Source organism: Phragmites australis, chromosome 19, assembly GCF_958298935.1.
Source record: "Phragmites australis chromosome 19, lpPhrAust1.1, whole genome shotgun sequence".
In the NCBI taxonomy this organism is placed as follows: domain Eukaryota; kingdom Viridiplantae; phylum Streptophyta; class Magnoliopsida; order Poales; family Poaceae; genus Phragmites; species Phragmites australis.
In genome coordinates this window covers 10,011,187-10,083,275 of record NC_084939.1, presented here as the reverse complement: position 1 = coordinate 10,083,275, position 72,089 = coordinate 10,011,187, and the positions used below count along the sequence as shown (strand labels likewise).

The 72,089-nt window shown below is 43.2% G+C and overlaps 1 protein-coding gene and 1 pseudogene across 1 annotated transcript; both read left to right on the top strand.

Moving 5' to 3' along the window:
- The first annotated feature begins 21,922 nt into the window (after positions 1 to 21,922).
- LOC133900183 (uncharacterized) lies at positions 21,923 to 59,263 on the top strand (annotated as a pseudogene).
- Positions 59,264 to 60,572: 1,309 nt separating this feature from the next.
- On the top strand, positions 60,573 to 65,879 carry LOC133900182 (uncharacterized). Its single transcript, XM_062341311.1, is given in 5 exon segments — positions 60,573 to 62,961; positions 63,022 to 64,591; positions 64,952 to 65,310; positions 65,365 to 65,452; positions 65,702 to 65,879. Coding segments are annotated over 5 exon segments (4,584 nt in total).
- The last annotated feature ends 6,210 nt before the right edge of the window (positions 65,880 to 72,089 follow it).

The following is a 72,089-nucleotide window of genomic DNA, read 5'->3' as shown; positions in this document are numbered from 1 at the left end:
TCTCGGATCGTGATACAAAGTTTTTGAGTCACTTTGGAGATCACTTTGGAATAAATTGGGGACAAAGCTACTGTTTTCTACTACATGTCATCCCGAGACCGACGGTCAAATAGAGGTTGTCAACCGTACATTATCGACCATGTTACAGGTTGTTCTAAAGAAAAATTTGAGGATATGGAAAGAGTGTTTACCGCATATTTAATTTGCTTACAATAGGTCGGTACACTCCACCACAAAGGTAAGTCTGTTCCAGGTAGTGTATGGATTTAATACCCATGCTCCTATCGATTTACTACCTTTGTCTACTTTTGAAAGACTTAATTTAGATGCTAAGAAACATGCTGAATTTATTCTTAAGTTACATGAAACAACTAAAAAAAATATAGAGAGCATGACTGAAAAGTATAGGATTGCTAGAAGTAAAGGTAGGAAAAATTTGAACCGGGTGATTTAGTTTGGTTGCATTTGAGGAAGTATAGGTTTCTAGAACTAAGAAAATCAAAGTTGATATCTAGAGCTAATAAACCATTTAAGATAATTGAGATAATCAATGACAATACATACAAACTGGACCTATATGTAGATTTTAGGGTTAGTCCCACGTTTAACATTTCAGATTTGAAGCCCTAGTTGGGAGAAGAAGACGAGCTTGAGTCGAGGATGACTCCAATTCAAGAGGTGGAGGATGATGGGCCCATGGCTCCTTCAGATACGTTCAATACCACTAATAATCCTCAAATCATACAAGGTCCAATTACAAGAGCACGTGTATGACAATTAGACCACCAGATGAACTTGTTTCTCGCTGTTCATGTTTCCTTGGATGGATTACTACTAAATTCTTGTGATATTTTATTGCTTAGGAATGTGGGAGAAGTACTATAACCCTACCAGGATGTCACCCCTTAAGGCCAAGTCTAGTCAAACTCGAGGCTAAGCTCTAGTCGAAGTCATGGTCGTGGTCGAGTCTCAAGATAGCACGTCAGTAAAACGGGCATAACTCTCTCATATGAAGTCCGTTTTAGGCGTTCTTGGACTTGCTAGAAAGCTTATGTCAAGCCTTTTCCAATGGATCTATGCTCAACCAAATATTCCTTATAGTTTATTCAGAGTCGAAGGAATAAGGTGTTACATCACCGTTCTAGACCCTGTTGGGTTTTGTAACCGTGTCAAGGTCGGAGTCCAAGTTGTGCGCACCTCTTTCTACTGCTGAACAACCCTAAGTTGACCCCCTCATGTCCCCTTATAAATATATGGTAGCAGTCATAGTTTAGGCTTAGATTTAACTTAGATTATTCTGTTTTAGGCAGTTTTGCCGTTTATTGGTTTGTTGAACCCCAAACTCGAGTACTTCATTAGTAATTAGTAATATTTAGATTGCATCTACCTGTTCTTACTTGTGTTCTCGATTCGCTTATAGGAAAAGCCTTCTTAGTGAGGTCAATCGCGTCTTGGCACGATTAATAACCACGGAGTAGTGGTGTAGTGGTTGCAAGGGTTCTCGATCTATTATGTTCGGGGCCTTTGGATCATCAACGACGATGCTCCACCGATCGACTTATCATATTACTTTCTGGAAAATCGGGAAAACGCGCATCAAGGTGAGCCCAGGATCACCACGGTGATCTCCGCCACGTGCTCCAGCGGAAAATAGCTCTCTGACAGAAAAAGGTAGCTCACATCTGCAAATCAAAAACCAGACAACAAAGAGGACTCGCTAGAGCTGACGGGGAGACTGGAGTACACCCTCGGTCACTCTTCCGCACCTTGGTCGAAGGCGCAGTCCCAGCCCATCTGAAGGGGTGGAATGTGCAATATGGTGAACTCCTCCACGAGATCATGCATGCACATCCTTTCAGCCACCCTTCGGAGAAGGGCTAACCGCGAAGCAAACTGGTCGTCCGTGATCCCCGTCTCTGGCTCTGGGACATATGCGATATCTCAGTTTGTGGAGCGAAGGGAGGATGCGAGACCAACGTTGTAGTAAAATCACCCATAAATAAGCTATGTCCATAGCGGTAAATTCTACGCTAAGCTAGGTCCAACACTATAAATAAGGGGCTATGGTCATCTGAGCAAGAGAGCACGCTCATCACAGTACGGAGGAGCACAATCATAAGTCTTCCGGTGATACTTCTCCTAATCTGGTCTATATTTTTACTATCAAAACATTTATAGTGTTCCTTCCTCTTGAACTTCGTCTCCAAGCTTGAGTGTTCTCCTTAGAAGAAATAATCACCGTGCTTGCTGAGCAAAACAATCTCTTACTCCAACAGGATACATGAGCAATTGCTTGTTAACTTATCCAGTCATCCTGCAACAACGCATGGGTGGACTCCTTTTCAGAGCATTGCACGCCCGACAAGGATGGAGGTTAATTCAATTCCCTTACTCTTTGGCATTTAGAGTGATAAAATCAGTATATTAACCAGAAGAGGACATCCTGAATGCACAGTTGGGTAATCGACCGTCTCAGAAGTAACTAGCAATTTTGGAAGGATGGGAAGCACTCAAACAAATACTACTATAGAAACTTTATAGAAACTATTTTTAGAGACGGTTCATAATCTATTTTTTTAGATGTTTAGTGTATCCATATGTGATTGAAGGCTTGTAAAAATAAATGATTTTCACATTCGTAAAATAGACCGTGTATGAAAATCTATTTCATAGGTGGTTCTCTTAAGTAATCACCTATGAAAAACCATTTACACATGTGGTTTCTTAACCGTTTTCATAGGCAGTTCCACAGGCAACACACTTTAGCATCCGCCTATAAATAGATAGATTTTCACCTGTACGATGTATTTTATTTAAAAATTAATAATGAGCATATAACTTAACATATTTTAAGATAGATTTCAACATCGCAGATTCTAACAGCATTTGAATCAATATAAGTTCAATATTTAACACAAATACAATATTATTCACAAATACAATATTTTTACATCATAAACCAACATTGCTAAAAGTTTGTCTCCCACTCACAAAGCCACAAATAGCTAGCTAATTCACCTCTAAGGTCAAAGAATCTGTCACTCTTATGAATGACTTCAGTATGATGAACCAGCACATATCATATTGGACGTTTTGTAGATTTTCGTCTTTGCACGAGGTGTGGGTACATTCAATCATCCGTGTATGAAATAAAAACATAACTAAAAAGTTAAAATACTACTAGAACTACTATAGAAGTGGAGTTATTTTCACAAGCGATTTACATAAAGAACTGTTGGTGAAAATCGGTCCAAAACTGCACGGGACCGTAGCCGACTACTTAGATAGTTTATCATATGAACCACTTATAGAGATAAAACCTAAATATCTCAAATAAAGCTTTTATATAAAACCTAAATATCTCGAATAATAGTTTTTTACAGTGAGAGGCTTATCAAACACATTGGTAATGGCGAATAAACACTGACTGGCGAGCGCAATTGGCTTCCGAGAGATTGGATGTTGCATCCAGTTAGCGGAAAGAAGTCGTCGCCCCTGACAAAGTGATCATACCAATTGCAGGTGGCGACCGGATTTAATTGATGAGTACTTCTACGATTTGGACAAAGAAGTCATTCTGAACATACCCCTCAACACGATGAATCAAGAGGATTTCTGGGCATGGCATTATGAACGCCGGGGCATCTTCAGTGTTCGATCGGCGTATCGCATGTTAGTCAAGGTCAAAGATAGACGGAGAATTGGCTATATGCAGAAGTAAAAAGTGTAATATTCCTGCTTGTGAGAAAGGTTGGAAAAATCTTTGGGGCGTGCAAGTGCCTTCCAAGGTGAAAATATTTGCGAGGCTATCTCATAACTCCATCCCGACAGAGATGGTCAAGAAGATCAGGCACCTGAGCACCACGGCTACTTGTAGAATTTGTGGTGTAGCTGATGATTCATAGGACCATTCATTGCTAAACTGTATGATGTTGAATTGTGTTTGGATACTGATGTTAGAATTGTTAGGACCGATCCATATAATAATTCTTAATAAATCTCAAAGGCCCATATTATGAAGAGGTGACCTATGTTGAGGCCCACCTCTATTAATACCATATTATTAATGGAGATGTAGGTGGGGAGTTTTCCCCTATATATGCAAGGACCCCACCTCTTTAAGTACATAAAAAATATAGACTAAGAGTAGCCCATATTATGCAGTTGCCATTTTCTGAATTATTAGGACCGATCTATATAATAATTCTTAATAAATCTCAAAGGCCCATATTATGAAGAGTTGACCTATGTTGAGGCCCACCTCTATTAATACCATATTGTTAATGGAGGTGTAGGTGGGGAGTTTTCCCCTATATATGCAAGGACCCCACCTCTTTAAGTACATAAAAAATATAGACTGAGAGTAGCTCTAAAATTAAGAACCCTCTCAATATATGAGTCTATATAAGAGTTAGGGTTTTTATCTCTTTCTCTTTCTGTTGTGCTGCTGCTATAGTCTACTATATCCCGGCGTCGGTATACACCGGCAACCGAGAGAGCATGTCTCTGAAACCCTCGCTCTTGAGATCTTGCACTAGAATAGGGCAAATAAGGTTTTTGAGAAGCGCTCTGCGCGACTGCTCAAGTACTTCACCACGGCTCGTCTTCCTGGTCGCTTGGGTGCTGCCTGCTGTTATCGTCAACAATTTTGGCGCATCATCAGCAGGATCGATTGTGCCATCGACATGATACAACCAGCATCTTCAGCAACCTCCACAACACAGGACGAGTACGTAAAAATCATGTTACTCGTATTTTATTTCCTGCGATTTCTAATTTTGAGTGTAGTAGATCTAGTCATTTTTTGTGCTTTCGTACACATATCTAGATTATGCTCTGGTAATATGATCATATCAGTTTATTAGTTTCTGCTCATGAATTATTTATGGATTAAATTAAACATAAAAGTATCTTATATTTCAACAATCCAAAAACCTTATTGTAGGCACTTAGGATTATTAGTGGCTGGTTTTGTTAATGCACTGAGGCTACATAAGTTTTCTGGTGTGTACTTTAAGAGATGGCAAGTCAATGTCACTTTTTGTCTGACGGCTATGAATGTCTACTGGGTGGCTAAGGGCAAGCCAAAAGGAACCCTTACTGCTGAGCAGGAAAAGGCGTTCACGGATGCCAATACACTCTTTGTAGGATGCATTCTTAGCGTTCTTGGTGACCATCTTTGTAATGTGTATATGCACATACAAAGTGCGAAGGAGCTGTGGGATACACTGAATGCTAAATTCGGTGCATAAGATGCAGGAAGTGAACTATATATTATGGAGCAGTATCATAACTACAAGATGGTTGAAAATTGCTCTATAGCCGAGCAGGCTCATGAGGTTTAGTGCATCGTGAAGGAACTCGAACTCCTCAAGATCAATGTACCCGAGAAGTTTATGGCTAGAGGCATAGTTGCCAAGTTACCTCCTTTGTGGAGAAACTTTACCACTGTTCTAAAGCACAAGAGATAAGAGATTACTGTTGAGAGTTTGATCACGTCTCTTGATGTTGAGGAGAAAGCTCGGGCTAAGGATGTGAGTCTAAAAGGAGGCGAGGGACAACCTAGCGTCAATATGGTGCAAAAGCCCTTCCACAACAAGAACAAAGGGAAAGACAATAAGCCAAACAAAACGACCACCTTCAAGAAGAAGAAGATGAACACAGCAAAAGTATCTTGCTTTGTGTGCGGTGAGATTGGACATTTCGCCAAGTATTATCCAGACCGCAAGGGAAGAAAAGCTCCACAAAAGCAGAACTCAAAGACTACTGATGTGGTGACCATTGGCAAAGCTAGAAACGGAGCTACTGAGTATGAAAATTTACCCTCAGTATTTCAGTCTACTAATTGGTGGATTGATACAGGGGCCAATATTCATGTGTGTGCTGATATCTCAATATTCTCATCTTATCAGGTCGTCTATTATTCTTCCGTCCTAATAGGGAATGGGTCACATGCTTCTGTTCGTAATATTGGCACGATAGATCTGAAGTTTACTTCGGGAAAGATTGTGCAACTAAGGAACGTGCAACATGTCCCTACAATGAATAAGAATCTAGTTAGTGGCTCTCTTTTTTGTAGAGACAGGTTTAAGGTGGTGTTAGAGTACAATAAAGTAGTAGTGTCAAAGTATGGATAATTTAATGGTAAAGGCTATGAGTACGGAGGCTTGATCTGCTTTTTCCTTTTTGATTTCAGCAATAAGTCTGTGAACTATATTTGTGGCAATGCTAATGATGATGCTAGTGTCTGACATTCGCGGTTATGTCATTTGAATTTTGGTTCTATGACTCGACTTTCCAGCATGAGTTTAATTCCAAATTTTTTCATGCTCAAAGGTTCTGAGTGTCATAGTTGTGTGCAATCAAAACAACCTCGTAAGCCCCATAGGGCAGTTGAGAAGAGAAATTTGGCACCTTTAGAACTCATACATTCAGATCTGTGTGAAATGAACGGTGTGTTGACGAAGCGTGGAAAAAGATATTTTATGACTTTGATTGATGATGCGACTAGATATTGTTATGTTTATTTGTTGAAAATGAAAGATAAGGCTCTAGATCACTTCAAAATCTATAAGGCAGAAGTTGAGAATTAACTAAAAAAAAGATCAAAAGAATTAGGCCAGATCATGGTGGAGACTATTTTTCTTGGGTTTTTTGATTTATTATGCGAGAAATATGGGATTATTCATGCGAGGACACCTCCCTATTCACCCCAATCAAACGGGGTTGCCGAAAAGAAGAATCACACATTGACTAACTTGGTTAATGCCATGTTAGACACTGTGTGATTATCTAAGGCATGGTGAGGGGAGACCCTGTTGACTTCATGTCATGTCCTGAACAGAGTTCCTCTCAAGGATAAGGAGAAAACCCCATATGAAGAATGGGAAGGGAGAAAGCCATCACTTTCTTATTTGCGTACTTAGGGATGTTTGGCGAAAGTCAATGTACCAATAACTAAAAAGCGCAAGCTCGTACCTAAAAAAATGGATTGTGTCTTTCTCGGATATGCTCATCGAAGCATTGCTTATAGGTTTTTAGTGGTTAAATCTGAGATACCTGACGTGCATGTCGATACAGTGATGGAGTCTTGTGATGCAACATTCTTTGAGCTCATATTTCCTATGAAAGATTTACATAGCATGTCTAAGGTATCTTTTGAGATAATCTCTGAACCTCCTCCACCTCTTGAGATTATTGAACAAATACATAAGCAAGATCCTGAGGAGGATGACAGTGAAGCTCCTAGGAGGAGTAAGAGACAAAGGATTGCAAAGTTTTTTGGTGATGATTTCACTATGTACCTTTGTGGATGATACTCCCAAGTCTATCTCAGAAGTGTTTGCATCTCCAGATATAGACTACTGGAAGGAGTCTGTACGGAGCAAAATGGATTCTATCCTCACAAACGAAACTTGGGAGGTCACAGAATGACTCTATGGATGCAAACCTGTAGGTTGCAAGTGGTTGCTCAAGAAGAAGCTTAGGTTTGACTGTACTATTGAAAAGTACAAGGCTCGGCTTATGACCAAGGGTTATACCCAAAAGGAAGGTGAAGACTTCTCTGATACTTTATTCACCTGTTGCGTGATTAACTACTATCCGAGTGCTACTTTCCTTGGCTACCTCACATGGTCTCATCGTTCATCAGATGGACGTTAAGATAGGTTTCTTTAATAAAGAGTTGGACGAGGAAATTTATATGGAACAGCCTGATGGGTTTGTAGTAAAAGGTTAAGAAGGTATGGTGTGTAAGTTGTTGAAGTCCTTGTATGGCCTTAAACAAGCTCCTAAACAATGACATGAGAAGTTTGACAGAACTTTAACATCTGCAGGCTTTTCGGTCAATGAGGTAGATAAATGTGTGTACTATCACCATGGTGGGGGTAAGGGAGTTATATTGTACTTGTATGTTGATGACATACTGATATTTGGAACAAACCTTGACATGATTAATGAGGTCAAGTCTTTCTTATATTAATGCTTTGATATGAAAGATCTGTGTAAGGCTGATGTAATCTTAAACATTAAGTTAATCAAAGGAGAGAATAGGATTACTCTTACACAATCTCATTATGTTGAGAAGGTCTTGAGCCGCTTTGGTTACCAGGACAGTAAGCCTTCTCCAACACCTTATAATCCTAGTGTGATACTTCGAAAGAATAAGAAAAGTGGCAGGGACCAACTGAGATACTCTCAGATTATTGGATCACTCATGTACCTAGCTGGTGCTATAAGGCTTAACATCTTATTTGCTGTGAGCAAATTGAGTTGCTTTACTTCTAACCCGGGTGATGAATATTGGTGTGCGCTTGAATGAGTCATGAGCTATTTGCTTGGTACTATGAGTTATGGTTTTCACTATTCTGGGTACCCATCGGTACTAGAGGGTTATAGTGATTCAAACTGGATATCTGATGCTGATGAGATTTACGCCACAAGTGAATATGTATTCACTCTAGGTGGTGATACTGTGTCATGGAGGTCTTGAAAACAAACCATCTTGATGAGATCAACTATGGAAGCAGAACTCACTGTATTAGACACAGCCACTGTTGAGGTAGAATGGCTACGTGAGTTGTTAATGGGCTTACTTGTGGTTGAAAAACCGGTACCGACTATCCTTATGAACTGCGATAATCAGACGGTTATTATCAAAGTAAATAGTTCTAAAGATAATGACAAGTCCTCAAGGCACGTAAAGAGATGATTGAAGTCTGACAGGAAATTGAGAAACTCCGGAGTGATAACCTTAGATTATGTCCAAACAGCTAAGAACCTAGTAGATCCTTTTACAAAGGGACTATCACGGAATGTGATAGATAATGCATCGAAGGAGATGGGTATGAGATCCATATGAGTTATACCATAGTGGTAACCCAACCTAAGTGATCGGAGATCCCATGAATTAGGACCTGGGAAGAACAATCTATTGGACTAACTGGAGGAGAGTACCTTTGTTGTTTGACCCATTCGAGTGAAGATGCAATACTCTCAGAGATTTATAAGGCAGGTTGGCTAATGCCTTAATGTGTTCTGTTGGCTTTAAATAGCAAAGATGCTACCTATAGGGCATTCTTAAAAGAACACACCTATATGATTCTGACTGTTGGTCGCAGTCTATGAGATTTGGGTGATCTCTAGTAAACTCATGAAGAGACCATAGAGTATGACTTATATGCTCCACCCACGAGGTAGTCTACTGGCAGCCAAGTATCAATTATAGCTTTAAGTGAAACTTGTTTGCACAAAACTTGCAATTCAAGGCATAGTCCATTGTTTAAGTTGTGAATGAGTGTAGCTTGATGTTCTAGGTGGATGTTCAACTTAACAGTCTCCATTAAAACACTGGTATATCAAATAATAGTGGGAAATTGGTAATTCTCTATGAGACTTTGAGATCTGGTGGGGGATTGTTAGAATTATTGGGGTCGACCTATGTAATAATTCCTATTAAATCTCAAAGGCTCATATTGTAGAGATGTGGTCCATGTTGAAGCCCACCTTCTATTAGTACCATATTACTAATGGAGGTGAGGGTGGGGAGTTTTTCCCCTATATATATGCAAGGAACCTCACCTCTTTGGGTAAAAAAAATATAGACTGCTAATTAAGAGTAGCCTAAAATTGGGAACGCTCTTATTATATGAGTCTATATAAGAGTTAGGATTTTTGTCTCTTTCTCTTTCTGTTGTGCTGCCGTTGTAGTTTATTCCATCCCGGCGTCAACGTGCACTGGCAACCGGGAGAGCAGGTTTCTGAAACTCTTGCTCTTGAGATCTTGCCCTGGGAGAGGGCGAATAAGGTTTTTGGGAAGTACTCTGCGCGACTGCTCAAGTTCTTCACCACAGCTCGTCTTCCTGGTCGCTTGGGCACTACCCGCTGTCATCATAAATAATTTCAGTGTATCGTCAGCAGAATCGATCGTGCCATCAACACGGTGCAACCAGCATTTTTAGCAACCTCCACAGCGCAGGACGAGTACGTAAAAATCATGTTACTCGTATTTTATTTCCTGCGATTTCTAATTTCGAGTATAGTAGAGATAGTCATCTGTTGTACTTTCGTATGCATGTCTAAATTATACTCTGGTAATATGACTATATCAGTTTATCAGTTTTTTCTTATAAATTATTTATAGATTAAATTAAACATAAAAGTGACTTATATTGCAACAACCGATAGATTAAGAGATAACCGAGCTTATCGCTGAGAGAACTATTTCCAAACCAAAAGAATGGATATTGTTCATGATGGAGAACCTGGAACGCAGTCATTTTACCAAGCTCATAGTTGCATATTGGGCCATATGGCATGCCAGGGCCCAGGAGGAAAGCTATCAACGAAGAGGTATTTCACAAGCCTTTATCCACTTATAGCTTTTGTCAGAGCTATCTAGAAGAGCTGGAACTGCGTACCCCAAAGCCAGCTGATAAGGCCTGCAATTCCTCTGTGTGAAGGATATGTCCCACGTGGTTCCGGCCATCAGAGGAGCATTTGAAAACCAATGTTGATGAGGCTGTGTCAAAGATGGCAAACAAGAGTGCTGCAGGATCTATCTGCCGTGATGCACCTGGCAACTTTATTGCGGCTAGCACTATGACTTGGGTCGAGCTCACTAATCCAACTACTTTGGAGGCGCTAGCGTGCAAAGAAGCCCTATGTCTTGCTGTTAATATCAGCGCAGTAAGAGGTTGTGTTTCCTCGGACCTCCTTGAGGTAGTTAAAAGTTTCACCGATCATACAAGATGCTAATATTCGGCTGTGATTATCGAGGTTGAGGCTCGACAGTGTTAGTTCCAGAAACTTGAGATACACCACGAATGACGGGAGGCGAATGTTAATGCTCATAATTTAGCAAAGTATTCATGTTCTTTAGAACAAGATCTCATGTTTCTCCCAAAATGGAAAAGAAAATTTGGCCTGGTTTTACTTCCGAGATTAACTCATTTTTGTTCTAAATTCATAATAAATCAAAATGAACTCCAAAAGAAAATCTCAAGAAAATCAAGAGTTTTTTATTACGCTATTTCAATTGAAAATAAATAGTTTTTAACATAATATTGGTTTTCATTATCTGCACAAAACGCTTATTAAATAAAAATAATACAAATTTTTTCAATAGTAAAGAAAATTGAGGAAAATTATGTAAATATTTTTTAAAAAATTGAAGGGTGTTACAGGCTCGAAAAAATGCAGTTCATAATAGAGGATGCATATTATATAGCTCTTTGATAAAATTGGCACTGACTTATATTTCTTTGATAAAAGTTACTAAACTGAAAGAGATTGAACGTGAGAGAGTGCTGTGAATTTGGGAAGCACCGCACGGCAGACGTGGCGGGGGTTGCAATATTCATTATATAGCCTGATTGGTTACGGGTTTACAGCCGAAACAATCGGCAAAGATACGATTTGGTACAACAAACTATAGATATAGCTATCATCTATACATGACAGCTATACATGGAGGTATATCGCTAACATCCCCCACAGTGGAATCTCGAGGATGCCGAACGCCTGAGTCTGGATCAAACTGATGGGATGCTGGAACATGCACGATGCAAACCTGACCAATAGACACATTTTTCCAAACAAAGTGGATTTCGTTCTCGATATGTTTGATGCGTCTATGTTATACTTAGGTTTGAGGACATGTAGAAAGCGCACATATTATCATAGTAAACAACAGTGGCTGACTTCAGGTGTTGGTGAAGTTGTCAAAACCTGGTACTCAGCCTAGCATGGGAAACAACATGGTACTCGGCCTCGGTGCTGGAGCGGGATACTGTGGATTGCCACTTGGACACCTAGGAGATGAGGTTGTTACCAAGGTACACACATTAACCCGAAGTAGACCGATGAGAATTTGTTCAGCCTGCTCAGTTGGTGTTGGAGTAGACAATCAACTTTGATATCGGCGAAGTAGGAAGCTAAAGGTCGTAATCCATGGTGCCTATAACATAGCGAAGAATCTGCTTGACAAGATAAAGATGAGGCTTCCGAGGGTCATGCATGAATAAAAAGACCAGTTGCACAGCGTAGGTGAGGTCAAGTAGTCTAAGAGTGAGGTTGCATCAGCCATAGGAGCATCGTCGGTGGGGGATAACTTGGAGTTGGTATCAACAGGTCTCATCATCGGATGACATTCGGACATGACCACAACCTAGAGTTGGAGAAGATACATAGTGAAGGCTTCAGCCAGTAGTGATAGTCGGGCGCAAAATCGATGTTTTTGAGGCTAAAAAATTAAAAAAAAAATGGCACCCGAGGAACCCCACGCCCATGCAAGTCACAAGTCACGCGATTTTTCGCGCGTGTGCGGTTCGTGGCACTCAAACCCGGAATCTCTCAACTCACGCGATATGTTCTTACCATCCCACCATAAAAGTACTAGTGATACCATTAACGTATGCAATCCTTTTGACATCTTTTGTTTGAAATTTTAAATGATTATTTGGATATCTAAATGATATCAAATGAAAATGTTTTCAACTACAAAGTTGTAGATCTCGTTGAGGGCTATAGTTTTGATATAAAGTTTGTGAACTTTTTAAAATTATGAAAAAATTATGAACTTTTTAAAATAAACTTTCATCCACTATCACTGTCGACTCTAACTACAAAGCGTCAGTGATGCTATCATTAACATCTCGTGGCTAAAGCCGGCAGTGAAACCTTGACTATCACTGCCGGCTCTAGCCACCAAGCGGCAGTGATGCTTGACAGCTGCCGGCTCTAGTTACCAACTGGCAGTGATAGTCAGGGTTTCACTGCTGGCTCTAGCTACGAGCCGGCAATGATAGTATCACTGTCGGTTCATGGCTAGAGCCGACAATGATAATCAAGTTTCACTGTCAGTTCTTTTCAAATGACTTTTTAGTGTTAGTCCTTAATACAAACCGACAGTAATATTTCATCACTGCCGGCTCATAAGGAACCGATAATGATGGACCGGTATATAAACCTATTTCTGTAGTAATGTACACTACTATAGAAATAGATATTTCTACAGACGGTTCTATTAAATACACTACTATAGAAATAGTTATTTTTACAGACGATTCTCTTAAGTAACCACTTGTATAAATCGATTATCACATACGGTTTTTATTTGAATAGCATATGATAATAATTTTCTACCGGCGGTCTCTTTTGTATCTGTGGAAATAATTCAGTTTCACAGATCTTCGATCGCAGGCAGATTAACTAAACGTATGTGTAGATAGATTATGACTCACTTATAAAAATAGTTTTTTATCAGTGCTAGTTGGAATGCAAGCTTTGAGCTCCGCCTCGGCGTCTGCACCCGTGGGGAAGTTTAGTACGGCAAGGAACGGCTGGCTGGCTGCCTCTAGACCGAGGAGCTCAGTCGCGGCGGCGACCGTCGGAAAAGTCTCGCTGCCGAACGAAGCGAAGCGACTGCGTCGTCTGGTAATGAGGAGAGCCACCGGATCCACTGCTCCTCGAGCTCGGCTTGCGGTGGCTCCGGCACGACGGGTCCGGAGGGGAGAACAGGCTTGCCGATCTGGGCAGAGATGTAGCTTATGTAGGGGCCCTCCTGTAACGAGAGAGAGTACTTGTAGGAGCAGCATCCAAATATAAATGGATGACAACAATCAAGAGGCCAGGCCAAGGGGAAGATGAAGCTCTGTATTGCATGGGGAAGGAGCAGAGGCTACTTGTCAACACAGCAAATGCAGCCAGAGAGAGACAGAGGAAAGCGAGGAATGAGTGACTGAGTGATGATGGGTCACCTCACCTCAGCTGGGGCCAGCGTGAACAGAGCCTCTGACTCGGACTCTGCTTCCTTCTCTCCTCGCCTTGCCCGAGCTTTCTTCTGCTATCAGCCAGAGTCCCACCCAAGTACCCAACTACGCCCTGCCCTGCATGGCTACATCAACGAAGAAAGAACCTTTTTATGGGATCTCTCTCTCCCGCCCGGTATTTTGGCTCTCATTTTTTCGCTCGCCATCGGTACGAGCATGTAACCATAAGGTCATATTCAACAAATATTTTAAAAATTTATCTTTTATAATACTATTACAGCATCCTCTATTTTTTATATCTCTAACCGCTACCGATTTTCTACCTTCTATTACTCTTTTTTTCACTTCGAACCCACGATCATCCACCAGCTACAGTGATACAGCATCCCTTTTCGATCCGCATTTTTGCCGGCGTCGAAAGGCTTCCGTATTACTGTAGTGCATGCTAAAGCATCCATTGGAGAGCCATTCCGCCGCCAGGATCCGCAAAAGGACATTAAAAACTTTTGGCACAGTGATATGGGTGGTTTGAAGATGCTGTTGAAGATGATCTAACTACTCTATACTTATATCTAACTACACTCATGCTACGTATTAATTATCTTAGATATTTAAAAATAAAGTGTATGTATATAAAAAAATTACTTTGTCTGTTATTTTCTATTATTTTGATTTTACATGGGTGTTACGAAATCTCAAAATACATCCCTATATATACATCTATAGAAATTGTACCCGTTAATTTTTTTAATAGGTAAGAATAAATCTCTCAACAGTTGTGTCGAGGGTAAATCTCTGACAGTGATTCCAGGATGTGTTAGTGGGTGCGTGAACGGTGTTTCAGGGAGAGAAATGTGTCTATTCGTCTAAACGTAGGATTTTGGGATACTAGGGGTTATACAGATTCGGGTCTCCCAGAGGATAACAACCTTACGTCTTGGTTCTTTTGTGTGTTATAATAGATCTTACTTGGTTACAGTGGTGTTCTAGAGGATTGCCAGAACTGATCTGCCCTCCTTTATAATGGAATCTTCATCCCTTTATATACTAGAGAGTGGGAGAACTAACATGTCGTTTCTACACAGATGGTCTCTGCTCATCCTAATATCTATCTTAGATTATCATTACGAAGTACCGGGCACGTAACTTTGCTCTGACAGCATTATACGTTGTGCAGCTGTGTGCCGTCTTTGCCCAGCCTGTAGAACCTTATCCTGCTGCATTTAATGTGACAGGACGGAACGGTGCACTCTTGCATCGTCCCCGTCTGCTTGCCTCTGCGCGCCGTCCTCATCTACTTGCCTCTACGCGCCATTCTTGCCCACTTGCCTCTGTGTGCCGTTCTCGCCCACTTGCCTATGCTAAATGGCTGATAACATCCCATCTGTCGTGCGACGCTGCGCCGGCCTATATAATCCCACACCATAGCCTTTGAGCCTACGGGATGGGACACGCCTCCCTGCACCGCTTACGACCTTATCCATCAGGGCTAGTGCCTGGTGAAGAGGATTGCTTGGGCAAGTGTCTAATCAGGTCCTGCGACCAGGAGGGCTGGTCGTGGTTTTGTGTGAAGATGCGGTAAGAGTGGTCGCTGGAGGCTTTGCACCAGTCGGGGTAGCTTATCGACCGACTAGATTTTTTACGAGATGTTCACTTGACCGTTTGTACCCTACACGGATCCGTTTAGCAGGGGCACCTCTTTACTTGGTACACCGATAAGTTATCTTTATTTCTTAGCTATTTACAATTTAATTAAGCTACATACTTGCTATGTCTCTTCTCGCTGGATTCTATTGGTTGTTGTGATAACATGCTGAGACAAGGACACTAGCTCCTAGCTAATTCTGACAAATACAATTGTAGAACAAAAAGTAGTTAGCTGATAAGATTTATGAATTCGATTGGACTGCTCAACTGCATTTTTGCAATCAAACAAATCTACGATCAGAAACTGTGTTAGTAGGCTAGTAAGCTAATGGCAACAGTGGCCGACCGAAAAATAAGGCAAATACTATTCTTTAGATATCTGTTTTTGCAGAATATCTCAAACAACAGCTGTGGTATCCAATGGCTCACAACCGTCTTCTAGCTTCTAGGGTACTTACCTACCTTCATATTCTTTTAATTGCATTACACACTTCTTTTAGTGGGAGTATTTTCTGTAAAACATTCATGGCTACTTTATACTTATGTCTAACTATGCTCGGACATTATATTAATTATATTAGATATCTAAAACCAAAGTATATGCATATATTATGGTGTGACTTAACATGTACATATAACAGGATGAGTGGTATGACGGATGATGACAACACTAGATTTATTAATTATAGTGCGACTTTATGACTTAACATTTACATACAGCAAAACAATTGCTGACTCAGATGAAGAGCCTGGTGGGAGACGTCTGTCCAGAGCTGGCACTAACTCCAAGCTATACTCTCCCGCAATAATCCGATTAGCTGCATCACCTGTTTGCTCCATCGGCTGTACAGAAAAATTTCCACTTTTGCCACTGTTATTAGCAGTACCCGAAGGAATATTAATCAATGGATAATGTAGTTTTTTTTTCGCGGGAAGCAATGGATCATGTAGTATTAGAATGAATAGAGCTCAAAGAATTGGAGGGCAGGAGCAAAATTTCAGGTCGAAGGAGAACTGCATTTGGATGCAACTGAGCAAAAGGAAAAACATTCTCATCAAACATAATATCACGAGAAATATAGACACGGTCAGTGGCTATATCGAGACACTTAAAATATTTGTGAACATTGTTGTAGCCAAGGAAAGCACACCTTTTTGACCTAAATTGGGGCTTTCGGGAATAATAGGGGTGAAGATTAGGCTAACAAGCACACCCAAATACATGAAGAGAGGAATAATCAGGTATATGATGAAAAAGCCTTTCTAAAGGAGTGGAATATTGAATGACTTTGCTTGATGTGCGATTAATGAGATATGTAGCAGCAAGAAAACCGAAAAATTCATCCCTATATATATGCATCTACAGAAATTGTACCCGTTAGATTTATTCAGCTCCACAACTATCGGGTCTCCTCCGTCGGGCAGGCTTGCTTTCCCCGATTTATTATTTTTTATCCGTGCACTTTCGCATTTTCATTCTCGTTTCCTAAGAATATCGTTTTCAATTGCTTTATCTAGTTATACCAGATTTATTGTTTTTGTTTTCATCCCTAGTTGTAGGTGGGGGAACGATACGTGAGAGGTAGGAACGCCAAAAATCCATAAGACATGCAAAGAAAGAAGGTGAATTGTGCACTTTTTTGTGCTTAGTTTATAAGTATAGATACCTAAAGGTTACAGTCCTTATTCATTAACATGTGAGTGTTGATTCCTTATGTAGGAAATTATGCTGGCCAGCTAAAAAATCCAGGTAACAACAGATGTGTTAAGACTTGTAGATGGATATATGCCAATGTTCTGAGTAAATAAATTTGTAATTTATCTAGTGGTTTGTTTCCTCTGCAGTATACCATTCACTTGAGACTTCATACTACGGCGCTCCTGCACACGAGTGCTAGTACTATGGTGCACAATTTTGGTACCAAGAATATGTGAAAAGATCATATCCAGGTGAAGGGAGCTATATTCGTTTTCATCTTTGTTGTAGGGGAGATAAGGGTAGCTTGCCATTTCAAAAAGACCCCCTCCATTTCTGGCTGGATTGTTGAATCCAAACGATTATGTTTTTATCTAAATACTTCATTAAGTCTATTCAGTCATATAATTCAATGTTTACTTTTACATCATTCGGTGCTAAAATTGACATTGGTATAAACAAGAGTTCTAGGCCATATGTATTTAAAATTAATAGCCATGTCTGTCATCGAATTGTATCTTTGCTACCAGATGAGGGTAAGCCCCCAGTGTATGCACAACTCTATATTTTTTACACTGAAAAATGAGGATCAGAATTGAATATTAATTTCAGATAAAGACATGGATTGTGATAATGATAATAGAGTTGATAAAAAATTGATTAGGGCCTGGTAAGGATGTTTGACAAATCAAATGAGCTAGTAAAATTATTGAGGGCAGCTAGGGACCTATTGGGACAAAGCCAACGCCAGCCTTTGCGCCTTAGGCTATTGCACGATAGTTCCAAGGCTGCACCTCAGTATTGTGCACCGCCAGGGTCGGAGGTAGTTTCTTTAATAGTAGGAGATTTATCGAAAGGGAAGAAGAGTCCTGATATAATCATTCAAGATAAAAGGTGATGGGCTTAGAAGAATTAGCAACCTTCATGCGAACTATATGGCCTTACAATACCCAATTTTGTTTCCTTATGGGGAACAAGGATTCAACTTAGGGATTAGATACAATCAACCAGGAACCTTGCGGGTCAGAGTTAGAGATGAGGTTACCATGCTTGAATGCTATGCTTTCCAGTTACAACAATGTACATGCGAGGAGACAACACTAATGCATGGTGATCCACTATTCCAACAATACATTGTTGACGCTTTTGCATTAGTAGAGGAGAACATGCTTAGGTTTATAATAAAAAACAATAAAAACTTTAGGTCCGATGTGTACAAGGGCATGGAAGATGCACTACACAAGGGTGATGTTGATGGAAATAAAATTGGGAAAAAAGTTATTTTGCCTGCTAGCTTTACAAGAAGTAAAATGTACATGGTACAGAAGTATCAAGATGCAATGGCGATTTGTCGATTCTATGGACCTCCGGACCTATTTATTACTTTTACCTATAATAAAAAAATGGCAGGAAATAGTTGATGCTCTTGCATTTGTTCCAGCCTAAAGGCCTGATGCTGGACCTGACATAATTAGCCGAGTCTTCAAATTAAAAGTCAAGGAACTTATTTCTAAGTTGAAGAAAGGTGCTCATTTTGGGAAGGCACAAGAAGGTACAATTATCAAGTTTTTGCCACATGTGGTTTTTGTTTGGAAAAAAAATAGTAATTATGAAGCATTTAGTAATTGTCCACTTTGCAAAAAGCATAAATCAATGCAAGAAAGTAGGGCATTAGGTTTATGTGGGTGTTGCCCAATTTATTGTCCCTTATGCATACAACTAGCAGCATGTACCTATGTGATTTCTTAATATTGTTATTATTATTTTGTTTTAGTACTCTATACCGTTGAATTTCAAAAGCGTGGTCTGCCTCACGTTCATATTTTGGTTTGGCTTGAAGGTAATAGCAAAGACCCCCGCCCCTCCTTTGTTGACTCAATAATATGTGCAGAGGTACCGAATAAATTATCTGATCCTTTGGATTATAGCCTTGTTGATGAATTTATGGTGCATGGCCCTTGTGGCGAGCTTAACCAAAAATGTCCATACATGAAAAATAATAAGTGCTCAAAATTCTCCCATAAGGGTTATGAACCAAATACAACTGTTGGTTAGGATGTCTTTGTGCAGTATAGGCGTCGTCCTTAGGTTGGGTATTTTGTCAAGCAATATGGGGTTAAACTCGACAATGGATTAGTTGTTTCGTGTAATTTAGCATTGTTAAAATTGTTTAGAGCCCATATAATATGGAGTGGCGCAATAAAACACACCTTGATGCAATAAAACACACCTCATTAAGTACTTATTTAAGTATATTATGAAAGGCCCAAATCGTGCTAGAGCCATCATTGAAACCTTTGGAGCTGACGTTCGTCATAGCGATTCACATGGTGAGGTTATTAGTAGCAGTCTTGGTGCCCAGCCATTAGATGCACATAGATAGCCTAAAGATGTCGATGAGGTTCGGGAGTACATTGATTGTCATCATCTATCTTCACATGAGGCTATTTGGTGTATGTTCGAATTCGATATCCCCTATAGGATGCCACCAGTAGAGAGGTTGGCTGTGCATCTCCCTTTGATGAATAGCATTATGTACCTAGCTAACCAACCATTGGTCGATATTGTAGATGACACTTGTTACACATAGACAACATTGACTGAGTGATTTTCTGCTAATAGGATGTTCTCAACTGCTCGATAGTTAACATACATAGAATTCCCAACAAAGTGGGTTTGGAATAAAAAGGATAAAGCATGGCATTCGCGTAAGGGATCTAAAAAAATTGGGAGGGCTATATATGTCAATCCTAGTTGTGGTGAGCTTTACTACCTCCGTATGCTTCTGAATGTTGCCAAGGGTGCTATGTCATATGAGGATCATCAAACAATAGTGGTGTTTTGTACCCAACATTTAATGATGCATGTCAGGCTATTGGTCTTCTTGTGACAATAATGAGTGGTGTGAGGCTCTTAAGGAAGCATCTGTGTAGGGATCAGCTGCTAAAATGCGATAGTTATTTGTTACTATAATTCTTTTTTGGTCTATTTGGGATGCAACCTCTTTGTTCACAGAGTTCTATACTTATTTTACCGATGTATACAACACAAAATTAAAAAGATGATGCTTTGGTGAACCATAATCAATCATTGAAGTACAATTCTTAACAAACAAATTATCAAGCTCAACCAAAACATGATTTTTCATATGTTCTTCAGGACATTATAGCAAGGAAATTGTATCATCTTTGTAACAAGGTGAAAAATAGATTGTTAGCTGAGGAGCTGGCTTATGATTGCAAAGATTTTACATATGCATGATACCCTCATCAACCAACTAAACTTTGAACAAAGACATATATACGATGTTTTCATACAGTCAATTAACCAAAAAAAACAAGGCAATGCTTTTTTGTATACGGGTGTGGTGGCATTGAGAAGACATTTCTTTGGAATGCAATTATTTGATGCTTGTGATCAGAAAAGCTTATCGTTCTTGTTGTAGCGTCATCAAGGGTTGCTTCGCTCTTGCTCCTTGGAGGTCATACTGCATATTCTTGATTTAAAATTCCTTAGTTATTGATGAGTCATTAGTGTGTGATATTAAAAGGGGGACTTCTCTTACTGACTTAATAGTACAGAGCTCTTTTATTATATGGGATGAGGCCCCAATGACTCACCAGGATTATTTTGAATCATTAGATCATAGTATCCATGACATCCTTGGTCAAATAGACTTTTCAAGTTTTCACCAGGTGTTTAGCGGGAAGATAGTGTTACGTGGTGGAGATTTCCGCCAAGTACTACCTATGGTTGAGGGTGGCACTAGATTGGACACAATGGATGCATCTATAATTAACTCTTACCTATGGAGTCATGTTAAGATTCTAAAGCTTACAATCAACATGTGCTTACTTGTTATGGCAGATATTGTTTTACCAACTGAGCAGGTCAAAAACTTTAACGACTGGGTGTTGAGTATTAGTGATGGCACTGGAAAAGGGACAGCTCACACTGATGATGGGGACTCTGAGATGATTGTGATACCATACGATATCTTAGTTCCGAAATTAGACTCGGCTATTGAAAATATTATAAGATCTACTTAGCCTAACTTAGAGACATCATATTTCGACCCAACCTATCTAAAGGGAAATGGCTATCATTGCTCCAAAAAAATGATACAACTGATGAAATTAATATCCGCGTTCTTTCCTTAATCCCAGGCCATGGAAAGGTATATCTCAGTTCAGATACCTTGGTTGAATCCTCATAGGAACATGGTAATTTGGACTTAATTTACCCGATTGAGTTCCTAAACTCTCTACAGTTCAAAGGTATCCCTTCGAATAAGCTTATGCTAAAGGTTGGTTTGCCTGTAGTGCTACTACGCAATTTAAATAAGAGTGCTGGCCTTTGCAATGGTTAATGTCTTATAATAACACAGTTAGGAGATCGGGTATTGGAGGCTCAAATAATAACTGGATCGCACGTAGGTAACAAAGTATTTCTTCTTTGAATTGCCTTGCACGTGTCAAGCAATAAATGGCCATTTGTGCTTAGTAGGTGACAATTTTCAGTTCAATTGTGTTATGCAATGACCATAAATAAGAGCCAAGGACAAACTTTGTAGAATGTTAGCCTCTACTTGCCACATCCAGTTTTTTCTCATGGATAATTTCATGTTGTTGTATCACGTGTGACATCTAGAAATGGGCTCAGGGTTCTAATGGACAATGATACAGACCCAAACTCTGATGTGACCCAAAACATTGTTTATAATTCTTTAGTCCCTTTGATAATTTTTTTGTGCAATATCAATATTGCATGTTGTATACACAATTTCAACTTATAATTTGTTACCTACTGCAAATTATAATGCTCCATTTGACATTCTTTTATTTTCTTCCCTTCCTAGTTGAACAGACAATAGATGGAGTACATCTTACTATCACAAATTAATCCAACAAGGCACAATTGGTGAATCAAGGTTAGAGTTGCTAGGATGTGGCAGCTATCTAGGACTTCTAAGGGGAACGATTTTACTGCTATGGAACTTGCTCTGGTTGATGAAGAGGTACACCATTTGACACAAGCGTCTGCAATATTTTTCCTTAATAGTTGTTATGGAACTTTGAATTTTCATACATCAGGGTGTAGGCATTACAACCTGCATGGGGCAGAATGACCTTAACAAATTTGCTAAATCTTTGGTGGAGAGACGCTCTTATATGATAAAAAATTCCAAGTTAGTAGGCAAGCAAATAAGTTCATTGTTGTGCCCAACACACACAATCTTTTTTACCTCATGGCCTATTATAGAGGAGGTACCTACTGAGTTATCCACCAATCTTCCACTCTATATTTTTAATTTTGTGGACTTTGAGGACTTAGATCGCAGAGAAAGGAACATACATTGTTTAGTAGGTACATATCATCCATAATTATCGTTTTAGTCTTTGACTATCAATTTATCGAAGTCATTTTGTATACCACGATGACACGATCATGGAATATTCAACAGATGTTATTGGACAACTTATTATCATCCATCCAGTGGTACAATCTAGTGGTCTAAATGGTCCTTCTGTTAGGAGATCAGTAGAACTATGTGATTTAAGGTTTGCTTCCTACTAATTTATAATGTTTTGGAAATTATTGTATACATAGGGCACATAATATTGCAGCGATCAGCTTTTATCAGTAACTTTGTGGGGTAAACATGCAACATCTTTTGAGGAAGAGTTCCTTATTGAAACCATCGGTAAAGATGAACCAATTGTAATAATTTTTGCTAGGATGAAAGTGAGGCAATACTTAGGTGGGTGTTAGTTTATCCCATGTTGGCCATCAATAATAAATACTATGTCCAACTATTGTTGTAATGCATTTACCTGAATATCAAAATAGGTGCTACAACATGTGGGAGTGGTGCTGCAACAAAATGGTATATGAACATTGATATTCTTGAAGCTAATGCTTTCTGTGCTAGGTAACCTGCTATATATATCATTTATTTGCCTTGGTTAAATTTTGCATGCAAGTGTGTTTGAAGGTGTACTTTATTTTGTCCTCAGCCTATAGGGAAGAGGTTCCAAAGCTTTGTTCCTACCAGGGGATGGTGATGCAGCAGTAGGTGCTATTGACAATGCAATTTCTAATAGGAAGACTGTATCAGAGCTCCTCTCCTTGAATTCTCATGACACTGATGTATTTTCTGCTTCTCAGACATGTTCTATGTGCAACTGTTATGTCATAGTCCTGAAATTTAGTGTCCATTGTGTACTAGGATGTTTGTTTTACTTGTGATGCCAAGATAAAGGAAATTGATGTTTCAAATGGTTGGTGGTACAAAGGAAGCATTACTTGCAAAAGGGGACTGAAAGCAACCCTCGAAGGCTTTGAATGCACTATGATGAAACGAAGCCAGTGATCATCCCAGGTACCTCTTATTTGACATGGCATCCCCTTCAAACTTTCCAACTTGTAAATTATTCCTAACATGCCTTTTATTCACAAAAAAACTACAAATTAAATGTGGTGATTGAGGATAACACTAGCCATGCAAAAATATTTTTGTTCAGAGGTATAGCTGAGCAGGTTTTTCGGCGGACTGCCACTGAACTTGTGGAAAAAAGCTCATCCAATCATATCTTATTGTCTGCGCCCCTCCACAGTCTTGTTGGCTGGAGGTACGTGTTTCAAGTGGTTATCGGTGAGAAAACCTTTCGAACTAGGCAGCTATGCTTTCATGCTAGGAAGGTGTTTGTGGCTCCAATGGTTGTTGGGGACCAACACAGTGGTGTTGATGTCACTGTTCGTGACCCTAGCGTTAAGTTTGTAATTGGGACATCAAGTGCTACCTCTGGTAAAGAAACCAAAAATGGTGCTTCTAGCTTAACTGAAGCCCCTATAGATCTAGAAGGTGGCTCCACACCACCTCCTGAAGCTCACGCATTTACCACTGGCAAAAGCTCATCAACCAAGGGAAAGGATGTTTCTTCTAGTGCTGATGACGAGCCTGGGTATGTACCTTTGTCCTCTATGTTATGGTTTTTCATGGCTACAAGTTGCACTCCTCTAATCCCATAATTAATGTCGAGACCGGTTCAAGAAATAAACAAATCTCGTCTATATGTTGAGCTCAGGAATCAATCCCAACACATAGTGACTTCATTGATGATGATCATTACAATATCCATACTTTATCAAATTAACCATATTACAAAAGGTGACCTTCAAGGGTCGAAGAACCAAATAAACTGCAGCGGAACTAAACGAACTACATAGACTCTAACCCTTTACGACTATTCCACAGGCATCATCGATGTAGAAAGCATCTTATAATGATCCAGCTTCAGCGTACTCCTCAATACCTTCTTTAGCAACTCTGTGAGTGGATTGGCTATCTTCGAGAATCCTTCTATGAAACGATGGTAATAGCCAGCTAGACCAAGAAAACTTCTCACTTCTGTAATGCTGGTAGGTAATTTCCAATTTAACACATCTTTCACCTTACATGGGTCTACTGCAACTCCTCCAGCAGATAGAATGTGTCCAAGAAATAGCACTTCTGTTAACCAAAACTCACACTTGCTAAGCTTAGCGTACAGTTGATGTTCTCTAAGTTCTCCTAAAACTTTCCTTAGGTGCTCTTCATGTTGTTCTTCACTCTTAGAGTAAACCAGTATGTCATCAATAAACACCACAACAAACTTATCCAAATACTCCATGAAAACTTTATTCATGAGGTACATGAAGTAAGCTGGGGCATTAGTTAAACCGAATCACATGATTGTAAACTCATATAATCTGTATCGGGTGATGAATGCTGTCTTGGGTATATCTAACTTCCGAATCTTTATCTGATGGTATCCCGATCTTAAGTCTATCTTCAAAAACACTTAAGCTCCGATAAGTTGGTTGAACAGATCTTCGATTCTAGGTAAGGTATACTTATTCTTTATGGTGACATCAATGAGTGCTCGATAGTCTATGCACATCCTTGACTTCCATCTTTCTTTTTGCACAAAGAGCACAGGTGCTCCCCAAGGCGAGGTACTAGGGCAAACATAACCCTTCTCTAATAACTCTTGTATTTGCTTTTTTAATTTGGCTAGGTCGTTAGTGGGCATCCTATAGGGCCTCTTAGCTATAGGCACAGTTCCAGGCACAAGATCAATTACAAACTCAATGTCTCGGTCTGGTGGTATACCTAGCAATTCATTTGGAAACTCGCAGATTATCTGTATCTGTTCCACTGTCGATCCTTCAAGATGGTTCAACTTGTATTGCTCTGCTGACGATGTGTCTACCACAAACTCTACCTTGAAACCTTATCTGTTTACCAAGGTGACTGCCATTCTAGCACACTCTATCACTCATTCAAACTTTGCTAATCAATCCATTCCAAGAATCATATCAATCCCATCTGATTCCAAGATGATGAGGTTGGCTGGAAACTCTACGCCCCTTAATTTAAGTTTTAACTTAGGGCAGAGGAGACTAGCTCTCATTTCTCCACTAGGTGAGCTAATTAGCATCTTATGTTTCAAGGTTGTTATTGGAAAACTATGCTTGGCCACATACTTTGATGTAATGAATGAATGTGAGGCTCCAGAATCAAACAAAACAGATGTAGGGGCTAAGTTGACAAAGAACATACCGAGTATGACATCAGGTGCAACTTGATCTTCTTCTGCAGAGACATGGTTCACGTGTCCCTTCACATGGTTCTGCTCAGCTCTGTTGGGTGGTGCAGGTGTTTGATACTGATTGCAGTTTTGAGTTGGAGCAGGTGTCTTCATTGGTGTGTTCAAGTTGAATGGAACCGGTGATTGGTTTTGCCTCCTCTTAAGACACAGATTGGCATAGTGTCCAATCTCATGATAGTTGAAACAAGCCCCTCCAGTTGGAGCCTGTGGGTTAGGGTTCTTGGTCAGGACTGGTGTGTTGTAGCTGGTGTTGGAGAGAGGCTGCTAGTTCACTTGACGAGGTGATGTTGCTTGAGGTCTAAACTGAGTGGATAACTGTTGCTGTCCCTGGGGCGGTATATATGGTGTGTGGACGAGAGTTACTGCCTGAGTGTTGTCCTTGTGAGACCATTCTTCACTTGTGATTGTCACCAAGCATACATCATTTGTCTTCCAATACCAGTGCCTTGTTTACCAAATGCTAAAAATCCAAGTAGTCATGGCTGCTTAATTGAGCTTGCATCCCATAAACCAATTCGTCCCAGAAATGCTCCTGTTTCTTCTCATCGGTATCGATATCCTCTGGTGCACCGTTGAACTTTATGCTTAAGTTATGCATTGTTACTTATGTTGGCCTTTGGGGCTCTTTGGTACTATTTGTATTTAGGAGGCCACTTTGTCAGTTTAGTAGATAAGGATCTTTATGCATGTGGCTATTCTAGTGTAATATTTGTATTAGGGCTCTTAACTATTGGTTGGACTGGCTTCGCAGCACCTTGCTATCAGTCATGTAAGGCATTGAACTTAGAAGATATTTGATGTTTTGTCATCAACTATACAAGTGCAGAGCTTGGATATTGGTGTTTTTCATAGTGTGTACCATAGGATAGAATTGCATGATCGTTTTGGTGCTTTTCTAATGTATCTTCTTAATCCTATTAATTTGATCCTATATGGGGGATCACACGTAGCCTTATACTTGGTTAGGAGATGGTAGCTTCCAGCAAATTTTTTTCCATATCTGCAGTATAGATTTTGGAACACATGCATATGTGCTTAAACACATTTGTCCATCTATAGGATAGTGTCAATATATATAAATTCTCTTTAGCTCTTTTTCCTCATGAAACAGTAGGGAAGACCCTAGAATTGTTGTATATCCTTGGAAAATGATCAACCCTTCTTGAAGGTTACCTTGTAAAAAAAACAAGGCTTCTTTAAAGAGCAGATGTTGTTGCTTCACTATGCTACGGCTTTTGTTCCTTTCCCACCTCATGTTCTTGTCATATGCTGCCTCGTTACATGCATCACCACGTTGTAGAACCTTTTAGATCTGCACTTACCAGTCACTAGAACAGTATAGTTTAGTAGTTTTTTTATGTTTTGGAATCATGAAATTTGCATCTAGCTGTCCTGCTCAATTTGTCATCCTGGTCTATCACAATCGTTCACATCAATCAGTTCATTTATTTCGCATTCATCACAGCATCACATATGCAAGCTTGGTTGAGGTTCTTAGGCACCCACATGTATTGGTCGGCTGAGCATAACCAATAGTAATGTAGGAAAAACAACATATGAGTATAGTAAATAAATAATTATGGCACCCATACAATCAATTCATCATCTAGGTCTATCACAATGTTCACATCAATCAGTTCACTCATTTCGCATTCATCACAGTATCACATCTGTAGGCTTGATTGAGGGGCTGAGCATGATCAGTAGTATTGTAAAATGACAAATGAGTATAGTAAATAAATAATTATGGCACCCATATGATCTATTCGTCATCCAGGTCTATCGCATTTATTCACATCAATCAGTTCACTCATTTCGCATTCATCACAGTATCACATATGTAGGCTTGGTTGAGTTACTTAGGCACCCATGTGTATTGGATAGCTGAGCATGATCAGTAGTAATGAAGGGAAAATGACATACAAGTATAGTAAATAAATAATTATGGCACCTATATGATCGTAATTTGATAGGTTACCCGGAGTGCCTTCGGTAAAATGGGCATAACTTTTACATACGGACTCCGATTTTGACGCTTTTTGACTCTATGGACATCTATAGAAAAAGTTCCATCCCTTTCTTCACAACAATGTCGGGTTCAGAGAATTTTTCAAGGCCAAAAATTCCTTGAAAGATTGAGTTCTTGGCCCCAGGAGTTTTTGCATCATTTTCGGAACACGCGTTTGTGTCCATAGCCATCACCCCTTACGTCAAACTTGAGCAAAAATGTACAATAGTTCATATTCTAGTGCTACCTAGGTGAAATAAAATAAGAGAAAAATAAAATAAATATTTGTAGATAATTCAAGATCAGAAAAAAATGTCATATCTCCCTTGATGGTTTCTTACGTAGTGTAAGGAACCCGAATAATGGATTTACCTTTGTTGTTGTTGTTGTTGTATTTTCATACCCACTGTGTTCTACATTGACCTATGGATGCTATTAAAATCAAACTGGCATTGTTCATTAAATGGCAGCAACTGCCACTACCTCCCTACCCTCATGAAAATGACCCATACCATCTCGTACAACACATACAATAGAAAGAAGACAGCACTAGGCCATACACAATCAGTCCTCACTCTTTTTATGAGGTGAAGCTGATTTACAATATAGTATCTAACCCCATGGCCATTATTAACATTACTGATGCAAATGCAGGAACCTATCTAAAACATAGCATTATTAGATATCACTAATGCAGCTATTTATGTGGCTTCCTAGTTAGCTTCAATCAGCTCCTTCATCAAAGTGTTCATTCTTTTCCTTTAACTGATTGTTCTCACTGACGAGCTCCTTATTTTCTTCTTTATCTTCCATCAAACAAGTTATATTTTTCTCCAACCTCAATATTTTTACAGTCATTCTAGCATTCTCTGTGAGTAACTTACCATGTTTATTTTCTAAGTATGTGTAGTTCCTCTCAAGTTCGTCCCTTACTTCAACAAGTCCCTTGCATATTTTTGCAATATTCATGACACTTTTCTTCCACAGCTTCAACTATTCCCTGCTGAAATCATTGATCTTAACGAGGCCATATTTCTCCAAACTGTTGATAACATTACGAGCGGCATTCCCAATAGCTATTCTTGCAGAAATTGATGATCTCACTGTGAATTCTCGTGGGCCTCTAAATCCCATAGATACCCAATTAATAAGGTCCACTTCTATGGCAGCATGAAATATCCCATTCTCTCTTTCCTTAGATGTTATTTTTGGTTTCTCTAGTCCAAGTTGATCCACAATTTGTGCTAGGGTCTTTAGGTATCTTATGGTTAATTTTGTCATATAGGTCTCCTGGAATCATAGTTAATTCTATGAAGTACAATCTAGACACTGTAGGAAAATTATGTCTAAATATTCTGGTACTGCTTGTGTAAGAAATGAAGATTAGTAAATGTTTGAACCACAATGCATCTCACCAAGCATACAATATAGATCCTTTCTTAAATGAAAACATGTCCATTTGAATTAGTATTAGCCTTAAGATAACTGATAGAAATCTATGAATACGCTTGCTGTCACTAACATACCTTGTCCTCTATAGTTTCCTTATTGCATGCAGACTGGCGATGAGTCTCCCTTGGTACTTCCACATCAACTATGCCTATCCTTTTATCGAGCCTACTGAGTAAGTATGCTAGTCACATATATTGAGAAAAGCAAGGACAATGGGTCTAGTGGTTCTCAATTTTAAAATGCTGTTTACCTTACTGAGGATCAATTATCTTGTTATGTGTAAGTGTTAAGTCACATCATAATTTATACACATAGTGTTATCACGACTGATCATGTCAATTGTCCTGCTGTGTACTGGTCATATTACTCGTCCTGCTGTATGTAAGTGTTAAGTCACACCATAATTTATACAAGTGTTGTCACCAATAATCTTTAATTAGGATTCCCATCCTTGTTTTCTAGCTCATAGCTCTATCCACATTTGCATATAGGCATGATGCGCGTGCCTACTTGTTGGAGCATGAGTTCGTCTTGCCCCAGCAAGTACAGCGAGAGTTTCTTCAAAGGAGGAGACTCAAGCTCGGAGACGAAGTTTAAGAGGAAGGAACACCACGAATGTATTGATGGTAGAAAAATGTATCACTCTAGGAGGAGTATCACAACGTTCGCTGTCTTGCTTGTTCTCTCCCACTGTGTCCGTCGTTTGCCTAGAGGACCATGGCCTCCTATTTATAGGGCCATGCGTAGCTTGATGTACAAGTTATCATAATGTACAAATATCCGAGATCTAACCAAATTACTGGGCCTTATCCCGGATAACTACTTTCTACCATATCGGGGAGATAAATATCCACCATGGTAATTATCATGGTGCCTACCTCCTGAGGGGGGGCGAGCCGGTCGCCGATTGCGGCCTGGCGTTGCACTTTTAGGGGTGTCAGGATAGCCTTTATCACGCTGGGGTGTCAGAGTGACGTTCATTAGCCTAGGCCTTTAATGCCGGTCACTTCATTGCAGGCAAAGCACGGCCGGTGCTCCTCTTCTGGCAGATCTTTCCTAAGGCCTGCTGACTCACCCTGCTGCCTTCGGGAAGGTAGCCTGATCAGCCCGAGCCAGGGGCCTTGGGAGGCATAGAACCGGGAGGTGAAGGTTTTGGGAAGCGGGACCCCGGAGGGCCGGGGCTTTGGAACGCCGAAGCTTCGGAGGACTGAGGCTTTGAGAAGTCATGTTTTGGGAGGCTTCGGGAGGTCGAGCTGCCGGAGCCAAGGGAAGGCTTCATAGGTATGAAAGGGTATTGTGAAAGGATCTGATGACATCGGAGATCGAGCTTTTAAGAGAGGGTTTGGAGATTAAGGCTCCGAAGGAACCTGAATGGTGATCTTCAACCATTATCCTCAGGCTGGTTTATTTTCTCCCAAACAGCACCGCCTCATTCTTGGGCCCCGATGTTTCTGAGGGGGGAGAGGATGCAGAGGAACAATCAACCCTAGCCTGGTATAGTATCAAGGATGCCTGATGGCAATTCTCTATCCTTTGAAGTCGCTAGAGTAGAGGTTACGTATGGTTTTGGATAATCCCATGCATTCTCCTGGTGAGACAAGATGTGCCACTTCCGTGTTCTGACTGGATAATGCAGGGGGTCGTTTAGGGTCTTGTGCCCACGGCCCTGTCATGCACTGATAGGGGTTTCAGTTATTAATGTGACGGGACGTCTGTGCGAGAGAACGAGGCATTCGTCGTGGAGCACTGCCACGTGTTGGAGGGAACACGGATATGGCCACGCCCCCCAGGTGTTCAATGGGAGGACACGGCGATGTTCATCCCGCTTCATCTTTCGGATCTACGTGGCTATGTGGCTCGGGTATAAAGCCAGGGTTACCCAGTTGGAGTCTCCACAGCCCCACGAGTAAGCAGTTAACCTTGACTTGAATATGGCATCATCTTCCTCCTTATCCTCCTCAGAGATGACTTGAATATGGCATCATCTTCCTCCTTATCCTCCTCAGAGATGTCGATGATCTCGATGGCTTCTTCGGGAGCCGGACCTTTTGGATCGTCGGTAGAGGTGATGAGGACATCACTCTTTCGGATACACACACACCGAGTATTCCTCCAATAATAGGTCCATTGACATGAGCTCGTGCACGTCAACTAAATCATGAGGTGAGCTCGTTTCTTAGTGTTCCTTTATGTTTTGATAAGGATGGGATGCTACTGAATAATTGTGATGTATTATTACTTAGGAACACAGGAGAAGAACAGCAAGGGCGCCCAAGCCAAGGTGGAGGTCCAATCAAGTTGAGTCCGTTTCGGAGTCCAGGACCAGCCTGCACTAAAATCGTCGCCCAGGACGCATACAAACTCCGTTTTGACGTTCTACACATGGTTGGAAAGCTAAGGAGATAAGCTTTCCAACGGGACTACTCCTATGTCCGAATTCTTTCTGAGTCAACAGGAATCATCAAAAAAAGTGGACGTCCAGAATCTGTCAGTGTGCTGTGCTACTATCTTTTGGGCCGTTGGGTCGTGTATCGTGTTGGAGTCCATTAGGGACGCATCCAAGGGTCCTTGGCCGATCCTAGTCTTTTATATACAGTAGCCGCCTCCCTAATTAGGGTTGGGTTTTGCTTAGATATTGATCTACACACAGTTGTGAGATTTTTGCTCTTGTTCCGGACCGACTAGGCCGCCGCAAGTGTTTGTGGAACCCCAACTTCGAGTGCTTGAATTCTATTCGCAATATTTCAGATTGCATCTTCTACGTTCTTGCTTGTATTCTCGGTACGCTTGCAGGGATTGAGCCTTATTAGCGAGGTCAACCGCGTGACACGGTTGATAACCAACGGAGCTGTGGTGTAGTGATTGCAAGGGAGACGGTCTGTTCAGGTCGAAGCCTTTGGATCATCAACGTCGAGTTCTCCACCCACCGACTTATCGCTACCTATCGGAAGATCAGGCAAACATTGCTCATCAAGAGGCACCGGTGGCGACGCTGCTTCCATTTCTGTAGGGGAGGCGGTTGCACGCTGCTCTGGCCTGACCTTTGGCGGGGGAGGGTATGCCTGTCGAGATCATCAATATCTTCGATGACGATAAGGAGATCGACTGGGATCTCCTGCGAAGGGAGAGTGAGTCGACGTCTATGGGACCGGCAGCGAAGCAGGAGGAGGCTGGGAAGGCGAGGGAGAAGGCCCCATCAGTGACCTCCTTGGACTCCTTAGCGTCCTCCGACAGCTTGGGAGCCAGCTACTGTATCGACTTCTGCAGTGGCAGGCCGCAAATGAGGCACATACGCCGTCCCATGCATGGCCCCTGCCGGGACCAAAAAGGAGGTGAAGGCGGTCACCGAGATGGCGTACTTGGTGACACCGTGATATATCCATGTCACGACTGAACTTAGTCACCTTGTACTCTTTCTCACCTTGTTTTGCTCCGTAAGGATCTATCTTCTTCATGGCAATTTATGTATTATTGTTTTAGTTTGTATCCCCTAGATGTATTTGTTGTTTAATAATATAATGTGGACCTTCAGGAACAGTTATGTCTCCTTCCGTATCGGAATGTGAGGGGATCTTTTGAACAGGTGACCGCATGCGTGCGTGCTTTCGTGCCTCCAAACCATACTTCTTCGTCCCTTTCGAAGGCAATTGCTAGTTTTTCTAAAGATTGGGGCACCGAGCCTTCGTATAGATCATTGCTGATTTCGTTTCTTCTGGGGGAGGGGTGGCCTCGAGAATTTGGTGGTGATGGATACGTAGGGTAACTAAGGAGAACTGGGTGTAGCAGTGGCGACCTCGTTGTCCCTGGTTACTGTGTACTCCTCGGGCCTAGGATTGGTTGGGCCTCCTTCCTAATTTGTTCCAGATTTTTGACTCAGCGAAGTCGCTCTAGAACCTTTGGAGACAAGCTCCGGAGGTGGTTGTTGATCCTTCGGGTTCCTTAGCGGCTGTCTGGGTTGAAGGCGATGATGTGTCGGAGGTGTAGCTAAAGGCCAAATAAGAGAGGTGGTCCACGACCGTCTGTCCAGAGCATGGTGATAGCGCATCGGAGGAGAAGCCGAAGGCTAAGCATGAGAGGTGGTCTACGACCCTCTCGGCCCTTAGTCGCTGCCCAACTCTTGAGGTACTTCGTCCAGAGCCTGGAGGGTTGGGTTGTGGACCAAAGAAAGAGAAGAGCGGAGAGAGAGAGATAGGCTGGACTGCTTGGCTAGTTGGAGGGTTTCGGCCCAGAACAACCTTTCTATTTTCTTTTCCTTTTCTATTCTCCTTTTGTATATACACATGTATATATATACTTATACAACGTATATACTATATACATTCTTATATTATCTCACATAATCAATCGATCAACAATCATAAAACAATCAAATATATATGCACATATATATCTATAAATATTCTTTTATAGGAAAATAGCCCTCAATATGTATAAAGCACACATAAACACTTAGGATTTTTAATTAGTTTTCCAAACCTCTTTTATCTTCTTTGAAAAGGTTTTTAATATTCTTGGTTTTAAGAATTTGGGCTGTTACTATCAGCAAAGACTTGACACTAGAAACTAGAACACAATGAGTAGACCAGCAACAAAGACACCGATGATGGACTCCAACTCAACAACGCGAAATCTAAAATCAAAATTGTGAAAAGTCTCAAAGTGGTTTTGATAGCGGAAGAACTAAGATCTAAATCTTTTTGTGGGGTAATTTTTTGGACTCTAGGTAATGGAACACAACTAAACAAAACGGGATAAACGAGATTACCTAACGGGAAAATGAAACTCTGATACCACTTGATTGAAGTATGCCCAATCTTTTGAACATAATGTCATAAGTCGATTGGTAGAGTTTCGACGTTGATGATCCAAAGGCACCTGCCAGGACAGATCGAGAACCCTCGTAACCACTATACCACTACTCCATGTTAATCAACTGTGCCAAAATGTGGTGGACCTCGCCAAGAAGGATTTTTCTGTAAGTGAATCGAGAATACAAGTAAGAACATGGTAGATGCAATCTGAATATTGCTAATTACCAAAGAAGGACTCGAAGTTGGGGTTCCACAAACCGATATACGACAAAGTTGTCTAAAACAGAATAATCTAAGTAAAACCCTAGCCTAAACTCTGATGGCTACTGTATATGTATAGGGAGGACATGAGGACGTCAACCTAGGGTTGTGTAGAAGTGGGAAGACGCCTACACAACCTGGACTCCAACCCTGACATGCATACAAGACCCGGCAAGGCCTACAACGGTGATGCAGTATCTTATTTCATCAACTCTGACTAATCTATAAGGAATCTAAGGGCATGACCAAATTTATTGGAAAGGGCTCATTATAAGCTTTCTAGCAAGTCCAAGAATGCCTCGATTGGACTCCGAATACGAAAGTTATGCCCATTTTATTAACATATTGTCCTGATACGAAAGTCTTTGAGGGATGATGTCTAGGTGATCTTGTTATGCTTCTCTCATGTTCCTAAGCAACAAAACATCACCAGAAATTAGTAGCATCCAATCCATAACTAAGAAAGCATGAATAGTGAGAAACGAGTTCACCTTGTGTGTATTCAAATGAGTGATCTCCTCATCAGATTAGAGGCAGATCTCTCACACCTTTGATAACTGAGTTTTACTGTGAGGAACCATCCAAACAACATTCTAATTAATTATTAAGTTGATCATTTATTTAATTACGACTTCAACGATTAATCAGAATACAGCTCCGGTAGTCCCAGCACGTGTTTTGTGCCCGGGATCAGAATACATGCCTTACCAACATATAGCATCACAACAAAGCTTAAGAAAGAGCGAGTAATTAAATATTATATTACAAGTCTTTAAACAAGTAGTTGTTTTCACAATTTACATCAAAAGGAAACAACCACTACACAACGGAAGAAAACTATACACCAAAAGGATATGGAGCCACATGCCCTTAGACTACCCCCAACGGATTCCCTTCATGGCCAGATTCCCGTCGTGAAGGGATTCCCGTTCCCTTTAGCGCTCCCAACGGTTTCCCTTCATGGTTCCCTTCACGACGGGATTCCCAGGGTCATTCTCTTCAGGACGGGATTCTCTCTCCTTTCCCTTCGCGATTCCCTTCGAAGGGAAGCTGTTGGAGATGAGAGGAAATAAAGGGAATGAGAACAGGAAAGGGAATTGGGAAGGGAACCAAATGAAGGGAATATGGTTGGGGATAGTCTTAGTCTCCATACCAAAACACTGAGTTCGGAGTAGAGTGTGCTACACCTGCCCACCACCCTGATCAGCAGGCACAAAGTAGTCGAACACCGCCTCTTCCTCGCGGACCTGCGAACCTGCATCAACTTAAGGGCAACACCCTGAGTACGAAGGTACTCGCAAGTCTTACACAATATAGAGCACATATACATAGCTCGACTCCAAGGATCATGCATTAGCTAGTAGCAAGGCTTAAACATGGTTAAGTTAATTAAGCGGTAAGCATCCTAGACATAGGTGTGAGCAACTAACGTAGCCAACTTATATGAAACTACCCTGTCATAACCAACAACTGAGCATATGTAAATGTAACAACAAGTATATCAATGTGAACAAGTGCCAACTGGAACCACCAACCACCATACCCAGACCATGATCACATGCCCAACCATCAACCTCATGTCATCATCCACAAACCACAACGAGAACTCTACGACCGGGTGCAGATGAAACAATAGCATGCTCATGACCAAGAGTGTGGCCGTTCAAACTATTTATACACCCTGCAGGGGATACTCCTGGACCCACACGACACAAGGACCATTCGGCTTGTGCCACCGGCCAAAGTGCATACAAAGGGGTACTCCTGACAACCTTTTCCAACCAGCCCCAACTTTGTGGGGGCATGCATTGCTCGACGCGGCGATACAAGAGCTACTCCCGGAGCAAACTAGTACTGCTTACAAGCCCGCCCGCTCACACCATCGATGTTCACGCCTACAAACCCACAGCTGCAAAGGTATTCGGTTTGCCTTACCATTAGATCGGCATGTGGTTGATAAGTGCTAAAGCCAACAACCCCGACGATCGGCTTTAAACGATGCGAGTGGTCTATGGTGCTCAGATTTTCTCTCCCTACCCACCTCCTGGACTTTCCACTGAGGCAGACGACACCCTAACACCACCCACATCTCATCTCATACTCACCACTCACCAACCATACCATCACCAACAACATGTAATTGTACACAGTAGTAGATCCTATCCTCACGAACAACAGAGAACGCTGTCGTTTGACTTCTACCGAAATACCTAAGCATTGCTAACCATAGCAAAGACCTTTAGACATCGACATCACCTCTAGGCTTCAAGGAACACACATGAACTCATGACCAAGGTATAAGAATGCAACGGTATAGGTTCTACCCAAGGGTATCCGACACATGCATACATACATAAGCATAGATAACACTTTAGACTTTGAAGTTAACACGGTGCAATATGATAGATGCTTGCCTTGCTGCCCTGGATCAGAAAGGTGGGGTGCATCGGGATCGAACTCGGCCTCTGGGATCGTCGGATCGGCGTTCTCTAAAATAAAATAAGGATGCAATGCCATGAGTATAGATTAAATGCAACAATGCATGCCATAAGATGCGCAAAACATGAATTGTCCAAGTGGTTTCATAATTTTCTGAGATGGTATTGATTATCGATGATTTAAACTTACGGAAACACATTTAATTAACTCATCAATTATCAAAAATATTTTGTGGAGTTCCAACACTTTTAACACGTAGTTCAAACTCATACGAAGCTAACGCAACTGGTCTCACGTCATTTGGAGTTCGGATGAATTAATTATGAATTTTACAAACCTCAGCTCGCCTGATGAATAGTAATTGCGGAACTTCCGCACTTTTCCGGACTATCCGCACATTTTTGCGGATACTCCGCACTGCAGAACCTCCAAAAAATTGTCCGGAGGTTCCGAACTTTCCAGAACTTCCCCATTTGGGGCAAGACTTTGCCAAATCGATTTGCGATCTTCTCCAACGCAAAGGGGGATATGTTTGGGAGAGTTTAGAGAGTCTCGAACTCACTTAACCACCTTGTAACTCAATTCCTAAATCAAATCTCATCTAAAATCCTCTCTTTTCTTCTAAACCTCAAGAATGCTTGATTTCTCAAAAAGCGATCCAAAACCCAAATCGACCATCCAAATGCAAGTTCGTGCCATGGGAAGCCTAGGAGACTCACCAAGGATGCTTTTGCCCCGCTTTGTGACCTTCGGGAAGAAGCAACACGCTCGGGACGAAGAAGAACTCCGGTGCTCCAAGTGTTTCAACCTAGAACACCTAAAATGATCAAAACCGGCTCGAATCCTTCGGGAAAACAAAAACGAATTGGACAGATGAGTAGCTCTCGAGTGTGTGGTCACGTGGGTACCACATACGCACCTTGGCTTCGCTTGTAGCGGCGGGAACCAAGGGGAAAAGGGAGAGCTAGAGAGAGAGAGGTGGGAGAGTGAGAGTGGGGGCTCCTCTGTGGTGTGGCTGGTTGGAGAGAGAGGAGCACGCGGGGAGTGAGGGAGGAGAGAGAGGGTGGGCTGCCCCTTTTGAGTGAGAGAGAGAGATTTTTCCCACTCAAATGGGCCCACATGCAAGTAACCAAATCCAATTTTTCTTCTGATTCTTTTATCTCTCTCAATTTCTTTTCTTGCACCTCATTAATCCAAATCGAGGTGCGGTAGAGCTCCAAAAACTCGTGAAATTTTTATGTCGTGATTTAAATCCTTAGAAAATCCTAATCGTGAATTCGCAATTCAAATTTCAATCTGAAGATCGAAAGCGATCCAGATTCAAATATGAAGCTAATGATGCACGTTCAATATTAAACATGCAGATTTCAAAATTCGGGGTGTGACAAACTTCCCCCCCTAAAAGGAATCTCGTCCCGAGATTCGATACGAATTGGGGAGAGCACGATGAGCACGCTGCAAAGAACATAGCACACCATGAGGGACAATCATGCTATGAGAGGCGGAATCCAAAACACATTTTCATTCAGATGTCGATACCTAGACACATGAGAGATTCCAAATATGTTATACTACATCCACATTTACAAGTTCTCAAAGAAATCAGGATACTTGGAGTGGAGCTTATCTTCCCGCTCCCATGTCGCTTCAGCTTCCGTGGGATTGCTCCATTGAACTTTCAAGAACTTGATTGAACTTCGCCATGTCTTGTGTTCGGCTTCGTCCAAGATACGGAGTGGACGCTCACAATATGTCAAGTCCAGTTGCAACTCTTGGGGTGCAACATCAACGACTTCTGTCGGGACTCGGAGAAATTTCTTGAGTTGTAAGACGTGAAAAACATTATGTATCGCGTAGAGGGATGGCAGCAACTCCAATGTCACACCCGATTTTAATGGCCAAAACCAAGTGCGGCTTATGTGTGCCCAGAAAGTTTAACACACATAAGGACGTCATAGGTGAAGTAACAAAAGTAATACTTTATTTAATTAAACGTTCACTTCTTACAATAAAAGACTTCACCTAAGCAACCTCAAAAATTAACCTAAACGACATCATCTAAACGACGGTAGCGGGACGAAAGCATTGGCGACCAATACTCCACAAGCACCGACTGGAAGACACGCTCCTTAGAACACCAGGTCGTCATCTTGAAAATCCACAAAGTCTTCCACTGAGCAGCATATGTTTTTGTAGGAGAAAGCAAGGGTGAGCGCATAATGTACTCAGCAAGTGTGGGAAAATAATGACATGCAGGCTTATATCAAGAATAGGTTGACACAAGGTATTATTTGTGTAAATACAAGTAATGAAAACACATTTGGACTCAAAAGCATTAGACAAGTATTAAATGAATGTAACCCAACAATCCATCATCTAGCATACAAGGTTCCCCACCCGGCATACCACAACCATCTAGTACTCCCTGTACTAAGATCAAAACCACACCATCTAGTACTCCCTGTACCAGAATCAAAACCATCCACCCTCTAATCATGTGAGGATCCAAGTCTCTCATATCCGTGAGCACGGCTGTTATAACAGTTTTACACTCTGCAGAGGTTGTCCAGCTTTACACACGAGTCAGTGAATTCCATGTTGCCGTGTTTGCAAGACACTTAACACAAGCCAGTGGTGTGCCACCAAGAATCACTGGATGACACTTTCAACAAACCAGAGACTAATCCAGTGTGTGTCTGCCCACTAGATTTCACCGCCAGGCTTTACGCAAGCAAAGCTCCTACCCAGAAGCCCCCTTTTGTGCTGACCCAACGCACACTAGACAGACTCTAATCAGTATGTCATGCCTTACCCATATCAGCCTCGTGATTGGTACGTTACTTCTTGGGTTGTCGCTCCACGAACCGGTCCTTACTTAGGTTACTTGAGCAAACACTAATCCAACGTCATAACCATGACAACTATCACCAACATCCCTATGCTCAAGACCTAAGGTTCCATGTTGCTAAATCATCATCATATTAACCATCATTACTACATATGTTCATTAGTCAAAATTATGACACTTCCCAATATCCCAAAAGCAAGGCTAAGCAGTCTACCCATAAGAGACTCCTAACCATAAACCATCTAGGTTCCAAGGGATGATAAGGGAATATCTAGGGAAAACCCTAACATATGTGACTACCCATCATATTGACAGACATTGCATTCAATTTTGTAAAACAAAATATTTTAAACATAGGTTCAATATGATCAAGGACACTTGCCTTCTCCTTACTGCTACTCAGTGTATTCTTGCTCCTGGTCTTGATGTTCTTCAAATTGATCCGGGACGTTATCGGCTAATCGCACAATCATCGGCAAACAAACAAACAAGATACACTAAGAACAGAGCACAAAACAAAATAACAACAAGATAAAAACTAGCTAAAAAGAAAGAACACTAAAAAACGAATCCATCGGTGCAAGAATCGCTTAAATCGGAGCTACGAAGAAAAAGTTAGGGCTAAAACAAGTCTAGGGTTAAATCTGGAAAAAGAAAAGGGCTTATATTGAATTAACAGAAAGTTCAGGGACCTTTTTGTAAAATAGAGGGACCTAAATGTAATTATAAAATAGTACAGGGACCTAACTGCAAAAAGACAGAGCTCTTTTTGTTATTTCAGAAAAGTTCAGGGGCTAAATTGCAAAATTACCAATTAAAGGAATTATCAGATTTATTTTTATACTAAAAAAGGCTTGAATTACTGACTGGGTAGCTCTGGCTAATGTGGCATGGTGACAGGGGTGACACATTAGCAGAGAGGTTGAGGTGGCGGCTGAGGTGGCTGGATGACATGGCATGGCTGCTGACTGGGTTAAGTGGCAACACGTGGCAGCTTTTGGTTGGCTGACCGAAGAGGTAAGAACAGATCTAATCTAGGCCGTGGGCTTCGGATCCGACGGCTGGGAAGGGTTTGGGCGGCAGGAGAGGAACGGGATGGCGGCGACCGAAGGAAAGCGGAGACAAGCGCTAACCTTGTCGCCGGCCTCGGATCACGACAACAAGCAGCAGAACACAACGAGAAGGGGACGGCGAGCTCGTTTTGGGGCTTACCGAAGGCGGCGCGGCACGGGAAGGTGGTCGGCGATGGAAGGGGGTGACGGCTGCTTCGGGATCTCGTCGGAGAAGGCTCTCCGGCGGCGCAGAGACCAAAGCGACGACGGGAAAAGCTTCTGTGGTGGCAGGCACTCACGATCGTGGGCTCGGCATGCACTGCAAGGTTCTGTAATGGCGCGGCGGCGAGCTCGGTCGAAGCGGCGGCGATGGCAACTCGGCAAGCGCTGAACTCGGCGTCTAAGGCTCGGGTTTTGGCGATTTCTGGTTGAGATGTGTTCGGGGAGGGAGGCTCTACTTATATAGGCAGCTCGGGATGTCCAAGGTGACAGCGCAGTGAGATCAACTCGGACACGGCGGCAGAGAGTTGTATCCGAGCTCGATTCCGCGAATTCCTTAGAGATAAGGCCGGCTAAAGATAGAGGAGATCTCGGGGATTTGATTTGGTGGCTTTCTAGAAGTTCTCGGGTTCGAGTTGTGGTCGGATTCGAATGGGAGACGGCGGCCGGCGCGTTCCCGTGACTGAGTCGGAGTCTAACCGAGGAAGAAGAAGGGCCTGACATGCGGGACCCGCATGTCGGTGGCTCGGTGAAGCGGCTCGGCGCGTGGGCTGGCATGTGGAGATGGGCCGAGGCAGGAAGGCAGCCCGGGTGGGAGAGGAGGTCAGGCAGCGGCTGGGCCGAGGCCGAGAAGGAGCTGGGCCGAAAAAGGAAAAAGCAGCCCGCGAAGAGTTTTAATCTTTTTCTTTTTCCTTTAAATTTAAAATTCAAAATCCAGGCAAAAACTCTTCAAATAAATTCATCAAAAATCAAATAAAAATACTATTTGCCTAATTCAGCGTGAATGCAAAATAATCACTTATATCCTATGTCATTTATATCTTCTTTCATACTCCCTCCGATTGCAAATGTAGGTCGTTTTAGACTCATGCACAAGAATTAAGAAAATACATCAAATGACCTTGTTGCCCCTTATTTATTCTGCATTGGAAAAGATAACTTATTTATTTGTGAGAGTGATAGCATTTATTAAACAAGGGCAAGAATGGAACAAAAGAGAAAAAAGTGCATAGAAGTTTGAGAACGACTTATATTTAGAGAATAGTTGAGGAGGCTAAAACGACCTACATTTGCAATCAGAGGGAGTATAAAATAGGATTTTCTCTCTTTTAAAATATTTAAACTCATTTTGAACTTAGCAAATTTTGAGAAATTTTAGAAATGGAAAAATTAGGGTGTTACAAACCTACCCCCCTTGGAATGAATCTCGCCCTTGAGATTCACCTGGAGCATAGAAGAGATGAGGAAACTCCGCTTTCAGATCTTCTTCCCTTTCCCATGTTGCTTCATCTTTCAAGTGGTGACTCCATTGCACTTTGCACATTGGTATTATCTTGGTTCTGGTTACTCTTTCTGACCTCTCAAGAATCTTCTCAGGATATTCTACATAGGAGAGATCTTCTTGAACACTAGTTCCTCCATAGGTAATTGCTCTTCCGGCACTCGAAGACACTTCTTCAACTGGGAAACATGGAAAACATCGTGAACATCTGACAGCTGAGGCGGTAATTCCAACTGATAAGCCACTTCTCCCCTTTTATCCAATATCTTGAAGGGTCCAATGAATCTTGGTGATAACTTTCTTTTAACCTTAAATCTACGAAGACCCCTTATAGACGAAACCTTAAGATAGACGAAATCTCCAATTTCGAAAACCAATTCTCTTTGCCTATTATCAGCATAACTTTTCTGTCTGGATTGTGCAATCCTCAGATTTTCTCGAATCACCTGAACTTGTTTTTCTGCATCTCGTAGAACCTCTAGGCCAAAAACCTGACTCTCTCCCGTCTCATTCCAGAACAGCGGTGTTCTACATTTCCTTCCATACAAGGCTTTAAATGGAGACATTTGGAGGCTTGTCTGATAGCTGTTGTTATACGAGAACTCGGCATAAGGCAAACTTTTGTCCCAACTCTTTCCATACTTAAGAGCACACGCTCTCAACATATCTTCCAATATTTGATTTACCCTTTCTGTTTGACCATCTGTTTGAGGATGATAGGCAGAACTAAAATTCAACTTTGTGTCCATAGACTCATGTAGCTTCTGCCAAAACTTAGAGGTAAACTGAGTTCCTCTATCCGAAACAATCTTCTTTGGTATTCCATGCAAACATACTATTCTTGACATATACAACTCTGCTAGTTTAGCTCCACTATATATGGATTTTACTGGAATGAAATGGGCGACCTTTGTCAAACGATCAATCACCACCCAAATAGAGTCATATCCATTCTGGGTACAGGGCAATCCAACAATAAAAATCCATACTGATCTCTTCCCACTTCCACTCAGGTATCTTTAAGGGTTGCAGTAAACCTGCTGGTCTCTGATGTTCTGCTTTGACTTTTTGACAAGTATCACACAGAGCTACGTATTCTGCAACTTCTCTTTTCATTCCAAACCACCAATAACGATCCTTAAGATCATGATACATCTTGGTACTCCCAGGGTGAATAGAATATGCTGATTCATGAGCTTCTCTCAGAATCGTCTTTTTAATATCCTCCCGGTTGGGTACGCAAACTCTCTTCTTGGACCATATTGTACCTTGACTATCCTCCGTGAAACCTGGAGCTTTATCCTCCTTAATAAGCTGTCTAATTTCCTTGAGCTTCTCGTCCTCCAGTTGACTTTTCCGAATTTCTTGTTCAAGGGTACAATCTAATTCCATGGTGGTTGTTTCCATGTCTGCCACAAATCCAAGGTTGAGCTTTTCGAACTCTTTCCATAACCAAGGTTGACTATCTTGAACCATCATTGAATTGCTATAACCTTTCCGGCTCAAGGCGTCGGCCACAACTTTTGCTTTTCCTGGGTGATAGTGAATCCCCACATCGTAATCCTTAATCAACTCCAACCATCTGCGCTGACGAAGGTTTAGATCCGGTTGAGTGAAAATATACTTCAAGCTCTTACGATCCGTGTATATTTCACATCGTTTTCCAATGAGGTAATGCCTCCAAATCTTCAAAGCATGAACCACAGCTGCTAGTTCTAAATCGTGTGTGGGGTAGTGCTCTTCATGCTTCCTTAATTGTCTTGACGTATAGGCCACGACTCGACCTTCTTGCATAAAAACACATCCAAGTCCTTGTCGCGAAGCATCACAGTAGATGTCAAAATTCCTGCTAATATCAGGTAGAACTAGTATTGGGGCCGTAGTCAATATCTTCTTCAATTCTTCAAAACTTGCCTAACAAGTAGGACTCCATTTAAACACCACATTCTTCTGAAGCAAAGAGGTAAGAGGTCGGGCTATCCTAGAGAACCCTTCTATGAAGCGGCGATAGTACCCTGCTAATCCAAGAAAACTCCTGATTTCTGACACGTTGGTCGGTGGTAACCAATTCAGTACATCCTTTACTTTACTAGGGTCTACCGCTACACCTCCAGCGGTTAAGATATGGCCAAGGAACGCGACTTGGTCTAACCAAATATCACACTTGCTAATCTTGGCATACAGCTAATGTTCTCTGAGTGTCTGTAGCACAATACTCAAATGTCCTTCGTGTTCTTCTTTGCTTCTAGAGAAAATTAGAATATCATCAATGAACACCACCACAAACTTGTCCAAATAATCCATGAATACCTTGTTCATGAGATTCATGAAGTAGGCTAGGGCATTGGTTAATCCGAATGACATAACAGTATACTCGTATAGCCCATATCGAGTACTGAAGGCAGTCTTTGGTACATCTGACGGTTGAATCTTCAGCTGATAGTATCCTGATCTTAGATCAATCTTGGAGAACACTCGGGCTCCTCTCATCTGATCAAACAAATCCTCAATCCGGGGCAACGGATACTTGTTCTTAATGGTTACCTCATTAAGTGCCCTGTAATCTACACACATCCTTCGGCTACCATCCTTCTTATCTACGAAAAGAACTGGGGCTCCCCAAGGTGATGCACTGGGTCTAATAAAACCTTTGCTTAACTGCTCTTGAATTTGCTTCTTTAACTCAACTAGGTCGTTAGCCGACATCCTATATGGCCTTTTTGCTATAGGGGCCGTACCAGGTACCAACTCAATGACAAACTCAACTTCTCGATCAGGTGGCATACCTGGCAATTCATCGGGGAAGACATTGGGAAACTCACAAACTATCTTGATCTGCTCAATGGTTGTTCCTTCAAGTGAATTGAGAGATCGATCCTCTGCTGCTGGTTCCGTGGCTACGAACTCCACCTTGGTACCTTCTCCATTGGTTAGGTGAACTGCCCTTCTAGCACATTCTATAACTCCGTTGAACTTGGCTAACCAATCCATTCCAAGGATTACATCTATGCCATTGGTTTCCAAAACTATAAGGTTCGCGCGGAATTCTACCCCCCTTATGCTAAGCCTCATCCTAAGACATATATACTTTGCCTTCAAATTCCCTCCAGGCGAGCTAATAAACATATTATTCTTCATCATAACCATAGGCAATCCATGTTTTGCAACATACTGAATGGTGATAAAAGAATACGAAGCTCCAGAATCAAACAAAACAGATGCAGGTCAGGAGTTAACGAGGAACATACCGTACACCACATCTTGAGCATCAATAGCCTCTTCTGCTGTGACATGGTTGACTTTCCCATGAACATAGTTTTGTTGTCCACGATTATTCTGGCTGGGGTTCTGACATCCATTGCGTGACTGGGCTGGAGCTGGAGTTGTCCTTGGTGTGTTGTTGGTCCGGGTCAGATCTTGCATCTTTTTAGGGCATTTATTCACATAGTGCCCTTCTTCTCCACAATAGAAACATCCTTTGTTCGAGCCTGGAGTTGCTGGATTGTTCTTGGTTTGAGGAGTGGCTGGTGGGGTTGATCGGGGCGTCTGATAGTTGGAGCGCTGAACAGAGTTTTGCGACTGAGTCCGGTACTGAACGTTGGAACGAAACATAGGGCCTTGCGGAGACATTTGTGTAGCTCCACGGGATCATGTGTTGCCTCCTTGTCCCTGGAATGACATCTTCCTCTTCTTCTCTTCCAACTGGCGGCCCTTGTGCTCAACCATTAGGGCTTTGTTTACCAATGCTTGGAAATTGGGAAACTCCTGGGGAAGCAAAGCATATTCTATGGCGTCATTCAGGCCTTCCAGAAAATGTTCCTGTTTCTTCTCCTCTGTGTCCATTTCATTGGGTGCATATCTAGACAGCTGAGTAAACTTGGTTAGGTACTCCCTCACAATCATGGGTCCTTGCTTCAAGTTCATGAACTCCTTCTTTAGATGTACATCTCCAGAGGACAGGTAATGGGTGCGGAAACTAGCTTTAAACTCCATCCATGTGATAGATGCAGGGTTTTCATGTGCAGCGCAGTATGCTTCCCACCAGTCTAGGGCTTGACCAGTGAGTTGATGTGAGGCATAGAGAACCATCTCCCTATCATTGCACTGAGCAATGTGTAGCTTCCTATCTATATCCTTTAGCCAATCATCTGCATCCATTGGTTCCACTGCACGACTGAAGACTGGGGGTTGAGTTTGTTTGAATTCTCCAAGTCTTGACGGTTGATGCAGTTGAGGAACATGGTTTGGCTGTTGTTGTTGCATATGCACCATAGTTTGAGCTAAAGCTTGCAAGATTTGAGTTTGCATAGCCATCTACTGTTCCAAGGTTGATGGAGGGGGCGGGGGTGGATTCTGGTTGTTGTTGTTCTCCTCTTGAGTGTTAATGCTCCTCCTTGTGTTAACCATCTGGTTAGGGTTGAAGAAAGGAACAGAAGTAGATGAGCAAGTCTGGAGAAGTTTAACTAAAGAAACCCATCTATATTATATTATATAGAAATAAAGATGCGTCTGTGGACAGGTGCCAAAGCATTCCACAGCTCGCATTAGCACTCAAGCAAAAACTCCAACTTGCACACTTAGCACCATAATTAAGCTCACACTAACATTATTAATACCCTTAATGATTACATCGACGCTAGGTTCTAACAAGGATAAGACTACTTATGGAAAGACCACACTACTGGGACTCCTCTCTAGTGCGAGACCTTGAGGGGGAGGAATCAACTGATCCATCTTCAGTGGATAGACAAGTCTTCTTCGTCATCTTCAGATCCTTCTTGATTGGCATCTTGTTCATCCTCAAGGGAAGCAGAGACGAAGGCAAGGTGCTGGCGAACTTCTCCCAACTCCCATAAAGCACAGTTGAGCTCATCCTCCAAGGCCATAGTAAGGGAAACTTGCTCTCGTAGCTTGGGGTTTTCTCCAAAGGAGCTCTTTACGAACGGTTCGTTACTTCCATGAGTTCTGCGGGGACAGTATGCATAGGGAGAGTTGTCCATCTTGCTGTTGTATTGATCACGAACACGGGATATGACTTGACGAGCTGCATCTCGAACTCCAGCGGTGAAGGTTGCTCTTGGGACCATTGCTGAGTGAATGCCCACCACTCTTCGAGCTTCCATACCCTCATCTTGACTTCGCTTGTAATCATAAATAGTGACTTCAACCTTCCATTCCACATATCCAGGGTATTGTTTCTGCACTCTCCTGTAGACCGGCTTTTGAGTATGTCCAAGTCCAGAAAGTATCCCCCAAAGAAGGCGCGGAAGATGTCCAGCATGGAGGCCATCACTTTCAAAAACGTCAGGAACGGGATCCATATTCCGGAAGGTGGGGTCATCAATCTCCTCTTCAGTTGGCACACGTGGTAGAATGGGTGGACGTCCTCCGGTTGACTTGCAGGCAGTAAGTAGCTGGCGAACCATCTAAAAGGAAGAGATGGGATATAAGAAATAGTCTTATGGATAGCAAGAGACAAGTTTGAGAACTATGGAAAGGCTTGGATAGGATTAGACGACTAGGTAATTCCTTAGGACGACCATTCTAGCTAGGCTTACGATCCTACAGTCAGTATGGCTCTGATACCACCTCTGTCACATCCGGTTTTAACTGCCAAAATCAAGTGCGGCTTAAGTGTGCCCAGGAAGTTTAACACACATAAGGACATCATAGGTGAAGTAACAAAAGCAATACTTAATTTAATTAAATGTTCACTTCTTACAATAAAAGACTTCACCTAAGCAACCTCAAAAATTAACCTAAACGACATCATCTAAACAACGGCAGCGGGACGAAAGCATTGGCGACCAATACTCCACAGGCACCGACTGGAAGGCACCGACTGGGTGAGCACATAATGTACTCAGCAAGTGTGGGAAAATAATGACATGCAGGCTTATATCAAGAATAGGCTGACACAAGGTATTATTTACGTAAATGCGAGTAATGAAAACACATTTGGACTCAAAAGCATTAGACAAGTATTAAATTAATGTAACCCAACAATCCATCATCTAGCATACAAGGTTCCCCACCCTGCATACCACAACCGTCTAGTACTCCCTATACTAAGACCAAAACCACACCATCGAGTACTCCCTGTACCAGAATCAAAACCATCCACCCTCTAATCATGTGAGGATCCAAGTCTCTTATATCCGTGAGCACGGCTGTTATAACAGTTTTACACTCTGCAGAGGTTGTCCAGCTTTACTCCCGAGTCAGTGAATTTCATGTTGCCGTGTTTGCAAGACACTTAACACAAGCCAGTGGTGTGCCACCAAGAATCACTGGATGACACTTTCAACAAACCAGAGACTAATCCAGTGTGTGTCTGCCCACTAGATTTCACCGCCAGGCTTTACGCAAGCAAAGCTCCTACCCAGAAGCCCCCTTTTGTGCTGACCCAACGCACACTAGACAGACTCTAATCAGTATGTCATGCCTTACCCATATCAGCCTCGTGATTGGTACGTTACTTCTTCGGTTGTCGCTCCACGAACCGGTCCTTACTTAGGTTACTTGAGCAAACACTAATCCAACGTCATAACCATGACAACTATCACCAACATCCCTATGCTCAAGACCTAAGGTTCCATGTTGCTAAATCATCATCATATTAAACCATCATTACTGCATATGTTCATTAGTCAAAATTATGACACTTCCCAATATCCCAAAAGCAAGGCTAAGCAGTCTACCCATAAAAGACTCCTAACCATAAACCATCTAGGTTCCAAGGGATGATAAGGTAATATCTAGGGAAAACCCTAACATAGGTGACTACCCATCATATTAACAGATATTACATTCAATTTTGTAAAACAAAATATTTTAAAATATAGGTTCAATATGATCAAGGACACTTGCCTTCTCCTTACTGCTGCTTAGTGTATTCTTTCTCCTGGTCTTGATGTTCTTCAAATTGATCCGGGACGTTATCGGCTAATCGCACAATCACCGGCAAACAAACAAACAAGATACACTAACAACAGAGCACAAAACAAAATAACAACAAGATAAAAAAAAAACTAGCTAAAAAGAAATAACGCTGAAAAACGAATCCATCGGCGCAAGAATCGCTTAAATCGGAGCTACGAAGAAAAAGTTAGGGCTAAAACAAGTCTAGGGTTAAATCTGGAAAAAGAAAAGGGCTTATATTGAATTAACAGAAAGTTTAGGGACCTTTTTGTAAAATAGAGAGACCTAAATGTAATTATGAAATAGTATAGGGACCTAACTGCAAAAAGATAGGGCTCTTTTTGTTATTTCAGAAAAGTTCAGGGGCTAAATTGCAAAATTACCAATTAAAGGAATTATCAGATTTATTTTTATACTGAAAAAGGCTTGAATTACTGACTGGGTAGCTCTGGCTGATGTGGCTTGGTGACAGGGGTAACACATCAACAGAGAGGTTGAGGTGGCGGCTGAGGTGGCTGGATGACATGGCATGGCTGCTGACTCGGTTAAGTGGCAACACGTGGCAGCTTCTGGTTGGCTGACCGAAGAGGTAAGAACAGATCCAATCTAGGCCGTGGGCTTCGGATCCGACGATTGGGAAGGGTTTGGGCGGTCGGAGAGGAACGGGATGGCAGCGACCGAAGGAAAGCGGAGACAAGCGCTAACCTCGTCACCGGCCTCGGATCACGATGACAAGCAGCGGAACACAACGAGAAGGGGACGGTGAGCTAGTTTTGGGGCTTACCGAAGGCGGCGCGGCACGGGAAGGTGGTCGGCGACGGAAGGGGGCGACGGCTGCTTCGGGATCTTGTCGGAGAAGGCTCTCCGGCGGCGCAGAGACCAAAGCGACGACGGGAAAAGCTTCTGTGGTGGCAGGCACTCGTGATCGTGGGCTCGGCATGCATTGCGAGGTTCTGTAATGGCGCGGCGGTGAGCTCGATCGAAGCGGCGGCGATGGCAGCTCGGCAAGTGCTGAATTCGGCGTCTAAGGCTCGGGTTTTGGCGATTTTTGGTTGAGATGTGTTTGGGGAGGGAGGCTCTACTTATATAGGCAGCTCGGGATGTCCAGGGCGACAGCGCAGCGAGATCAACTCGGACACGGCGGCAGAGAGTTGTATCCGAGCTCGATTCCGCGAATTCCTTAGAGATAAGGCCGGCTAAAGATAGAGGAGATCTCGGGGATTTGATTTGACGGCTTTCTAGAAGTTCTCGGGTTCGGGTTGTGGTCGGATTCGAACGGGAGACGGCGGCCGGCGCATTCCCGTGACTGAGTCAGAGTCCAACCGAGGAAGAAGAAGGGCCTTACATGCGGGACCCGCATGTCGGTGGCTCGGTGAAGCGGCTTGGCGCGTGGCTGGCACGCGGAGATGGGCTGAGGCAGGAAGGAGGCCCGGGTGGGAGAGGAGGTCGGGCGGCGGCTGGGCCGAGGCCGAGAAGGAGCTGGGCCGAAAAAGGAAAAAGCAGCCCGCGAAGAGTTTTAATCTTTTTCTTTTTTCTTTAAATTCAAAATTCAAAATCCAGACAAAAACTCTTCAAATAAATTCATCAAAAATCAAATAAAAATACTATTGGCCTAATTCAACATGAATGCAAAATAATCACTTATATCCTATGTCATTTATATCTTCTTTCATATAAAATAGGATTTTCTCTCTTTTAAAATATTTAAACTCATTTTGAACTTAGCAAATTTTGAGACATTTTAGAAATGGATAAATTAGGGTGTTACATCCAACTGATAGGCCACCTCTCAACACCGAGTAAGAATTTGTAATGGCCCTACATATCAAGGCGCTAGCTTGCCTCGGACTTGGAATCGGCGAACACCTTTGAGAGGCGAAACCTTGAGATACACATGATCTCCAACAGCAAACTCAAGGTCTCGACGATGGTGATCTGCATAGCTTTTCTGCCGTGACTGAGCGATGAGAAGACTCTTGCGGATATTCAAAACACGGTCCTCCACCTTCTTGACCAAATCCGGACATAGGAAAGCCTGTTCACTGGATTCGGACCAATTTAGTGGCGTTCGATATCTCCGGCCATAAAGAGCTTCAAACAACGGCCTGGAAGCTATTGTTCTAAGAGAATTCCGCGAATGGAAGGCATATGTCCCACTTCTTCCCATAAGTGAGAACACAAGCTCTGAGAATATCTTCTAGAATCTGGTTCACTCTCTCCGTCTGACTATCCGTCTGAGGGTGATACGCTGTACTGTGGAAGAGTTCGGCCTCCATAGCTTATTGGAAGCTCCTCCAGAAATGAGAGGTGAACTGCGTGCCTCGATCAAAAACGATCTTCTTCGGAACTCCGTGAAGGCACACAATTTGGGTGAGATATAACTCTGCATATTGCTTTGCATTGTACTGGACTTTGACAGTCAAGAAATTAGTGGACTTAGTGAGCCAGTCCACAATCACCTATATGGAGTCATAACCATTCGAGGTCTTCAGCAAGCCGGTAATGAAATCCATGTCGATCTCCTCCCACTTCCAGGAAGGAATGGGCAAAGGCTGGAGTGTACCAGTGGGCCTGAGATGCTCGGCCTTCACCCGCCGGCAGACATCACACTCAGGCACATACCGAGAAATTTCTCGCTTCATGCGAGTCCACCAGAAGTGGGGCTTTAAGTCTTGATACATCTTCATGCTGCCAGGATGAATAGATAGAAACGAGTCATGAGCCTCATCAAGAATCTTCTTCCTCAAAGCCTCAACCTTCGGAACCACGAGACGGTTCCCAAACCACAGAATGCCCTGCTCATCTTTAGAAAAACATAAGGCCTGACCCATCTTCATCTTCTCTTGGATTCGGGCCATGCCTTTGTCATCCTTCTGAGCTGCCTTGATCTCATCCAAAAGAGTGGGTTTGATCTCCAGGTTGGCAATGAATCCATTCGTGACCATCTCGAGCCCAAGCCAGCAGAACTCATCACACAGTGAGGAATCCCCAGGCGAGACTATAAGACAATGGCAATGAGCTCTCCGACTCAAAGCATCAGCGACCACATTTGCCTTACCGGGGTGGTAGTGCACCTCGAACTCATAATCTTTGATCAGCTCGAACCACCTTCGCTGCCTCATATTCAAGTCTGCCTGCGTGAAGATGTACTTGAAGCTTTTGTGATCTGTGTAAATCTGACACAAATTACCCATCAAGTAGTGGCGCCAGATCTTCAGAGCATGCACGAGAGCAGCAAGCTCCAAATCACGAGTTGGATAATTCTCCTCATGGCACTTCAACTGATGGGATGCATAGGCAACGACCTGGCCCTCTTGCATCAGAACACACCCGAGGCCTATGCCGGACGCATCGCAATACACATCAAAACCCCTGCTCACGTATGGTTGGGCGAGCACTGGAGCGGTCATGAGCAACCTCTTCAAAGTCTGGAAAGTGGACTCACATGCTTCTGACCACTCGAATACGTTGCCTTGCTTCAACAACTCAATCATTGGCTTGGCAACCTTGGAGAAGTTCTCGACGAACCGGCGGTAATAACCTGTGAGTCTGAGAAAACTTCGTATATTAGTGCCACTCTGGGGATGAACCCAATCTAGCACATCCTGCACCTTGCTCGGGTCAACTGCAACCCCGTGCTCTGACAGAACATGACTCAGAAAAGCCACCTCCCTGAGACAGAACTCACACTTGCTGAACTTGGCGTATAGCTGATGATCTCTGAGTCTGCCAAGAACAACACGAAGGTGCTCAACATGCTCTTCATCTGTCTTAGAGTATATGAGAATGTCGTTGATCAAAACCATGAAAAACTTATCCAATTCCTACATGAACACCGTGTTCATCAAATACATGAAAAATGCCGGCGCATTCGTCAATCCGAAGGACATGACGGTGAATTCATATAGCCCATAGCGGGTCGAGAAAGCCGTCTTTGGGATATCTTCTGGCCAGACCTTAATCTGATGATAGCCCAGTCTCAAGTCAATCTTCGAGAAGACTCAGGCACCAGTTAGCTGATCGAACAAGATGTCAATCCTAGGGACAGGATACTTGTTCTTCACTGTGACTTTATTCAGCGGACGGTAATCAACACACATCCGTAGAGTGTCATCCTTCTTCTTCACAAAGAGTGCCGAACATCCCCAGGGTGAGGAGCTCAGATGAATGAATCCCTTGGATAGCAATTCCTGAAGTTGCTTCTTCAGCTCAACTAGCTCAACTGGCGACATCTTGTAAGATTTCTTGGAAATTGGAACCGCTCCAAGCATGAGATCAATTGAGAACTCAACTACTCGGTCGGGCGACATTCCTGGCAATTCATCCAAGAAGACATCCGGGAATTCCCACACCACAGGAATACTCATCATGTCTACGGTGGGAACAGCCTTCAAGGCGAAGAGACAAGATTTGACACCCTCTAGCTTCAATTGAATTTGGATGCCAGATAGTCCATTTAGAGTAATTGTCCGCTGGTCACAATCTAACACGACCTTGTTCTTGAAGAGCCAGTTCATCCCCAATATGATGTCCATTCCTTTCAAGTTCATCACTAGCAGATTTGCCCCGAAAGACATCTCATTGATGATCACTGAGGCGTTGGACACGCATTGCTTAACAAGGACCTTGACTCCTGGTGCATCTATGAGGTAAGGCGTGGGGGTGGTGCTAATTGTCAACCTATGACGCCAAACATAACTTGCCGCTATGAAGCAATGAGAAACTCCAGAATCAAAAAGGACAATTGTAGGTGCAACGACAGAGTTAGAATGCATATGCAACGTATCCATCAGGATGGTGTCACCCTCCTGAACGTCCTTAGCGGTGGTGTGGCGTGCTCGACCACTCTTGGGAACGTGGGTTACCTGGGAGGACTGAAGCGCCGGCTGAGCTGGTGGTGACCTGGAAGCGGCCACCCTGGCTCCTGGCCTCGGATACGGGCAATCCCGCGCGTAGTGTCCGACACGGCTGCAGTTGTAACAAGGGCCACCGGAGCCACCGGTCACACTGCTCTACGAACCGGCCAGTCATGGAGGCTGTCCCTGTGGATCAGAGAAAGCTAGCCGCTGCACGAGCCACATCAGGTGCGGAGCACCCGATGCGGGCACACGAGATGATGGAGGTAGACTCTCCGTGCGTGCGTGCTGCGAGCTCCCACCCACAGAAGACGAGGAACCCCTCTTGCGCTTCTTCTCCTCCTGGTGGTTCTTAAGCTTGAACTCCACCGTGAGGGACGTGCTCACCAACTTGTTGAAGTCGATGAACTCGTGTGCGGACAGCCGGTCCTACATCTTTGAGTTGAGGCCATTAACGAAGCGGTGTTGCTTCCACTCATCAACGCTGACCTCCTCGGGAGCGTAATGAGCAAGGTGATTGAACACTTGCACGTACTCCATCACGATTTGGCCTCCTTGCTTGAGGTCCTCGAACTCCCTCCTCTTGATCTCCATAAGGCCACTCGGGATATGAAACTCATAGAATACCTGGCAGAACTCTGTCGAAGACACTCGGTGAGTGGCATGATGCATGGCCAAAAAGTTCAACCACCACATGCCCGTTGGTCCCTGAAGCTGATGCACAGCATAAAGCGCCTTCTCGTGATCCTCACATCTGAGTTGAGCAAGCTTCTGCTCGATTGTCCGGAGCCGGTGATCAGCATCCAGAGGATCCTCAGCTCGTGTGAAGGTTGGCGGCTGAGTCCGTAGGAAATCTGAGAAGTCATCTCGGCGCCCAGCTCCACCCCCTCCATGAGGTGCCGTGTTGCGCACGAGAGGCTCAAGAAGCACCTGGTTCGTCAGGTAGTTCTGCTGAATTCTCAGGAGCACTTCCGCCATTGTTGGTGGTGGGGGAGGATTATTCTCATTCGATCCTTCGGGCTCATCCATATCACGATGAGTTCTAACAATTCTATAACGATAAAACAAAAAGGGAAATGTCAAAACTCCACCTAGAGGCAATAATACTAGTCAGTTACTAAACACAAGTGATGCACGTTAAGGCATCACACATTTTCAGAAAAACACAAGTTCAAAAAGTGCGGAGGTTCCGCAAAAATGGCCGAAGTATCCGCACTTATGCGGAACATCCGCAAAAATCTCCGGAACATCCGCACTTTTACGGAACATCCACAAAAATGTGTGGAAGGTCCGCAGTTTTGATAGAAACTCTGACTAGTCATTAACAAGGAAAAAAATGCATGCATGCAAACTGCTGCAAATGATGATATGCTCGAATCCTATCTACCGTTTCTTTCTCATGCACTTCTCTCCACAACAAACATCGAAACTCACAAGCAGTCATACTTAGGGGCATAATATTGCATTTTCATACATATTGATCATGAGGAGGGATAAGCAAAACTTAGTGAGTTATTTAAGTGAAGTTGACCACTTACTAAACAACGTTCTAAATTATGTTTAGGATACTTAATTAAACCAAGCTCTGATGCACACTTTGAGGAACCGTCCAAACAGTATTCTAATTAATCATTAAGTCGATCATTTACTTAATCACGACTTCAACGATTAATTAGAATACCGCTCTGGTAGTCCCGGCATGTGTTTTGTGCCCAGGATCAGAACACATGCCTTACCAACATATAGCATCACAACAAAGCTTAAGAAAGAGCGAGTAATTAAATATTATATTACAAGTCTTTAAACAATCAGTTGTTTTCACAATTTACATCAAAAGGAAACAACCACTACACAGCAGAAGAAAACTATACAACAAAAGGATATGAAGCCACATGACCTTAGGCTCCATACCAAAACAATGAGTTCAGAGTAGAGTGTGCTACTCCTGCTCGCTACCCTGATCGGTAGGCACAAAGCAGCCGAACACCATCTCTTCCTCGCCGACCTGTGAACCTGCATCACCTTAAGGGCAGCACCCTGAGTACGAAGGTACTTGCAAGTCTTACACAATATAGAGCACATATACATAACTCGACTCTAAGGATCATGCATTAGCTAGTAGCAAGGCTTAAACATGGTTAAGTTAATTAAGCGGTAAGCATCCTAGACATGGGTGTGAGCAACTAACTTAACCAACTTATATGAAACTACCTTGTCATAACCAACAAATGAGCATATGTAAATGTAACAACCAGTATATCAATGTGAACAAGTGCCAACTCGAACCACCAACCATCAACCTCATGTCATCATCCACAAACCACAACCAGAACTCTACGATCGGGTGCAGATGAATCAATAGCATGCTCATGACCGAGAGCGCGGTAGTTCAAACCGTTTATACACCCTGCATGGGGATACTCCTGGACCCACACGACATGAGGACCATTTGGCTTGTGCCACCAGCCAAAGTGCACACAAGGGGGGTACTCCTGACAACCTTTCCCAACCAGTCCCAACCGTGTGGGGCATGCATCGCTCGGTGCGGCGATACTAGAACTACTCCCGGAGCAAACTAGTACCGCTAACAAGCCCGCCCGCTCACACCGTCGATGTTCACGCCCACAAAGCCACAGCTGCGAAGGTATTCGGCTCGCCTTAGCATTAGATCGGCATGTGGTGAGTAAGGTAAGTGCTAAAGCCAACAATCCCGACGATCGGCTTTAAACGATGCAAGCGGTCTATGGTGCTCGGGTTTCCTCTCCCAACCTGCCCCCTGGACTTTCCACCGAGGCAGATGACACCCCTAACACCGTCCACAACTCGTCTCATACTCACCACTCACCAACCATACCATCACCAACAACATGTAATTGTAAACAGTAGTAGATCCTATTCTTGCGAACAACAGAGAACAACGTCATTCGACTTCTACCGAAATACCTAAGCATTGCTAACCATAGCGAAGACCTTTAGACATCGACATCACCTCTAGGCTTCAAGGAACACACATGAACTCGTGACCAAGGTAGAAGAATGCAATGGCATAGGTTCTACCCAAGGGTACCAGACACATGCATACATAACTAAGCATAGATAACACTTTAAACTTTCAAGTTAACATGATGCAATATGATAGATGCTTGCCTTGCTGCCCTGGATCGGAAAGGTGGGGCGCGTCGGGATCGAACTCGGCCTCCGGGATCGTCGGATCGGCGTTCTGTAAAAAAAATAATGCATGCAATGCCATGAGTATGGATGAAATGCAACAATGCATGCCATAATATGCGCAAAACATGAATTATCCAAGTGGTTTCATAATTTTCGGAGATGGTTTTGATTATCGGTGATTTAAACAAGCGGAAACATATTTAATTAACTCGTCAATTATAAAAAGTATTTTATGGGGTTCCAACACTTTTAAAACATAGTTCATACACATAAAAAGCTAACGCAACTGGTCTCACGTCGTTTGGAGTTCGGATGGATTAATTATAAATTTTACAAGCCCCAGCTCGCTTGATGAATAGTAACTACGGAACCTCCGCACTTTTCCGGACTATCCGCACATTTTCGCGGATACTCCACACTACGGAACCTCCGAAAAATTGTCCGGAGGTTCCGAACTTTCCAGAACTTCCTATATTTGGGGCAAGACTTTACCAAATTGATTTGCAATCTTCTCCAACCAAAAAGGGGGATATGTTTGGGAGAGTTTAGAGAGTCTAAAACTCACTTAACCACCTAGCAACTCAATTCCTAAATCAAATCTCATCTAGAATCATCTCTTTTCTTCTCAACCTCAAGAACACTAGATTTCTCAAAAAGCAATCCAAAACCCAAATCGACCATCCAAATGCAAGTTCATGCCATGGGAAGCCTAGGAGACTCACCACGGATGCTTTTGCCCCGCTTTGCGATCTTCAGGAAGAAGCGAAACGCTCGGGATGAAGAAGAACTCCGGTGTTCCAAGTGTTTCAACCTAGAACACCTAAAACGATCAAAACTGGCTCGAATCCTTCGGAAAAATGAAAATAAATTGGACGGATGAGTAGCTCTCGAGCGTGTGGTCGCGTGGGTACCACATACGCACCTCGGCTTCACTTGTAGTAGTAGGAACCAAGGGGAAAAAGGAGAGCTAGAGAGAGAGAGGTGGGAGAGTGATAGTGGGGGCTCCTATGTGGTGTGACCGGTTGGGGAGAGAGAGGAGCATGTGGGAGTGAGGGAGGAAAGAGAGAGGGCGGGCTGCCCCTTTTAAGTGAGAGAGAGATATTTGCACTCAAATGGGCCCACATGCAAGTAACCAAATCCAATTTTGCTTCTGATTCTTTTATCTCTCTCAATTCTTTTCTCCCACCTCATTAATCAAAATCGAGGTGCGGTACAGCTCCAAAAACACATGAAATTTTTATGTTGTGATTTAAATCCTTAGGAAATCCTCATCGCGAATTCACAATCAAATTTCAATCTAGACATCGAAAGCGATCCAGATTCAAATATGAAGCTAATGATGCATGTTCAATATTAAACACGTAAATTTCAAAATTTGGAGCGTGACATGTACACATCTACTAAATTTGTAGTCATGATTCCATACTTAGCCCCATTGGTGTCGTAGAGTAGAGCCCACTTCTCGTTCGTCTCATTCTCAATCCGCTCGTTGAATGACCTTGGATGACCCAATCCTCCTCATTGTTTCTTCATGGTCCATTGATAGGACTTCAAGAGCAACTGTTTTGTCCTCCAGTCCCCTCACTGACCTCCGTGCATGCTCTTGTGTTTTTTTATTTGTTAACCCATCTGGTGTCTTTCATAGGGCATCAATTTCCATTGATATTTCTAATAACACAACCTCTAAAACATGTTTTGATGAGGACATCCTAACCATCCGTAACCCGAGTGCATCGGTTACGCCGGCTGTGTCACTTACACCATCGGTTACGCCACAAGTTACACCAAGTCCAACTAAGGTTACACTTCAAGAGACAAGTGCAACACCGGTTACACCAAGAAAAGCCATGGATACACGCGCTCAAGCCTATGAAGGACCCATTACACGCAGCCGTGCAAAGTTACTCCAACAAGAGATGCATACTTTCCTCTCTCGGTTACACCTTGATATTGATGAGAATTATATACTGCCTAAATCGTGTACTCTTATGTTACTTAGGTTTATACAAGAGGCGACAATGTCGAGTTACATCGAGGACGCTGAGGGTTACGCCAAGAACACCAAGGCGGCTGCTCCCGAGGAGAATGGGTTACGCGCCAAGACCCAGTGTTACACAGCAACTGCTCCAACTTCCAAGGCAAAACTGTACCATCTCGGGAAGAGACGGGGGTCATAATATACATGGTTGGAAAGTGCTTCAAGTCTAGTTTCCAACGCAACTGACGGCACGTCATTTGGACTTCCGAGCTAGGAGTAATGGCCATTTTCGTGAAGACTGCGCAGAAGACCCCGAGACGCGCGGGAATTAAAGACCATCTCGGGAGTGCTTCACCTGTTGGCCTTCCACCTTCCCAACGTGGAGACTTCAGTTCATACTTATCTTAGAGACTTGTTACTAAGTATAAATACCCCTATGTACTGCTGCAAAAGACAATTAATTTTTATCATTTTGAATAAACACATAACCTGTATGGTTTTGCAGCCGAGCTGCTGAGTGCCTTGCACACCCTTGTTCTTCCTGGACTTGTGAAGAGATCCCTCTGGGGTCCTCTACTTCGTGCTCTACGATTTCCAGTACGGCTGCACCGTTTTGTGTGGATTAGTCCCGGTTTGTGGTTCTGCGGTCGTTCGGAGATCGAGTCGAAGTCTTCGCGGTTTCGGTGCCTCTCTCCCCGTCGCTTGGTCGCATCCAACCTTGGCAGGTATAAAGCTAGTTATCCTCCGCTGTTCGCAGCAAGTTATCTTGTGATTTCCAACCTACTGTCGTGAAGATCGGGCCACCCCGAGGAGGTTTCCATCGGTATCATGTTGTTGGTGATCTCCGACCCTTATCATGTGGTATCAGAGCTATCGTTGTCACGGTAGGTTTTGTTATCACCTACTTATCTATCTATTCGTTTACCATCTACTACTGCTTTTATCCATCACATATATTTGTTTCGCCATATCCTACAGTCCACTAAAAAGCCACAAAAAAAAATCCTATAGCCATTTTGTGGTACTGTTACTTTGTGTTCGTTTCGTTTATCTTGTTGCTAGTCACCATCTTTGTTCTTCCGCCGTACTCTTGTTTAACTTTTATCCGCACCTCTCATATGTCATCGTGTGTTTGCTGAAAAAAAAATTTGAAAAAAAAAGAGTGTGAAAAAAGTATCAAAAAAAAAGAAGAAGAAAAAAAGAAAAGAAAAAAAAAAGCAAAGAGGGCTGTGGTGCACTGACAGCAGCATTTACACATCATTTGAACGGTTACGCCACTTTGTTACAGTACCATAGCCTCCCTTGAACAGCCACCTATAGCTCCACAAAAAGCCGTAAACCGGACCTCTCGTTTCGTAATCCTTTCGACCGCTTAATCACAGCTGTGTTATACCACTTTGAGCACATTCACGGTCCTTGAGAACGAGCAAGAACTTGGGTAAGCAAGAGGTGAGATTGTGTGTTTCCACAAATTTACCTATTCCACTTTTTCTTGCAACTAGTCTAACATGGCAGGATCCAATTCGAACGTTCATGGTGGGAACCACGGAGATGAAGAACCCCCTGTTGCACGGGCTGAGCTACGCCAAATGACCCACTCGCTCTTGGAGGCGATGGAGAGGATGTTCAACGAACGTCTTCCTGCAGCGGGTGGTCGAGGTCCACAACATCAACATGAAGACAATCACCGTGAAGAATTTGGTGATGAAAATTCTGGTCTTGGTGCTGGATTTCATGGCCGCGACGGCAATGGTCGTGGTGGTCATGGTGGAGGGCGTCGTGCTGATTTTGATCAGCGCGGTGGTGGACGGCGTGCTGAATTTGATTATCAGCGTGTTGGAGGACGTGGACGTGATCGTCGTGTACATTTTGATGATGAAGATGAAGTTCATGATGAGTATGAGGAGGGATTTGATGATAATGAAAATCCTTTTGGTCACCATGGGCATTTTGGACAGCCACATGAACATCGTCGTGGTGCTGGTCATGATGGGGAAAATCATCGTGGTCGTCGCAATAGAGATGATCCGGATAGCATTGCTCGTGTAAAGTTAAGTGTCCCAAAATTTTCAGGGAAAGAAAATGCTGATGCTTATCTTGAATGGGAGGAGCAATGTGATCAGATTTTTAGAGTGCATAATCTTTCTGATCAGAGGCGTGTCAACCTTGCTTCTGTTGAGTTTTCAGGTTACGCTCTCACATGGTGGAACCAAGTTCAAGAAAATCAACATGTGTTGGGACGTGATCATATCAACACATGGGCTGAGATGAAGAGAGTGATGAGAACACGCTTTGTGCCATCAAGCTATCAGCGTGACCTCCGCAATAGGTTACAAATATTGAGACAAGGATCAAAATCTGTTGATGACTACTTCAAGGAGATGGAGTTACTCTTGGTGAGATCTGGAATTAGAGAAGATGAAGAGTCAAAAATGGCAAGATTTTTGAATGGTCTCAATGAAGAAATTTCAGGTTTTGTTGAGATGTTTCCATATCATAATTTGCAAGACCTTGTTGATCAAGCTATGCGCACCGAGAGGAAAATTCAGCAAGAGGGACGAAGAAGGTCTTATGGGAGCCAATCAATTTCAGCCCCATGGCGTCAGCAGCAGCCCGGTACCTCTGTTGGTGGGGGAAGATCACAAGGAGTTGCTGCTAGGCCTTCTCCATCCATTGGTGCTGCAAAGACAACGGTTTCTACTGCTTCTTCACCTACAATTCAGCAAGAACAGCGACGTCCTGCTGCAAGTACAGCAGCCCCTTCTGTTGCATCAGCTGCTGCTTCTTCTTCCCATACCCGAGGCATTGTTTGTCACAAGTGCCAAGGTCGAGGACATGTTGCTGCTCAATGTCCTAGTCGAAGGACCATGATTATGAATGAGCAAGGTGAATGGGAATCTGAAAGCGAACCTGAGGAAGAAGCTCCAATATATGATGAAGAAATTATGCAAGATGAAGGTGATGAAATTCAACCTGATGATGGAGACAATAATTGCTTCATTTCTCGCCGAGTGCTTAGTGTTACTGCTGTCCAAGAAGAGAATAATCAGCGGCACAATCTTTTTCACACCCGGGGCATGATCAAGGACAAGTTGTGTCGAATCATTGTTGACAATGGCAGCTGCAATAATATTGCAAGTCAAGAATTAGTTGAAAGATTGGGACTAAAACAGCGGTGCCACCCTTCTCCATACAAGATGCAATGGTTAAATGATTGTGGTGCGCTGCGTGTAACAAACATTGTGACCGTTCCCTTCTCCATTGGGCGGTACAATGATCATGTGGAGTGTGATGTGGTTCCAATGGAAGCATGCCAATTGCTGTTAGGAAGACCTTGGTTGTATGATCGAGATGCTCAGATTTGCGGACGCGCCAACAAGATTGTTCTCATGTACAAAGGAGAGCGCATCACTTTGCTTCCTTTGTCACCGGAGGAGATTGTGAGAGATGATCTGAAAAGAAAACAGCGAGCGAGCGAGAACCACTTGCGAGTGACCCACAAACATAGTGAAGGAGTGTTTCCAAAGCCAAATAAAACTCCACAGCTGCAAAGAACCGAGCCAAAGGGAAAAGAGGCTTTAGTGATGATGGCTAGGAAGGGGGATTTAAAAGAATTGAGTGAACCCAATGCTGTGTTCTATGTACTCCTGTACAAGGACAATTTTCTTGTCACTAACAACTTACCCTCTACTTTGCCTAGTGCTGTTTTTGATATGTTACAGGAATATGAAGATGTGTTTCCTGAGGAAGTACCACCAGGGCTGCCACCAAAGAGAGGGATTGAACATCAAATCGATCTTGTTCCTGGTGCTCCACTTCCTAACCGTGCACCATATCGCACCAACCCGGAGGAAACAAAAGAAATTCAGCACCAAGTGCAGGAGCTCATCAACAAAGGTTATGTAAAGGAAAGTCTATCACCTTGTGCTGTTCTTGTCCTTTTAGTTCCAAAAAAAGATGGCTCTTGGAGAATGTGTGTTGATTGCCGAGCCATTAATAACATCACCATAAGGTATAGACATCCCATACCTCGACTTGATGATATGCTTGATGAGCTTAGCGGTGCTATCATTTTCACCAAAATTGATTTGAGAAGTGGCTACCACCAAATCCGAATGAGAGAAGGAGATGAATGGAAAACAGCCTTCAAAACCAAGTTTGGGCTGTATGAATGGTTGGTAATGCCATTTGGTTTGACCAATGCACCTAGCACCTTCATGAGATTGATGAATCATGTTCTTAGAACTTTCATTGGCAAGTTTGTTGTTGTTTACTTTGATGATATCTTGATTTACAGCAAGTCTCTTGATGAACATGTTGAACATATAAAATGTGTGCTTGCTGTTTTGAGGAAGGAATGCTTGTATGCTAACCTTGCCAAGTGCACCTTTTGCACCGACAAGGTTGTGTTTCTTGGTTTTGTTGTTTCAGCTCATGGCGTGGAGGTGGATGAGGAGAAGATCAAAGCTGTTCGTGAGTGGAAGCCTCCACAAAATGTGAGCCAAGTGCGAAGCTTCCTTGGACTTGCTGGCTTCTATCGTCGGTTTGTGAAAGATTTCAGTTCTATTGCTGCCCTAATCAACGAGTTGACAAAGAAGGACATTTCATTCCAATGGGGGGAAGCACAAGAGAAGGCATTTGAAGAGCTGAAAAAGAAGTTGACATCAGCCCCACTCCTTGCACTTCCAGATTTTGGTAAGACCTTTGAGATTGAATGTGATGCAAGTGGTGTAGGGATTGGAGGCGTGCTCATGCAAGAAGGAAGACCCATTGCATACTTCAGCGAAAAGCTAAGTGGTCCAACTCTGAATTATTCAGTTTATGATAAAGAACTTTATGCTCTTGTGAGGAGTTTGGAAACTTGGCAACACTATCTATTGCCCAAAGAATTTGTGATACATTCAGACCATGAATCTTTGAAACATTTAAAGGGCCAATTAAAACTGAACAAAAGACATACTAAATGGAGTGAATTCATTGAGTCTTTTTCTTATATTGTCAAATACAAGAAAGGAAAGGAAAATATTGTTGCAGATGCTTTATCTAGACGTCATGCTTTGCTGTCCCAACTTGATGTTAAAATTCTTGGTTTGGAGAACATAAAAGATTTGTATGCTACTGATTCATTCTTTGCTGAACCATTTGCAAAATGTTGTGATGTCAAGGGATGGGAAAAGTTCCATTTACATGATGGATTTTTGTTTCGAGCTAACAAACTTTGCATTCCAGATTGCTCTGTTCGCCTAATGCTTTTGCAGGAAGCTCATGCCGGAGGACTTATGGGCCACTTTGGTGCCAAGAAAACGGAGCAAGTGCTGGCTGATCATTTCTTTTGGCCAAAGATGCGGCGAGATGTGGAGAGACATGTTCTTCGCTGCATAACATGCCACAAAGCTAAGTCACGCTTGAACCCTCATGGTTTATATACCCCTTTGCCTATTCCTAGTATTACATGGGAAGATATTTCTATGGACTTTGTTCTTGGTTTACCTCGAACAAAGAGGGGGAGGGATTCAATCTTTGTTGTGGTTGATCGTTTCAGCAAAATGGCACACTTTATTCCCTGTCATAAGAGCGACGATGCTTCACACATTGCTGAATTGTTTTTTAGGGAAATTGTACGTCTACATGGAGTGCCACGTACCATTGTGTCTGATAGTGACACCAAGTTTTTGAGCTACTTCTGGAAGACCTTGTGGGGAAAACTTGGAACAAGGCTACTGTTCTCTACAACGTGTCATCCTCAAACTGATGGGCAAACCGAAGTTGTGAACCGCACGCTATCAACTTTGTTGCGAGCTGTCCTAAAGAAGAATCTGAAATTGTGGGAAGAAAGCTTGCCTCATGTGGAATTTGCATACAACAGGGCGGTACACTCAACCACAAAATTTTGTCCATTCGAGATTGTCTATGGTTTCAAACCTACTGCTCCCATCGATCTTTTGCCTTTGCCTATGCAGGAACATATGAACTTTGATGCAAGCAAGCGAGCTGAATTTGTAAAGAAACTTCATGATCGAGCAAGAGAAAACATAGAGAAGATGACCAAGCTGTATGAGCAGCGTGCAAACAAAGGGCGCAAGAAGATGTTGTTTGAACCAGGAGACTTGGTTTGGGTGCACCTACGCAAGGACCGCTTTCCTGAACAACGCAAGAGCAAGTTGTAGCCCCGAGCCGATGGTCCATTCAAAGTGCTTCGCAAGATCAATGACAATGCATATGAAATTGATCTTCCAAGTACTTATGGTGTGAGTACAAGTTTCAACGTCGCCGATCTGTCTCCTTTCTTTGGATTGGAAGAGTCGAGGACGACTCCTTTTCAAGAGGGGGAGGATGATGAGGACATCCCAGCCATCCGTAACCTGAGTGCATCGGTTACGCCGGCTGTGTCACTTACACCATCGGTTACGCCACAAGTTACACCAAGTCCAACTAAGGTTACACTTCAAGAGACAAGTGCAACACCGGTTACACCAAGCAAAGCCATGGATACACACGCTCAAGCCTATGAAGGACCCGTTACATGCAGCCGTGCAAAGTTACTCCAACAAGAGGTGCATACTTTCCTCTCTCGGTTACACCTTGATATTGATGAGAATTATATACTGCCTAAATCGTGTACTCTTATGTTACTTAGGTTTACACAAGAGGCGACAATGTCGGGTTACATCGAGGACGCTGAGGGTTACGCCAAGAACACCAAGGCGGCTGCTCCCGAGGAGAATGGGTTACGCGCCAAGACCCAGTGTTACACAGCAACTGCTCCAACTTCCAAGGCAAAACTGTACCATCTCGGGAAGAGACGGGGGTCATAATATACATGGTTGGAAAGTGCTTCAAGTCTAGTTTCCAACGCAACTGACGGCACGTCATTTGGACTTCCGAGCTAGGAGTAATGGCCATTTTTGTGAAGACTGCGCAGAAGACCCCGAGACGCGCGGGAATTAAAGACCATCTCGGGAGTGCTTCACCTGTTGGCCTTCCACCTTCCCAACGTGGAGACTTCAGTTCATACTTATCTTAGAGACTTGTTACTAGTATAAATAACCCTATGTACTGCTGCAAAAGACAATTAATTTTTATCATTTTGAATGAACACATAACCTGTATGGTTTTGCAGCCGAGCTGCTGAGTGCCTTGCACACCCTTATTTTTCCTTGTTCTTCCTGGACTTGTGAAGAGATCCCTCTGGGGTCCTCTACTTCGTGCTCTACGGTTTCCAGTACGGCTGCACCGTTTTGTGTGGATTAGTCCCGGTTTGTGGTTCTACGGTCGTTCGGAGATCGAGTCGAAGTCTTCGCGGTTTCGGTGCCTCTCTCCCCGTCGCTTGGTCGCATCCAACCTTGGCAGGTATAAAGCTAGTTATCCTCCGCTGTTCGCAGCAAGTTATCTTGTGATTTCCAACCTACTGTCGTGAAGATCGGGCCACCCCGAGGAGGTTTCCATCGGTATCTTGCTGTTGGTGATCTCCGACCCTTATCATGTTCATGAGATTCTTGTTCTTGAATTACCGCAGAAGTTTGCACCCAAATACCTCATGCACCACCTACTCTACAAGTCTGTCCACACAGGACCCATGGTGTCATCCTCCGTACCATTTTGTAGTTCCTAAATTGCCTTCAGCATCTAGCATGCCGGTTATGTATAATGTACACGTCTGGTCGAGCACCCACAATTATCATCCTTACATGATACAAGAATCAATACCAACTGTTGGTGTTCTCACTTTCCACAAATGCAAAGGCCAACGGTAACAATTGATTATTTCCATTAACCCCAATAGTAGTAAGTATCTGACCCTTGTACTTATCGATAAGGAAAGTCACGTCAATGCAGAGGATAGGGCAACAATGCTCGAAAGTTTTGATACATTCTCCTAAGGAAAATAAAGTGTCCTTCAGGACAAACTTGCTAGGTTTAGATAGTCATATGTACTTATCAATGTCATAATAAATCCCAGGGTTTGTTCGATCAATGGTCTAAAGTAACCGTGGCAGATTTTCATATGATGTTTCATAGGTCCCAAACCTCATCTCAATTGCCTTCTTCTTCACCCTCTAAGCCTTGTTGTAGATGATAGTGTATTGGTATTGCTTCTCAATTGCTTTGATTATAGACCCTGGTTCGTAGTTCAGGTTATCCACAATCTAGACATACATAACATTGGCAACAAAGGCTGATCTGGGGTTCCTGTGGCTTGGCTCAAGTTCACCAAGCGTGCAATTGTAGTCCATCACAATCAACACTTCCTAATAGTCAACCCAATTCCTCTTTAAGTTGTGCACCCACTATGGACAACCATCCTTCACGCACTTCACATCATAGTCCTTCTTGTTGGACTTCACAACAACAAACTGTCACCAAAGCGATGTTGCCCATTGAACCATAACATCGACTTACATCATCGCTTGAACCGTCACTGAAAAGTTCATCATCGAAATTCACCCAACCAATCACCGGCTTACCAGGGAGAGGGGTAAAGTTATTGTAGAACCCCTCATCTGAAACATCTTCTTTGTAGTTTCTTCAACACCTTTTGTCATGATCCCTACAGACGGTGCCAGCTGTTGGCGATTTATGAACCGCCGATGTAACTAACTTATTGAAGAAATAGATGATGCTTTTAGTAGATGAATCATAAGAGAACACATAGAGGTTTTTATATAGGTTTGCGGGCATCCAAAAGAATAATAACCCTAAGTCAGATTTGTCTTGTATTGATCTAAACCTGCTACAAAGGGGTATGTGACTAGCATAGATGGATTTAAATCTAGTCGATAAATTTCTTACATGGCTTCTGCTAGCTTATCGAAATGTTAGAGCGACATGTTTGGGCTTCTAATGACTTGTGTTGACTTCGTATCGCTTGTCCTTCGCAGAGTTCTCTGGCTTCGTATATATATGGGAGTGTCATACGTCCTCTTGACTCTCCTTCTTATTCTTAGAGATAAATGTTTCTGGTTACGAAATGCCTTAGGTATAATTTCCTTTTACTCAGAGATATTCTTTTTAGAGATAAAAATATACCCAAAAATTATACAAAACCTTAAAATATGCAAATATAATAAATATCTATTATGCATTGTCAGTCCCATCAACAAACAACACAGCCCACAGAGCTGTCATCCCTCTGATCGACTCTCACAAAAGCACTCGCGCGCCATCTAGCGCGCGCGCAAGAGCAGTCTGATCAGGCACTGTAGGTGTTGGCAGTTTGGCACACACTGACATTTGGCTGCAACCCTCTGCCGCCTCGTAGCTTGCCTTCTCTCTCTACCTCACTTCTTCTCTCTACGCCTCCCCTACTGCTCTGAGGTGAAGCTCAGCTGAAGCCTTTCATTTCATCGAGTTACTTTGAGGGTGATTGATTGTCCATATGAATACATTTTACCTCGGTAGATACGTATAATATTATACAAAAGAGTGTTTGATTGTTCGTATACACTGTTCTAATCTAGTCCGATAAATGAACACTGTTATATCTCCTCATATAGTCAGACATATTTATCAGTGTCACAAAATCAGCTTCATACAAGTAACCAATTAGAATCTCAGCTTTTACATTCGCTCATACAATCTTAGATCCAGTCAACTAAACTGAAACTCAACTACGGCTATTCAGACAAATACAATCAACCGAGCACTACTCTTCTTTCAATATTATAACTCCGTTCAACTTGCTTCCGCTCAATCTACATATACGATCTATATAGATAATAGCACATACATACAATGAATCACAATGATTTCCAGCTCGCATGTTTTTCAGCACTTAATTGCATACACCCAACTCGCCATCCATGTGCAGGGGCCGTTACATAATGGGTTGCGATTGCATTGCGTGCGTGTCAAGAATTGATGGACGGGCAGGCTGGCCAACGCCGGCGCGCCAACCATCCGCCCATATCCCCATCTACACGGTACACGGAAACATGCAGATCTTCGACAATGAAGCTGCGCTGAGATATGCTGAAGTGCCATGATTAGAGCACAGGAATTTCACAAGAAATGGGGAAAACTTTATTTCCGCATTCCATGTGGAGCCGTGGATTTGTCTCGAAAACTCCGAATAAGTATCTGAGAACTAAAGCAATAGCCCAAGTAGAAAAGAAACATGGTGATTCACATTTTTTATAGGGTCGTATGAAGATCAAGGAAGAATTCTTATATCTAAGTTCGTTTCAATTGGGAAGTGAAACTCAAGTCAGATTTTAAGAAGATACATGGCTCGGGCATAGACCGCTCAAAGAGCAATATCATATCCTTTATAGCATTGTTTAGAAGAAAAATGTAACGGTAGCAAAAGTGTTAAACACTAATCCCCATAATGTATCGTGTCTTAGAGCGCTTGTGGGGAACAATTTACTTTCTTGGCTCGAGCTTGTTGTTAAGATAATGGTGGTTCCACTCAACGACCAACATATGATACATTCATATGGTCATTGCATCAGAATGGTGGCCTTTAATGAATAATAGGGTCACACTTATTAATCACTCCTTGTGGAAACTTACACTCCCCCTAAAGATAAAAGTATTTCTACGGTACTTGCATAAAGGGGTAATATTAAACAAAGACAATAATCTAGTTGGAAGACAATGGAAAGGTGATGCTAAATGTTATTTTTGCAATTGTTATGAGACAATACAACAACATCTTTTTATTATAGCTTTGATAGGTTCATTTGGCAAACGATTCATGTGACAATTGGAACTCAACCACCTAGTAGTGTTTCTGATCTATTTGGAATTTGGCTACAATAGGTGAATCTAAAGGTTAGAATCCTGGTTGGGGCATGTGTTATATGTTGGGTAATATGGCTAAATCATAATGATGTTGACTTTAATGAAGCAATAGTGAACGAAATTTTTAGGGGTAGACGACATTTGGATATGCTTCTAACTAATCATTATTCAAAAGGAGGAGTGTCGATGTATCAGGAACCGGGGGTCCCCGAATTCCGAAGCCAGGCTAGCCATCCGCCATATGGTGCTAGACCGCGGGGTCTCTCCTGCAAGATGAGAAAAGATCAAGTCCCGGGAGAAGGCGCTCGGGGCCACAGTCAGTGGCCCCCGAGTACCCCAGTTCCCCGATGATCCACGAAATCTAAGTACCAGGAAGAAAGTGCTCGGGAAGGTATACGGTGGCCCCCAAGCACCCTAGTCCCCCGACGACCAGGAGAGTTAAGTACCGGGAGAAACATGCCCGGGACCGCCGGCGGTGGCCCCTGAGCACCCAAGTATCCCGAGGACTCACCAAAGGAAGTTCCGGGAGAGAGTGCTCGGGGCTGCGTGCAGCAGCCCCCGAGCACTCGGTTCCCCGAGGATCCGTACAAGTGTGCCCGGGAGAGAGTGCTCGGGGAGGTGAACAGTACCCCCGAGCACTCGGTCCCCCGAGGGCAAGAAAGGGTGTTCTCGGGAGAGAGTGCTCGAGGAGGTGAACAGTACACCCGAGCACTCGGTCCCCCGAGGACAAGAAAGGGCGTTCTCGGGAGAGAGTGCTCGGGGAGGTGAACAGTATCCCCGAGCACTCGGTACCCCGACGACCTAGAAAGCCCCCTGATGGAGGCCGCCGAGGGGCCACCGATGAGGTGTCAGCCAGTCAAAGGCCTGCGGCCGTATTTAAAGAGCGTGCATGGCCTGTCACCTCCAACTGCTCCCGCCGCACTCAGCGTCAGTTCCTACCACATTCTGGCAGAGAGGCGTGGGGTTATTAATTGCACGGGTCCCGTCCCGTGCCATCCGGCCTGTCTCAGGATAACATCGTAAGGACCAAGGCGTTCCGTCTGCCGCGCTGCTGTGGCAGGGGAACAAGACAGGGCGGGCACGCTGGGTCGCACTGCGGCTGCCCAGTGGGCCCTCTCCACGGCGCCCGTTGCCAGGGCATTTATTGTGACGGATGACCGGGCGTGCGACACATTTTCCACCTCCGGTCACTTCGCCCAGAGGAAATGATGACGCCCTTTCCATTTATGGTGTCTCGGAACTCGTGCCCCCCCTCCCGTTCGGGGCACGTTGCGGCCGGCGGATACTTAAAGCAGCCGGCGGCACAATAGGAGAGAAGAAAAAAAGAGGTGAAGCTGAAGACATCCAAAGAGAGAGAGAAGTGAGCAGCACGAGACAGGCTGAAGAACAAAGAGCCTCAGGCTCTAAGATAGACAAACATTCTTGTAACCAGCAACATCTTTGAGGGACTTCCTTAGGATATTTATAGTATCCATACAGGAGTAGGGTATTACGCCCCCGTGCAGCCCAAACCTGTCTAAATTTTGGTGCATTTACTTCTTTTTGCACTAGGCCACACCACCACCATCGGCCGTTGCGTTCATTCCCATTTATTTCTCCGACGAACGTATTTAGCATCATCCCCCCGGCCGAATCTCTAAAAAGGGGTCTCTCGGGATCCCTGCGATTGGAGTTAATCCTCCGACAGCTGGCGCGCCAGGTAGAGGGGAAGCATCCCTGAATCTGTTTGTTTGTTTTCTTCCGCAGAAAAAATTGCCGGTGGTCATCGCCTCCTGCGTTCCGGCTCCAGTTCCAGCGGGGAAATGCAGCCCCTCGCACAGGAGGCCCCAGTCGCTGCCGCGTCCCAGCAGCAGCCGCGATCTGCACGCGCGGCGTTCCCCTCCCAAGGGGACCAGGGCGCTGGGCCCAGCAAGGCTGCCGCCGCCACCGCCGCTGCACCATCCGACCCCCAGCTGGTGGCCGAAACTCCTGCCGCCCTGTCTGCGTCTGGACAGCGCCGGGCGCCTCTCCGGCGTAGACTCGCCTTCGGTGAGGCCAGCCCCGGGAGCGCGCTGCTTGCAGTGCATGCTCTCCTCAGACATCCGCCTGTCTAGGCGACGGCGAAAACCCCGGAGGGCCGCTGGCTCCAAGAAGTCGCTGCCCTGGTCGGCACTGCCCGCCGCCAGGTACTAGCCGAGAGTTCCCGTGCTACAACCCAGCGTGGCGCCACTGGGACCGGCCCATCGTCAGGTGGCACTCACGCTGGCCGGGGGGGCTCCAGGCGGAGCGCCGCCTCCCTGGCC